Below are 72,089 nucleotides of genomic sequence, written 5' to 3' on the forward strand. Positions count from 1 at the left end.
ACTGTCAATGGCTACTTTCGGTCATCTCTCGGGAAAATGATCCAATGCCCTGTCACGGCACGGCTAATCGTCTGGAGGCATCACCCTTGTCAATGGCTTCATCTTATCCTCTCAGTGAATAATATGCTCACGCACCCTGTCACGGCACGGCTATTCATCTGTCGGTTCTCGATCATGCTGGAATAGGATTTACTATCCTTTTGCGTCTGTCACTAACGCCCTGCAATCGCGAGTTAGGAGCTCGTCACAGTCATTCAATCATTGAATCCTACTCGGAATACCACAGACAAGGTTTAGACTTTCCGGATTCTCTTGAATGCCGCCATCATTCTAGCTTACGCCATGAAGATTCTGGTTAGGAGATCTAAGAGATATTCATTCTAGCTTATTTCATGTAGAACAGAAGTGTTTGTCAGGCACGCGTTCATAAGGGAGAAGGATGATGAGCGTCACACATAATCATCACCTTCATCACGTTCTTGGGTGCGAATGGATATCTTAGAAGCGAAATAAGATGAATTGAATAGAAAACAGAAGTACTTTGCATTAATCTTTGAGGAACAGCAGAGCTCCACACCTTAATCTATGGAGTGTAGAAACTCTACCGTTGAAAATACATAAGTGAAAGGTCCAGGTATGGCTGTGTGGCCAGCCCCCATGGTCTAAGAACAATGCGTTCAAAGATGCCTAATACAATAGTAAGAGGTCCTATTTATAATAAACTAGCTACTAGGGTTTACATGAGTAAGTATTTGATGTATAAATCCACTTCCGGGGCCCACTTGGTGTGTGTTTGGGCTGAGCTTAAGTGTTGCACGTGCAGAGGCCATTTGTGGAGTTGAACGCCAGTTTTTGTGCCAGTTTGGGCGTTCAACTCTGGTTTTGGATCCTTTTCTGGCGCTGGACGCCAGATTTGGGTAGAAAGCTGGTATTGAACGCCAGTTTACGTCATCTATTCTTGGCCAAAGTATGGACTATTATATATTGCTGGAAAGCCCTGGATGTCTACTTTCCAACGCAATTGGAAGCGCGCCATTTCGAGTTCTGTAGCTCCAGAAAATCCACTTTGAGTGTAGGGAGGTCAGAATCCAACAGCATCAGCAGTCCTTTTTCAACCTCTGAATCTGATTTCTGCTCAAGTCCCTCAATTTCAGCCAGAAAATACCTGAAATCACAGAAAAACACACAAACTCATAGTAAAGTCCAGAAATGTGAATTTAACACAAAATCTATTAAAAACATCCCTAAAAGTAACTAGATCCTACTAAAAACATACTAAAAACAATGTCAAAAAGCGTATAAATTATCCGCTCATCACCTTCCCCATGTGTTGGCAAAAGAATGTTGTGGTGTCTCGATACACGTGGGAGATGCTTGACGAGGTTGAGCAGGCTTTTGTGAACGTTTTGGAAGATATCTGGGGGGAACCTCCCCATCTCGATACCAAGAGATTTCTGGGGGACCCCTCCCTTGTCCGAACCGCGTTGGGTATTTGATTGACTTATGTTTGCTCTGTTTTACTTTGCTTCCTTTCTTCCCAGTTTGTGACTTGCTTTTTTGGTTGATTTTCTTTTTTCAGAGATGGCTAAGAATAATGACTCTATGAAAGCCTTTAAAAATGTGAGGAAGGCTACAGCGGCCCAAAACATCTCGGCCAAGGTGGCTGGGGAAGGGTTTTCTCGTGTTCCTCTTAAACAACCCGTGCCGAGCTCTCCTGGACCGAGGATGATGATTCCTACCCCTCGAGTTCATGTGATCAACCCTCTCCAGGCTTCTGCTGCTACCTCTTCTCCTTCTGCCGTTCCTCCTTCGAAAAGACCTCAGACTGCTGAGCCCTTCAATCTAGATGCTCCTGATTTTGATGCCGTTGGGTTTGTTGACCAGCAGATTGCTCCTTATGGTCTTATTCCTACTGACGATGTCTCTCTTCTTCGACATTTGGATTTTATTACTCGGAGCAGCATCAAGATGGCACATATAGGGGCAGCTCTATATCGAACCGCCCAAGATCTTCCTATCCATGCAACAAAGGCTTTTATGGAGGAGGCCAAGTCAGAGTTTGACCAGATTAAGGGTTTGAAGGAGGAGCTCGAGGTAAAAGCGCCCGGATTGGAGAACGAGTTGGAGGGTGAGAAGACTTGGGCTATTGCCTTGGCGGCTTCTGCAAAGTTGTCCGAGGACATAGCGTTGAAGCATAAGGAGAGCTATGTTACAACTTACAAGGAGATGATGGGTCTCAGGGAGAATTTGGAGTCTGTCTGAGCTGACTATGCTGAGCTTCAAGGTCATCTTGTGGGTCGTGTAAATGCTGCTTATGAGAATTTAAAGGAACAAGTTCGAGTTCTTGCGGCCGATCTTGATCTTACTCTTTTCAGCTTGGACAACATTGTAAAAGATGGTAAGATTGTCCCAGATGACCCTGATGATGATGACGACGTCGAGCCTCCTCCTGTGCCTGCTGCCAAAGTCTCTGTTGCTCGGCCTTCCTCAACTCTGGCAGCTGAAGTCTGTTGACCTGAGTCTGATCCTGACGTCCAGATTCTGAATCGGGATGATGGGACGGTGGATGTGTTACCCCTCCAGACTCGTCCTCCTTCACCTCAGGATGCTGCTACTGGGGAGTCCTTGGGTCCTCTATAATTATTTCGGATGTTTTGTATATAGCCCGGCCTGTAGGCTTTGAACTCTTTTTATTTTGTAATTTGTGGTTTCTGACTGCTGGATACTTTTAGTTGCTTTTTTGTTAGCAAGTTTATTTTTGGAAAAACAAGGTAGTTTCTTTGGCTTTTGGGGTCGACTTCAGGTGGCCTCCTGAGTCTTGTTATTATTATAACCTTGTTTCTTTTGTGATATGCTTGTCTGCACCTATCTGACACTTTCTAGGTTCTTGGGAGTGTTGGAGCCTTGTTGTCCGGCCTCTTTTGATTGCCTTCGTACTTTCATACTTGTAGCTTGATTCTTTTGAGGTCGTGGATTTCTGGGTCCAAATTGTATGCCTTTTGTCGGCCGACTTCTTCATTTCGGCCTGAAGTTATTTCTAGTAATCCATTTTGTTTGGACCTTTGTTAGGTCTCTTCTATGGATTTATCTTTTTTATAACTTTTGGTATCTTGGTCGGGCCGAGTTCGTCGTGCTAGTCTCTTCTGAGTTATTTCTAGTAATCCATTTTTCTTGGACCTTGGTCAGGTCTCTTTTATGGATTACTTTTCATAACTTTTTGTTTTTGGGCCGACTTCATCACGTCGGTCCCTTCTAAGTTATTTCTAGTAATCTATTTTTCTTGGACCTTGGTCAGGTCTCTTTTATGGATTACTTTTTATAACTTTTTGTTTTTGGGCCGACTTCATCACGTCGGTCCCTTCTAAGTTATTTCTAGTAATCCTCTTTTTTAGGGCTGGCCAGGCCTCTTTCCAGGGATTTACTTTTTATAACTTTGGTTATTGTGGTCAACTGGTCCGACTTCTTTACGTCGGCCGGTCTTTAAGTTATTTTTAGCAACCCATTTTTATTAAGACCTCGTCAGGTCCTTTCTATGGATCACTTTCGATAACTTCTTGCATTATTCTGTTTTTGTCGCCTGTTCATCCTTGCCGATTTCGTAGAAATTGGGTTTGATCCCCGTTTGGTCGACCTTTTGATGAATTTGATTTTCATCTTTGTTGGTCTTTATCGTGATCGACAGTGAATTTGATTTTCACTTTCTGCCGACTGTAGCTTTATAATCAGGCGATAAATTTTTTGCCTTTCAAATTAATGCATCTTGATAAGAGGATTTGTAGAAAATCTAAAAACTTTATTCAAAATAAGAAAAATGCAAATATATACATGTGGACATTTTACCCCTCTAAGTCAGGTAGTTAATGGATCTTGGCTTGGTGCCTCGTTAAAAAACTTTTTTTTAGGAAAAAGAGTGCACCTCATCCTAAGATCTTTTGTTACCTCCTAACTGTAATACCTTCTTAAGTTGCAGGCGTGCCATGACCTTGGAAGCTCTCGCCCTTCGAGTTTGGTCAGCTTGTAGTATCCCTTTCCGAGCACTTCTATGACTGGTAAGGTCCTTTCCAGTTTGCTGCCAGCTTTCCTTCTCCAGGTCGACTTGTTCTGATATCATTTCGGATTAAGACGAGATCGTTTTTGGCAAAGCCTCGCTGTACTACTTTTCAGTTATATCTTGAGGCCATCCGACGTTTTAATGTCTCTTCCTTAATCCGAGCTCTTTCTCGAATTTCTAGAAGTAGGTCGAGTTCCTCCTTTTGAAGTAGGGAATTGGCCTCTTCATTGTAGTGGATTATTCTGGGTGATCCTTCTTTGACCTCCACTGGGATCATTGCCTCCATTCCGTAAGCTAATCGGAAAGGTGATTCCTTTGTGGTGGAGTGTGGAGTTGTCCAATATGCCCATAGGACTTGTGGGAGCTCTTCAGCCCAGGCTCCCTTTGCATCCTGTAATCTCTATTTTAGTCCGGCTAATATAACTTTATTGGCAGCTTCTGCCTGTCCATTAGCCTGGGGATGTTCTACGGATGTAAATTGGTGCTTTATTTTCAAGTCGGCCACTAATTTTCTAAAGCCTGCATCTGTGAATTGAGTGCCATTATCTGTGGTGATGGAGTATGGGACCCCAAACCTTATGACAATGTTTCTATATAGGAATTTTCGACTTCTTTGAGCAGTGGCGTTGGCTAGGGGCTCTGCCTCAATCCATTTTGTAAAATAATCTACCCCAACGATGAGGAACTTGACCTGTCCTGATCCCTGAGGGAACGGCCCAAGGAGGTCGAGGCTCCATTTTGCAAATGGCCAGGGTGAGGTTACACTGATGAGCTCCTCTGGTGGGGCGATATAAAAATTAGCATGCTTCTGACATGATGAACATGTCTTTACAAATTCCATTGCTTCTTTTTGCAAAGTTGGCCAATAGAATCCGGCCCGGAGTACTTTTTTGGTGAGGGCTTGTGCTCCTAGATGGTTGCCACAGATTCCACTGTGTACTTCTTCTAAAACTTCTTTTGTGTTGGAAGTCAGCACACATTTTAATAGTGTGTTGAAACCCCTCTCCTGTATAGAGTATTATTTATGATGGTGTAGTAATTTGCTTTCCGTTTTAATCTCTTTGCCTCCTTCTTATTTGTAGGGAGTGTTTCTGTTTTGAGGTAATTAATTATGGGAGTCATCCATCCTTGATCCAGACCTGTTATGGCTAGGACCTTTTCTTCTTCCAAGATTGATAGGTTTTGCAGCATCTCTTGGATGAGGCTTCTATTGTTGCCCCCTGGTTTGGTACTGACTAGTTTTGAGAGTGCATAAGCTCGAACATTCTGTTCCCGGGGTATGTGGCGGACTTCATATTTCCCTAGTTGTCCGAGCTGTTCCTTGGTTTGTCTAAGTACTTTTTCATGGTGGGGTCCTTGGCTTGGTAACTCCTTGCTATTTGTGAGGTGACTACTTGTGAGTCACTAAAGATGATAAGTTTTTAAGCTCCAACCTCCTTAGCCAGCTTCAAACCAACTAGTAGTGCCTCATATTCGGCCTGGTTATTTGAAGTAGGGTACCCGAATTTGAGGGAAAGTTCGATTTGTGTTCCCTGATCGCTTTCTATTATCACGCCTGTGCCACTTCCGGTTGTGTTTGAGGAACCATCTATGTAGAGATTCCATTCTGTAGGGATTACCGGGGTGTCCGTAAACTCTGCAATGAAGTTGACCAGATACTGTGATTTGATGGTTGTTCGAGCTTCATATTAAAGGTCGAAGTCGGACAACTCGACTGCCCATTGTAAGATTCTTCCTGCTAAGTCTATTTTCTGCAGAATGCTTTTTATGGGCTGGTTGGTCCGAACTCTAATAATGTGGGCTTGGAAATATGGGCGAAGTCGTCAAGATGTTAGTATGAGAGCATAGGCGAATTTTTCTATCTTTTGATAGTACAATTTGGACCCTTGTAATGCTTTGCTGATGAAGTATATAGGTTGTTGTCCACTGTCATCTTCTCGGACCAGTGCTGAGGCTATTGCCCGATTTCCTACTGCGAGGTATAATACAAGTGGTTCTCCTTCCCGTGGTCGAGTTAGAATAGGTGGTTGTCCCAGGAACCTTTTGAAATCCTGGAAGGCCTGCTCGCACTCTGTTGTCCATTCAAACCTCTTTCCCTTCCTTAGAGTGGCATAGAAGGGGAGAGATCTTATTGCCGATCCAGCTAGAAATCTGGACAAGGCTGCCAATCTTCCATTGATTTGTTGTACTTCTTTGACACAGCTCGAACTCTTCATGTCGAGTATAGCCCGGCATTTATCCGGATTTGCCTCGATTCCTCTTTGTGTGAGCATAAAACCCAAGAATTTTCCAGCTTCTACTGCGAAGGTGCATTTTGCAGGGTTAAGTCGCATGCCATGCCTTCTTATAGTGTCGAACACTTGGGTGAGGTCGGACAGTAACGACTCTTCACTTTGTGTCTTTATTAACATGTCGTCTATGTAGACTTCCATGACTTTCCCGATGTAGTCTGTGAAGACCTTATTCATTAATCTTTGATAAGTGGTTCCTGCATTTTTGAGTCCGAATGGCATGACGATGTAGCAGTAGTTTGCTTTCTGGGTTAAAAATGAGGTTTTTTTCTTGGCTAGGTGGGTACATCGGGAGGAGACATCCACCAGAGTGTCGATACTTGGGAATGGATAAGGATCTTTTGGGCAGGCTTTGTTGAGATCGGTGTAGTCGGTGCACATCCGCCACTTCCCATTTGATTTTTTCACCAAGACGACGTTAGCTAGCCATAGTGGGTACTTAACTTCTCTTATAAATCCTGCCTCCAGTAGAGCTTGTACTTGCTCTTCCACAGCTTGGGATCGTTCTGGTCTGAGCTTTCTACGTCTCTGCTGTACTGGCCGAGATCCTGGGTAAACTGCCAACTTGTGGCACATTAACTTAGGGTCTATACCTGGCATGTCTGCGGCCTTCCATGCAAAGAGGTCGGCATTGTCTCTTAAGAATTGTATGAGTGACTCCTTTACGTTTCCTTTTAGGATTGTGCCAATATTGGTTGTTTTGTTTGGGACATCTCCGATCTGGATTTTTTCTATTTCGCCTTCGGGTTGTGGACGAAGTTCTTCCCGCCCCCGAACTCCTCCGAGTTCGATGGTGTGGATTTCTTCTCCTCTGCCTGTAAGGTTTAGACTTTCGTTGTAACAGTGGCGCGCCATCTTCTGATCTGCTTTTATCATAGCTATTCCTTCTGTGGTTGGGAACTTCGTGTGGGGTCGAGACTACTGCGTCGAGCTGATTTAACGTTGTCCGACCTATTAGGGCATTGTAGGCTGAACTCACGTCGACCATGATGTAGTCTATGTTGAGTGTCCTTGACCAGTTTCCTTTTCCAAAGGTTGTGTGTAGTGAGATATATCCAAGAGGTTGGATTGGAGTGTCTCCCATCCCGAATAGGTTGTTTGGATATGCTCTGAGTTCTTTTTCTTCCAGGCCAAGTTTGTCGAAGGCGGTTTTGAACAAGATGTCAGCCGAGCTTCCCTGGTCTACCAGTGTGTGATGGAGATTAGCATTGGCCAATATGATAGTGATGACCATGGGATCGTCACGTCCCGAAATGATGCCAGCTGCGTCCTCTTTAGTGAAAGTGAAAGTGATAGTGGGGATGTCGGGTGCTTTTTCTCCTCCCTCAACATGATAAAATTCTTTAAGGTGTCTTTTGCGAGATGATTTAGAGATTCCTCCTCCCACAAATCCTCCGTGTATCATGTGGACATGTCTCTCTGGAGTACGAGGTGGTCGTTCAGTTCATCCGACATCTTCGTCCCTTCTTCTTTTTCTTGGTTCGTCTGCTCGGCTGGCTAAGTACCGATCTAGTTTTCCCTCTCTTACCAGTTTTTCTATGACATTCTTCAAGTCGAAACATTCGTTGGTGGAATGTCCATAGATTCAGTGGTATTCACAATATTCAGTCCGATTTCCTCCTCCCTTTTTGCTTTTGAGCGGGCGAGCTGGGGGTATCTTTTTAGTATAGCATACTTCTCGATAGACATCTACAAGAGACACCCGAAGAGGGGTGTAATTGTGGTATTTGTTGATCTTTTCTCCATGCTGATATTCTTTTTTCTTGGACTCTTTGTCCTTATCTTGGGAGGAATAGGAGAATCCTGATTTTGAGGTCTTTCCTAGTCGAGGGTTTTCCTCCATGTTGATGTATTTCTCTGCTCGTTCTTGCACTTCATTCAGGGATGTGGGATGTTTTTCGATATTGAGTGACTAAAAGGTCCCTCTCGTAAACCATTAATGAGACCCATAATGGCGACTTCAGTTGGCAGACTTTGTATGTCCAGACATGCTTTGTTGAATCTTTCCATGTAACTGTGGAGACTTTCCCGATCACCTTGCTTGATTCCTAATAGACTTGGGGCATGCTTAGTTTTGTCTTTCTGGATGGAGAATCTGGCTAGAAACTTTTTGGCTAAATCGTCGAAGCTTGAGATGGACTTAGGGGGCAGGTTGTCGAACCATCTAATTGCTGTTTTTGTTAAAGTAGTCGGGAAGGCTTTGCAGCGGACTGCATCTGAAGCATCAGTGAGGTACATTCGACTTCTGAAATTGCTAAGATGATGGTTGGGATCTGCTGTGCCATCGTATAGAGTCATGTCGAGAAGTTTGAAGTCCTTTGGAATTTTGGTCTTCATGATCTCTTTGGTGAATGGGTCTTGGTCCTTACGGGAGCTATCTTCGTGGCTAGATCGAGTAGTTTTGGCCTTGAGATCAGCTTCGAGTTTTAGGAGCTTGTTCTCTAACTCGCGACGTCGCCTAGCTTCTCTTCGTAAGTCTCTTTCGGCTTCCCGTTGATACTCAACCTCTTTTTCGAGTTGTTTCAGGCGATCCTGAAGTGCCTCCATGGCTCCCGTGCTTAGGGAGTTCTTGTCTTTGTTAGGTTGAGAAGTATCATCCGGTGTAACCTCTGCATTCTTATGTGGCATTCGGTTTTCCAAATCAGAGTTGTGGTCGATCTCGGACGAGATCTTCTGTGCCGGTCGGTGCTGATATATCCGACGTGTGGGTGGTGGCCAGAGCCGCTGTGTCTGACTTGTTGGACTTGTCGGTGATGCTGATCCTTCGTCACCAGAGGGTGAGGGTATCTGCAAGGGACTCCGATGCTTAAGTTAGCAAGGGTATTAAGCAGGTTTTTTAGTAGAATCAGAGTATGAGTTATACCTGGGTGCTCTAGTGTATTTATAATGGCGTGGAGTGACCTTTCTGGAGATAAGATAGTTATCTTATCTTATCTTTGAGTGAAGTCATCTTATCTTCAAGGGAACCACCCTTATCTCTCTAGGCTTTGAGCTGCCTTTGGATTTGGGTCGTGTTCCTCTGTTTGGGCCCTTATTTGGGCTTTTCCTGGTGACTTGGCCGAACTCTTTAAGAAGAGGTCGGATAGTCCTAACTTGAAGAGGTCGGTCGACTTGTCGCCAAACAACCCGGATCGGAGAGCTCGACCCAGGGTATAAACAATATTAAAAAAAGTGAGGAAAAAAATAGACAACTAAAATTTAAAATTAAAGGTAGTACTTATACAGCTGGTGCGCATTTAGCATTTGGTGACACCCTAAGTCAATGACACGTAACAATCTTGACACAATCGGATGTTGAATCTTTTGTTCAACATCACATGGTAGGGTAAGGCTGCTAATTAACTAAGGTCGCAAAATTGCTTTAAGATAACTAAGAAAAGAAGCCTGTTAGTATTTCGGTTTAGGTTGCGATTATCCTTTGTATTTATTCTCATCTTTAAATGGAACATAAAAAATGATAAGGGTTAGTACAAAAGCATTGAACAGAGGTTGAAAATAGATTTGGAGTGTTAAAAATGATGGAATCTGGTGCCTCTGAATTGCGTTCAGATGTAAAATAACGGCACAAAAAGAAAAAGGGACGAAAACAGGCCACGCACGATAGTGACAGCGGTAGTGACAATGAGAGAGGAGTGTTCGTAGAGGCATGGATGATGGAGTCACCTTCGACCTCGCTTTAGGTGGCAGTTGGAAGGAAAGATGAGAGGTAGTGATGAGGGCGATAGTGTAGGAGGTAGTGGCGGCAAGGTCACAATAATAACGGGTGAGAGGAAAGTGATGAGAATGGATTTATTACGATGGAAATTAGGTGGTGTTTTATTATTGATGGGGTTATTATCGTGAGAATGGTATTAGATACTTTAGGCCTTTAAGTTAGATTTTTTATAAGAGTAAATGTAACGCCCTAACTTTTAATACCTCATGATCGTACTAAAAGTTCAGGCGTTACTTATCTCTAAACCTTTTTATTTTATAATATCTTTATTTAATATTGAGCTTTCGCGAATATGAAATGGAATGCCAAGAAAACGAAGAGTTTGTACTTTAGACCATTTAATCACACACGAGGAAACGAAGAGTTTGTACTTTAGACCATTTAATCACACACACACACATACACACACACATATTCACATAGCATTATATACATATACTTATTTCAAGATCTTCAAATACAAGTCCTACCCCTCTAAAAACAAAATAATAAACGACGAGAGAAAAATAAAGTCTAACAACTCAACTTGTAAACATACTCTTCTATGCTCCTGTAGCTCTGCACTAAACCTTCGCACTTGTAGCTAAAAGGGGTGAAAATAAGGGATAAGAACTGGAGAGTTCTTAGTAGGGTCGGGGTTAGAAGTTTAGTTCGTTTCATTATGTTCACAGTCAATAACAACAGTCAAAAAATATAATCCAACTCAGCAATTACAAAACATAGAATCCATTCCCAAGCACACAAAATCATAGAAACACAATTACAAACAAATATGCGCAAAAAAGTATGATGCATGTCTAGTCCTATACAGGCCATGAGCTCATGTGTCGGTTTGTTGCCTGATTCCCGACACTGGTCTTGAGATAAGCGTTTTGTACCGCCGTCCTTATCTCAGCCAACGTCCCCTCCATGAGCGTTACGCATCTCCGTCCTCATGGGAGAACCTTCCTTTCGGTCTCCAGTGAGCGTTACGCATTGCCGTCCTCACTGAGCCGTCCCTATAGTATCAAGTGAGCGTTACGTATCGCCGTCCCCACTAGACACTTAGCACTAAGGCCCAAACAGCACTCAATTTCTTTTCAATCTTTGCTCTCTACTCTACTGCGGTAGAGACCCCTTTAATTAATACCTTCTTTTCTATCTACTCTACTGTGGCAGACGTTTATTAAAATCTTTTGTCACTGCTCTCTGCTCTTCTGTGGGAAAGAGTATTTTACTTAATACATCATTCTCTTTTTGTTCTTTTTCTTTTCTTTTCTTTCTCATCTTTCTCTTTTATTTTCTTCTTTTCTTTCCCTCTTCGTTTCTTCATTCTTTTAATTATTTATCATAATTCAACTTCACAATCTTCCCTCGCTTTTCTTTAATATCTTATGAAAAAGAATCATAAAGTTCTTAAATCAACTGCATCCTCTAAAGCTTTTAAGAGTTGTTCTGTTTGCTCTTCTCTGACTTAAATATTCTTAATAAAATGATAACAATAATATAAATAAGATAATTTAAATGGTAAATAAATAATATTTATAGCTTTTCTTTAAAAAACTTAGTTTCGTAAAGCTTTTATTCTTAAACTCATATTATCTACGTTTTAAACTTCAAACTTTTATATATTTCATTTTTAACCCAATATTTTTATAAAATTATATTTGAAACCTCACTTATCTCAATATTTATAAAAGTAACCCTAAACTTTTACAAAATACTCATTTTTATTCTTATATTTTATTTATTATCCAAAATACCCGAAAACTTATATAATTACAAATAGTACCTCGATTTTTTATATCCAAATACAATATTACCCTCCAAAAATAAAATTTAATTACTAATCTTTATTTTATATCAAAACCGAAACTCTTAACCTTTTTCTCTTAAAATATTATTTGTGCTATAATCCGTTCTCGAGTTTTTTTATTACTGATTCTTCGTAACTTTTAATCTTTTCTCTTAGCCATCAAACCTTACCAAATTTATCTCAAAATACCACACCACAATAGCCCCAAATTTACCAAAACACCCCAGGTGACTGTTCATACATAGCCGACCCAAATCTCAAGCGAACAACAATAATTCAACATAAACTTAATCAAACTCAAACAGTAATCAATCAAACCAACATTCACTCATCCAATTCACATTTAATTATTATAAAATTATCAAACCCTACCTTTGTACGAAATCAAAATAAAAAAAACTCTGGAGAAGCTTTCTGACCGAGTTGCTCAAGAAGAAAACGTCAGAAATCGCCTGTACCTCCTAGAACACCAATTCGCCGAACTCAAGGGGAAGGGGAGTTACGTCACCGTCGACTTCTACCAAATAAAAGTGATGCCAATGTGTAGAGGAGGAGGATACGAACACTTTTATCAGATTAGATTTTTTATTGGAGTTACAAATCGTAAGAAATCGAAGTCGGAAGCTCTCGGGTTCCATGGATTTTACGTTCCCTCTCTCTCTCTCTTTTTTTTTCTTTCTTCTTGTAACGTTAAAGGAAGAAATGAGATGCTGATGATGGTGATTAATAATGATGAGGATGATTTTTAATGGTTTGGTGACACGTAGGAGGTGGTTGGGTGTCACGAAACCAAATTGCTGAGTCAGCGATTCAAGTTATAAATATCTTAATGGATAATTATGAAAATCGGATATATTAAAACACAAGTAATAATATATATGAGTTACTAATATAAATGACATTAGCAACATAATGATAAAAGATATATGGTGAAGCATTAGCAAAGCTAAGTTCACCGAAGAGTACCGATATTTACTCATCGACGGATATCTAGCTCGATAATAAATTATTAACTAAACTTTATTTTTAAAATTACTCAAATTAATATATATATATATTAATTTTCATTATTTATAAAATACTAAAATTATGGTTTTAAGTATGTAAAATATTTTATCATAATAAAAATATATATAAGAATCTGAATTTAATTGAACTCAAATAGTTATAAAATTAATTTAATTATTTTTAATAAAATAATTTTTAAAAATAAAAAACTTCAATTAATAAAATAAATTATAACTTATTTATATTTAGATTTTAAAAAATGTGGGTCATTATACAGTAAGATTGTGAAATTATAATTTTTTGACTAGATGTTGACTGTCAAGATATTATCAATAGGGATAAAAGTAAAATTATGTCAAACATTAAAGACAAAATTGATTCAAATTAAACATTAGCAGTAATTTTAAAAAATTTTGAACACTTTAAGAATAAAAGGTATATTTTAATTTATTCTAAATTATAATATTTTTAAATATAAAATTTTATAGGAGAAATATTTTAGTTTAATAATTTAAACCAACCAAACTTTTTTTTTAATAAGAAAATTCACTCTTTTTTAATGTAAGAATAATTTTTTATCTAATATATTAGATCTATTTTAGATAAACAACTTAATTAATTTTTTTTTTAAATAAGAGCTTAAACAATAAATACTTATATTAAAAGTAGCTTATAAATAAGTTATTTTGTATTTGATTTTTTAGTACTAGAAATGCTTATTTTAAGAGAAGAGTGATGAAAACTTTTTTATTATAAGAAAAGTCATTTTTTTAACTTCTCCATAAGCACTTAAATAACTTTTTAGAAAATTATAATTTAATTTTAAAAATTGTACCAAACATTAATACTATACTTTTTCATAACTAAAAATTAAAAAAATTAATGATCTAATCTTGCTAGTATATATATCAATTATGTGTTGTTTTGCTTAAATCATGAATTGTTAATTGAAATCCTCAATTACTTCTTTTTCCTTGAATGATGGCCAATCTTTAAGAATGAAATTTTTTTCTTTAATGTCAAATTTTTCTTTTCTTTTTTCTAATTATATCATCAATTTTAATATTTTTATATGTGAATGTAAGATATATATAATTTTCTTATAAAAATGACCAATATCTGACTACAAGTGAAAATTTTATTTTAATATAAGTATAATATTTTTTAAGATTAAAAAATTATTGATTAATTCTATAATAAAAAATATCAAAATAAAATTATATCCAATACATTAGGAAACAAAATATCAGTATAACAATCTAAAATAAATTAATCACGAGATTTTTATGCATTAATAAAATTTAAAATATTATTCTATTCTCAAAATTTAATTTAAAAATTATGTATGTTTAATAAATTAATTCGCTTAATTAGAGTATATTCATTAGAATTATTTTTGGAACAACAACCAATGAAAATAAAATTTAATCAGGAGCAAGTCTAAAATAAAATACTAGCAATTAATGTGAATTTAATCAAGTACTAAAATAAAATTATGATAAACTATTGTTGAATTAATATAGTGACATCATGAATTTGATTTGTTTATAGATTTGTAACTGAGTTAAGACAGAGCATTAGTCAACTCAAACTTGGTTCGTTAACACTTTGATAAGTTAAAGCCATGATGATGGAGATGGATTTTGAACTATAATTTGAACTTATATATTAATGTGAAGTTAATATACTACTAAAAAGAAATTAAAATATTTTTTATGACGTAAAATAAAGTCCAAGTAAGAAAATGAGAAAACAAAAAAGTTCTAGCATATGTAGTCTCTGTCTTGCTAAGAGTAATTACATGAAGATTTTTTCAAAAAGATATACAATATGTATATTTAGCTACATTAATTTGTTTTCTCTCTTTGCAAGCAAATCAAATATATAATTTACCTTTTCTAACATAAGCGCTGATGAAGACAACGGCGGATATTATCCGATCCGCATTATCACCGGATCGGAGAAGATCCACACTCTAAAAGGATCGGTGTGATCGTAGGATGCGACTATTTTTTGTTGGTCTATGATAGATACCAATTTAGAAAGATCATTTTATCAATGCTCCAATGATATATTTGTCTCTTGAGTATGATAGAAAATTAGAGAAAAAATATGTTTAAAAGAAAGAAATAAATAAAAAATTAATCTAAAAATATATTTGTTTTTTTTTTACAAAAAGATTAATATATGTAAAAAATAAAAATAAAAACAAAAATAAAAATACAAGATTTTATTATATGATATTCTTTTAAAAAATAGTAATAGGTTTGCTTCTGGTTTCTAAAATTAAAGATTTTTAATTTATTAGCATCCTCTACATTATATTTTAATGACACCAATATATATTCAAAGTATAATTATTTAAGATTTTTATTTCTCTATGCATGACTGAAATTAGAGCTTCTGTCCATTTCTATCACTAAATTCAAATTTTTTGTAAGATTTAGTCTAAAAAAAATTACTCTAAAAGACTATTAGAGATATTTAATTATTAAAAAAACTTTTAATATAATAATTATTAAGTAAGATTAATTTTTATAATATTTATAAAAATTAATTTTTTGGAATTTGGAACATATGTAAAGTATAGCTCATTTTATATGAACATGAAATATATTATTATTATTTCTTCGTTATCATAATTATTTATAAATGTTTTTAAGTTAATTTTGTTATTTTTTAATAAGGATTTAAATTTGATATTGTTGTTAGATAGTGTAAATCTTTTCTTTGTTATTAACCTTGTAAAATTGAATTTGATTATAGAATTTTACGATGACAGATAGAATTAATACATTATAATTGAATTGAGCTTTTTTTCATAATTTCTAAAAACTAATAAATAAAAATATATATTTGAATGTAAATTTTGAATTAAAAAATACTTTATTTAAAATTATAAGTTTTAAATTTTATTATAAATATATATACCAAGTTATGAAGCTACCCACACTACCATCTTCATTCTACTATCATTATATTTTTCATTAGTATTTAACTCTAAATTATAATATGATTATCTTTATTTGATTTTAAAATAAATGTATAATTAAAAAATATATTAATCGCTATGTTCATTTATCAGAAACCCTAATACTAAACATTTCATTTCTACACTCCATGTTTCTCTTTTTTCCCTTTCCCTTAACATACTTTCTAGATCTCTCAATCCCCAATCTACTCATTTGTATGCTACTTTGAGGCGCATTGTGGTTTTATTAATTTCAGCAAAGATTCGGATGAGTTTGACAGAATTTGTGCAGAAGAAAAAGGAACAAAGTGAATGTTATTAACCCTGACCTCCTCTCATTCCAACGAGCATAACTTGAACTATAGAAGTCCAATTGACGCAATTCTAGTAGCATTAGAAAGCCAACTTTCAGATCTTTCTAACGATATATAATAGTCTATACTATTCCTTCGGCATCACGGCACTAAATGCCACGACTCAGCGTTTACCGCCAGGTGCCTCGTAACCAGCACCCAAGCCATTGCCTCATGGGGCGCTAAATGCCGAGCCTGGCATTTAGTTCTAGGAAGACAGAAACCTCACTGCCCCAGGGGTGCTAAACGCTGAACTGGCGTTTACCGACAGTAGTGCGGATTTGGATCATAAAGAAGGGCTTCATGGCTGAAGATTTAGTTAATGATTATTTTATTTTACTTTCTTATCATTACTATTATTTCAAAAACAATCTTTTAGGTTTAGAATTTATTATTCTATTTTATTTTCAAATAAAATTAGGTTAGATATAAAAGAAAAAAAGATTTAGCCCTTCGGGCTATCATCTCTTCTCTCGGATCTCATTCTACACTTTCACACTTCTGAACCCTAGTTTTCTCTCTAAGTCATGAGAAACTAAACTTCCTTGGTTAAGATTAGGAGCTCTGTTTATTTTCATGGATTGATACTATTACCACTCTGTTTTAATTAATGTACTGGTTTAATTTCAAGAATTACTTTCGTTCTTCATCTTATGAAATTGAGTGTATTAGAAAATAACTCTTATTCTACATGAATTCTTGTTGATTCTTGGAAAAATTATCTCACCTGACTACTAGCTTGAAAGTAAATTCCTTCTAAATTGCTAATTACTTGGACTTAACGGGATACATGACATATAATCCTCTTATATTTGGGTAATTAGGGTTTTTGTAACTAATAAACTAGAATTGAACCTAACCCTCTAATCTACATTAAGTGACCAAAGAATTGGCGTTTGATTAGGTTAGAAGAGACTAGATCACTAAGGGATTAAGGTTTAGTCAATTATAGTTTGACATGAAATGAATCTTGCATGATTAAAATAGTTGGTAAGAAAACTTAATCTGGAAGAATAAACAACTCCGAAATCTTAACTATCTTCTCACATACTTTTCACACCAATTTCTCTGAATTACTGTTTTAATGCTTTTGAACCCCAAAACACCACTTTTTGCTTGCCTAACTAAGTGATTCATTCGACTATTGTTGCTCAGTCCATCAATCCTCATGGGATCGACCCTTACTCACTTAAGGTATTACTTGGTACAACCCGGTACACTTGTTGGTTAGTTTGCGGACTTTGAATTCTGCACCAAATTTTTGGTGCCGTTACCGGGGATTGACTGTAATTGACAACTAATCGTTGTTTGATTGCTTACATCAGGTGTTTTTAGTTTTTAAATTTTACTCATTTTTTCCTTTAATTTTCGAAAAAAATATTTATTTTATTTGAAATTTTCTCTTAATTTTTGAAATTAAGTTTGGTGTCCCCTTAGTTGTTTTATTTTTTTTCTAGTTAATTTACTTATTGAATTTGAATTTTATAGCCTTTTATACTCATTAGTTTGAATTTTCTGTTAATCTATTCAGTTATTTTATTTTATTTATTTTACATAGGATACCTTAATGGGAATTCTCTACAATCTGACGTAGAGATTCCCACCTTTTATTCATTTTCTGTTGTTTATGAGCAGGAATAGGGATAAAGAACCTCTTCTAGACTTTGATCCTAAAATTGAGAGGACCTTGAGGCGGCATTTACAACAAGATAGAGCTTACAAAGCCCATGAGAGTCTCAGAGATAATTTTGAAAAGGAAGTTGAAGAGCTCACTATAGATCCCAACAACAACAACCTTGTTAATCCGAATGCTCCTCATAGTCAATTATCTTCTTTGGCGACGTTCGGCCGCGCTCTTCTCTTCTCAGGTCGGTGGTCGTACTGCTCTCTTCGTCGCTTGACGGTTGCATTCAGACCTTCAAGGTGGTTCTTCTCTCCCTCGCCTCTGTTCTTCGTGGATTTCATCGACATTGTTTTTAGTAATTTGATGCAAGAAGAAATTATTTGTGTTGTCCATAACACCACAATTTGACGAAACAAACAAATTTTTATTTAGTAATTTGCAGCATTGCTCAACATAGGAAAAGAGAATGCATTATACATGTAATAATGAAAACAGCAAAATAAGTATCTTAAGCAACTACCTCATGAAGGATGAAGAATATGAATAAATATTAAAGTTATAAACCCCTCAATTTCATCTCACCTTGGGTGAAGAGGTTAACATATTGAAGGCAATGAAAAGCTTATTTCTGGTGAAAATTCTTGGGCTACTAATTATATTGGTCAGTTGGATGCTCCTAAAGCTGATGGCACGCCAGGATACGACACGAATGGTGATGATTCAAGATGCGACACTAATGGTGATGATATTACTTTTCAACTCCAACCAAAAGCTTGTCAACATGATGAACAACATATTTCTCAGGCATAGGAACCCTCAGGTTTAAAAGAAGATGATCTTAAAATGCAAGCTGATTCATAAATGGCTGGATCTGCTATTGAGACACAGAAGGTTTCCAAAAGCTGTTTGGAGCCACTAAATTTATCTCAACAAGGTAGAAATGTCACTTTTCAAAATTTAGCAGAGAGATCTAATGTATGTTTTCCAGCTGATGATGGAATTAGACAAGAGAGCTTTATACAACATCAAAAAGACGAGTTATCTATTGGTTCTACTTCATCGAATGGCTATGGGTCACCAAATTCAGTATTGCAGCTTCCAGAGGCTGACAATAATGCTACAGATACTAGTGCTACATTTGAACCACTAGACTATAAAATAGAATAACGAGTAAGTCTTTTCCAACTACGTGGATCAAAAGATGTCATCCAAGGACTATCAGTCCATCATAAACTGGGCATAGAGTACAGAGAAATGACTAAATTTAAGTCTTCCGTAATAGTTTTGTTTATAGTTTTTGCAATTTGCCTCTAATATACTTAAATTGCATATGTTAAAAGAGATGCCATATAACTAGGATATATTTCCTTTTACTGGTTGATGCAGTTTGCATGCGTGATTTATGAAATGTAACACTCTTACTATCAGAATATCACGCTTCCGGCTGCGCTACTCTGATAGCAAGAATTATTATGATGACTTCATATATTTAATAATAAAATAAGAACCTATGACTCAAAACCGTATCATTGTTTTCTTTGAAAAACTGAAAGCTCGTTTCACTAATACAAACATGCATATACATATATACAAAACTTCTTACACAAGTAACTTATAAATATTATTTATATACATGTCATTATAGTCACGACTCCTATCCCTCTTACAAGAATATAATAATAAAGACGAGAGAAAATCTATAACATATGTATACAAATAGAAACCGCATATCTAAGAACTTAACAATAACTCCGCAAGCTTCCTCGTCTGTCCTGAAAAGAGAAGTCTGTACGGGGTGAGAACATCGTCCTCGCTGATTTTCAGTAGAGGGTTTTTTAAAAATTGTTATAAGAAGATATTTTAAATAAAACCATTTTCAATCGCATTGATCGTCAGTTCATTATCCAAATTTAAAACTCATATTTTTTTTAATAAAAATTTCACGCAAAAAAATATTTCATACATTTCACCGCTTACTAAGAAACCATTTTAATAAAAACTTACCACTAATCCAACCAATCACAGCCTCTGACCCAAATTAGATCAACTTAGCCTCCGGCCCAAATCAATCAACTCGGCCTCCAGCCCAAATCAAATCAAATCACTATCAAAACTCAAACCTAAAACAGAATCAATCACAGGCACAAATAATGCAAGATAGACACAATCAGAGATCAATTACAGCAAATAAAACAGATAACAATTAGACAGAAATTATCAGCACTTAAGCACACCCAGAGAAAGCAAACAAATATAGTATGATGAATGCCTGTCCTACTGGCCGTAAGCTCACATGTCGGTTAAATCACCAGAGCCCGACACATTCGGTAGCTAACCCGGATATTGTCTCTAGGTTGCGAATCCCCAAGAGGAACACAAATGAAGAAAAGTGTCTTTCCACCTTCTCCTGGAGGAATTACGAAGGAGAGTGCATTTTCACGTTGAAGGAGTGTGCCTTTTCACCTTACAACCAGAGCAAGATGTGGGGAAAAACAATACGAAGGAGAGTCCCTTTCTACCTTCCCCACATCCATACCATGACAAGAGAGAGAATCCCTCATCCTCAACTCGCCAAATCCGTGAGCAGGACAAAACCACCGTCCTCACAACATCAACCATACTCACATTTTAATCTCAAGTATGCAAGCGGGATAAGACCACCGTCCTTGCCAATCACATTTCAATAATATTCAAAATCATAATCAAACTCAATTCATAATCATCACTTTATCAAAATTTTCCAAAGACTTAAAACATAATTCTTTTCTTAAATAAATCAAATTCAAAACATAACACTTTTCTTAATAAATAAAGCTCCAAATCATACTTCATTTCTTTTCTTAATAATTTGAAATCAAGTAATATAATTCTTGAATCCAAACTTTTTTTTAAATAACATTTCAAATCAAATCTCTAATTTTTATAAAAATTTCGGCAGCATCTCCTCTAAAACTCGGATTCTGCCACCATTTTCAGGTCCCACCCAAACATTCTTCAAACCCTTCTCAACCTTTTCAAAATATCAAATTATTTTCATTAATCAAACCAAATTCCAGTTTTGAATCTTTTCTAAAATCAAATCATTTCCAAAATTAAACTAAATTCCAAGATTAAATCTCTTCCAGTAATTCAAGAAAAAATCAATTTAATAACATCAGCCAACTATTTCAGAACATTCAACTTTCTCATTCGATCAATCAATCAATCAAACAATTTTATTCATCCAAAACAACTCAATTCAATCCATAAGACTTACGAAATTACAAAATTATACTTTTCACATTAATATCGACTTGTAACAATTCTTGAAATTAAAATAAGTTTAAGTAAAGCGCCCTTAACTCAAATAGTCTAACCCATAAAATCAAACGCATCTAAAAATCTTATTTCTCTTATCTAGCAACAACAGTAGCTCGACGGCGACGCTCCTCACGGTTGTGGTTATGGAAGGTTCAGCGGCTCCCTCTGACAACTTTTCCTGAACAAAAATGACGTCAATGTGAAGAGGAGGAAGATACAAACATTTTAATCAAATTAAATTTTTTATTGGAGTTACAAAGCTCAAAAAATCGAACGTCGAAAGTTTACGGTGCCATGGCTTCTCGTTCTCACTCACGGCTCTTTGTTTTTTTTTTTTCTTTCCTTCCCTTGGTTTTATTGGTTTGTTGAATGAGAAGAAGGAATGAAGTGATGATGATGAGGTATCATCAGGGCCGCGTGTTATGTTATGAGAGTGCTGTCAGCACTTTAAAACATACATATTTTAAACGGATAACTATGAAAATTGGATATATTAAAACACAAGTAATAATATATATAAGTTATTAATGTAAATGACATTAGTAACATAATGATAAAAGATATACGATAAAATATTAACAAAGCTAAATTTATAGAAAAGTATCGATATTTACTTATACCGACAAATTTTGAATTTAATAATAATATTAACTAAACTTTATTTTAATCAAAGCAGGTGATAATAATAATAATAATAATATTATTATTATTATTATTATTATTATTATTATTATTATTATTATAATTTTATCCTTTCTCGAAATATCTCATTATAATAAAAAAATTATATATATATATATATAATTTAAACTTTAATAATTATAAAATTAATTTAATTATTCTTAGTAAATTAATTTCTAAAAATAAAGAACTCCAATTAATAAAATAAATTAAAATTTATTTATATTTATATTTTTTTCAAAAATGCGGTTTGTTATATTCTACCCACTTTAAAAAAATTTTTCTCCTCGAAAATTGATACATGATGGAAGAAATTTAAGCTAACTTTACCTTTGAACACATTTGTGACACCTTACCACACAGAGACTTACGCCTAGGTCGTAAATCAAAGGTGATGAGGCGCTACGATCCCTAAAAATAAAATATATACATATATAACAAGGATAATTTATCTAGGAGCCTTGAAAGAAAGAGCGTACGATCAAAACTAAACAGAATATGCACCGTTCACGAAGAAGAATAAGATAGAAAGCTTATACAGAAAAGTAAAGGACATAAATACATAGAGCTCCAACGGATAAGTATACTCAAGCTCTAGACTCGACCTGCGAAGGCAAGGCCGACTAGAAAGTAAATCCAGCACATTTAGCGAGGCGCGTCACGTCCTGCATCTGAAAAGCAACAACATGTATGGAATGAGAACCGAATGTTTTCATCATGGTAGAGGTGCCCACATAGATTATATAAGGTCTCGGAAAAGCTAGAGGTAATCCTAGAACTTCGACACTTGGATTCAAAACTTAGAATTATAATTTAAACCAGAAACAAGGTAAACTATCTAAGGTACTTAGTTTTTAATCAGTAATAACTCAACACCTCAGTTCTCATTCTCCTCCAACCCTCTAAAATCCAGTGGAACTATCCTCATCACTCCTTCGCTAGACGTGAGATCTCTCAGTTGCAAAGATATACAAGACAATCAAAGAAAACACATATAGAATGTAAGTACAAGAAGTAGAACAAATAGCAGATAAGCATGGAAGGTTCAGCGACTCCCTCCGACGACTTCTCCAGAATAAAAGTGACGTTAACGTAAATAAGAGGAAGATACGAATATTTTAATCAGATTAGATTTTTTTATTGAAGTTACGGAACTCAAGAAATCGAACGCCGAAAATTTACGGTGCCATGGCTTCTTGTTCTCTCTCACTCTCTCTCACTCACGGCTCTTTGTTTCTTTTCTTTCTTTCCTTGGTTTCCTTGGTTCATTGAATGAGAAGAAGGGAATGAAGTGATGATGATGAGGTGTCATAAGAGGCCACGTGTCATGTTATAAGAATGCTGACTTAGCGCTTTAAAACATAAATATTTTAAACGGATAACCCTAAAAATTGAATATATTAAAACACAAATATTAATATATATGAGTTATTAATATAAATGACATTAATAACGTAGTGATAAAAGATATACGATAAAACTTTAGCAAAACTAAGTTCATCAAAAAGTACCGATATTTGTTCATACTGACAAATTTTGAACTTAATAATAATATTAACTAAATTTTATTTTAATTAAAGTGGGTAATAATAATAATAATAATAATAATAATAATAATAATAATTTATCCTTTCTCAAAATCCCTCATTATAATAAAAAAATTATATATAAATCATAATTAATTTAAAATTTAATAATTATAAAATTAATTTAATTATTCTTAGTAAAATAGTTTCTAAAAATAAAGAGCTCTAATTAATAAAATAAATTATAATTTATTTATATTTATATTTTGTTTTTCAAAAGTGCACGTCGTTATATGAAATATCAACACATCAAAGCAATACTCCATCCAATGTTTTGAAAATCAGACCTGACCGATCGGTCGGACCGGTCCAAACCTAAAACGGCAGCTTTTAAAGTTCGGTTTTTAGGTAAAACCTCTAACTCAAAAATCGGCTACAAACTACTAAACTGGCCAAGAACCGGCTAGTCAGACCTAACCATAACCCAGCCGGTTCAAATGAAATGACGCCGTTTCGCTTAGAAAACATTCTGAAAGCATGTGCGTGCCCCCCCAAGCCCTAGAGCCCTTTCTCCCTTCTCCTTCCTTCTCCCGGTCCCCAAAGAAAAATGAAAGCCCTAGCCTCTACCACCGCCGCATCCGTTGTGCTCAACCCTAGCTTCCATCGTCGCTGCCATTCTTCTCATTGTCTTCGTCCCTGTGGTCCAGTCGTCTCTCCATGTCCAACCGGTCGCCTCCAACCCCTTTGTACACTCGCCTCACTTAACACCGCCCGTTGGGCTCAGGCACCACCGTCCGTCACGCTTAGGCACAACAGTCCAACAGTCCAACCCCTCTCCAACAGTCAGTCGCTAGTCTTCCTTTCGAATCCGAAACGACTCTCTTCGTCACCACCATGGTTCGCTTCACTCTTCTTCATCTGCTTCCAGTTTCTCTGCATCCCTTTGCTTCAAAGATTTTCTTTTTTTTTTTCTTTTAGTTTTTTATTTTTCTGATTTCGATTTGTTCTATCATGTTACGATTTGTGTGTGGTGGTGTTGTAGCAGCAAGGAGATCACATAAAATGTCACAGAAAGTAATTTCTGCTCCATGGAACTCTCGCTCCTTGCGATTTGCGATATGCTCGTCCTTGGTGTTCTTGCTCCTTCTCCCTCAATCGCTGCTCTGAAATCCTGAATCTTTATTTTTTAATTATTTTTTTTGTAAGTAATTTCTTGCGGATCTCTGTTTTGAATTTTCTTAGATTTTTTGAATCAATATAATTTAGTTTGTTCGTTCATTATCAATGATTTAATTGCAGAGTGAGTTCTATTACTGGTGATGAGTAATGAACATTATTGAACTGTTCTTGTTATGAGTAATGATTTTCTTAGGTTCTCTGTTATGAGTAATTTATATTATTTTTTTACAGTAATTATGGAACTATTCTTGCTATTCAGATGTTGTATTTTTTTATTTAATTATCTAGTATTGTGTTTATTGTTGTTGCTGATTATTGGTGTTTGTTCTTGATAGTTCTGATTGTTGATTTTTGTTCACTGCTGATTTTGTTCTTATTATTCTTGATTGGTAGTAGTGGTGGAGCAGATGGAGCTTGTAGGGGTAGGGAGCTAAAGTCGCCACATTTGGATTTTGGAAATGCTCCTTTGAGGATCTTGCAGTATATTTTGCTCATGACTGATGATATTTTCTGCCTTGCATTAATTTGAAAATTTGATGTTTATTTGTTGTGCTACTGTTTCTCATGCTGTTTTTGCATTCTCATGCTTTGTGCAGCATAATTTTTTGCCTTTTCTGTTTGTGCTTTGATTATTTAATTAAAGAATTGCTCCTAATAAAATTAAAAGAGATGTTTGAGAGAAATGAATGAATCACCATTGAGAGTGTGTGATCCAACAAAGTAGAAGTAGTTGAAGGTTTTTGAATATGGCTATTCTCTTTTGATTTTGATGATTAATAACAAATTTTAATGTCTTTGATATTTGGATATTTATTTAGTTTGTATTTAGATGAGATTATAACACTTTGGTGATATAATATTTTTAATTTGGGTAACATTTTAAGATTTATGTTAGAATATAATTATATTTTGGTATGTTTATTTATATTTTATTTATTATTTTATTATAAAATGGTTATTTCGGTTGGACCATAGTTGAACTGGTTGGACCAGTAAATCAGTAAACTAGTAGTTAAAGCGATTCAATGACCAATTCGAACCTTGCTCCTACCTGTAGCATCTGCATGTCAAGCACAGTTTTGACTAAGCAATAGCAATAGCAGTTCAAATAGGAAGTTTGTAAACTACAAATCCTTTAAATTTCAATACATTCAAAATCTTAACAGCAGCAATAGTTCAGTTTACAAATAAATTAACCTTACAATACCCTACAAGCAACATTGTGCATTTGTTCTTCAATGAATAAGCATATCATTAAAAATAAAAAAGGACCCTTGTGAATTCAAATTGACAATACTTAAATACCAACCGTTATTCAGCAAAAGGGCAAAACTAAGATATCAAAGGCTTTCCAACTACATAGGGTGTGTTTGGATTTGCGTTGGAGAAGAGAGAAGCTCGTTTGAGTTTCTTGAAAGCTTCATCTTTATGTTTGGCAATATTTTTATGCTGTAAATGCAGAAGTGATTTCTGCTTTCAACCCAGGTTTACCAAAAGCTAAAAATTCTAGCTTTTCCGTTTTTAGATTGAACTTTAGGTTCTATGTACCAATTATGTCCTTCATTATTCATATGTTTATTTTTTTTATAGTACTTTTTTCTAATACTCTCTTATATATATTATTATTTTTTATAAAATTTCTGTTTTTTTATATAAGTTCTTTTACTGTTATTGTTATTTCTTTTTTGTATGGAATATTTTTTTTATTCTGTATTATAATTCTATTAATTCTATTAGAGTACTAAAAAATATTGAGAGTACTACAAAAATATTAAAATTTATTTAAATATTTAAAATAAAATTATAAGATAACATAAAATAATTATTTAAATTCATGTCCTTTTTTGTAATTTTTTATCTAAAAGTGATTTTGAATAATGTAATCCAAACAATATTTAGTTTACTATAATCCATTTTGAATAAGAATTACCAAACATAAACCACGTTAATACTAACTCACTTTTGATCAAAATTAATTCTACAAAATCAATTTTATACAAACCTCAGTTTACAAACCGTAATCCAAACACACACATATATGGACACATCAGATATAAGGGAAAACTTACTTCGATGCCAACATCTATTACATGTTGAGATGCTATTGATATAATTACAAAATTACAAAAGGGAAGCAGGACAGAATGCCATGATACTGAGAGCTAGATATCTTCAGAAAGAATTTACGCATATTATACCCAAAATCAACAACAATATTCTAATTAGATGAATACAAAAGAGGCCTATTCTAACCAAACAAATAAGCAAGTTTATTATCCTAAATCATGCTTGTGCAGTAACAAATTCTAGAAGGTAGATTGTCATTTTAGAAAACTATAAGTTAATAACTAGGAATTGGATAAACAACACATTGAACGATAAAAGATATCTTGTCTGAGTGAAATAAATAGATTTAATTGATTCCTTGAAAATATTCTATCATCCTCAATTCACTACTAATTAAAATCCAAAATTTAAATAACAAATTCAAAGTACAATCACTAACAAATTTAACTCAATGATGATTTTCAGCAACAAAATGATTTAGTTAAGTAATTATTTGAGTTGAACAGCAACAAATTCAAAATTCAGCTAATGTTATCAATAACAAATTCATCTCAATGATTTTTCAGCAAAAAAAAAACTAACTCAGTGAATTTTCATCAACAAATTATTCAAGGTTCATAATCAGTAACAAATTCATGTCGATGATTATTTTCAACAACAAAGAAACTAATTCATTGATATTTGCAGCAACAAAATCAAAGACAGCAACAAAACAGAAAAGAAAAAAAAGGAAAATTTGTTGAAACTCACCTAATTGGGACCAACTTCTGGTTGTGCAAAGGAAGCTGACGGCGAGGAGGAAGCGCTGGGACCTGCTGCTTCTGTCGCCGGCGACAACGAGGGCAAGAAAGGCGCGCGAGACCGTGAGAGAGACCCGATCTGAGAGAACGACGACGAGCTTGATGGCAATACCAGAGACAGTGACAGAGACCGGAGCCGAAAGATGAAGGGAGTTTGGGTGCCACATCAGTGACCAGTGAGCTACAGTGACAGGGATGAGAGTGCTCCATCTTCAGTCTAGTGCGTTGAGAGACGAAGGTGAGAATTCAGTGTTGCCAAACCACATCGTTTCTGAAAATGAAAAAAACCCAAAAAATAAATGATCCAATCCGAACCATGTAAATTGGCCAAATTGGCCAGATCGAGGCTAGATAGACCGGATCTGATAACTATTAAATTTACTGTTGTTGTTATAAAAAACTAATTTTATTCTGATTTATTAAAAAAATTAAAGAATAACAATTCATTAATACATCTCATAATAATATTACATGTAAGTATCTTTAAAAAAAAAACATATTTTTGAGCCTTGTAAAAAAGTACAAATACAATATATCCAACTTGAATTCCGCGGGGAAGGAACTAACAGAAACTAAGTAGAGAAAGAAGCTAATTAATCCCCGAAGCTAATATACAAACTTAGAAAGATTGTTGGGTTGGAAACTACAAATTACAAGGCGGCAAATGGATCGTCGAGCCACTTTCTATGGTGGTCGGTGGAGAAAGGTGAGCTGAAAAAGGAGCCCACAGCGGCTCGGACCTTGTTGACCCTTCTCCGGTGACGAATTCGCCGCAGAACCACTTCTTTATCCATATTCCCAGGCTTCTGGTTCTCACTGGGTTTCAAGAACAATTTGCTTGTCACAGTGGGCACCGACTCTTCCTTCTCGAATTCTGCTTCATCTTCCTCTCTGCCCTTACTCACTTCAACTTTATTGTCGTTGGAAGACATTTCTTGTTTTCTCTCGTTGTTTCTCTAAGTAGCGTAGTAGTAGTAGTACGGAAACTGATTCAGATCGCGAGCTATAATATTTTGGGCTTTAGAAGTGTTTGGTTACTTATATAGATGGTAGGGGTGGGGGTGGCATGTGTGATGTGGCACCTTCTTTTGGGAATTACATGGTTGATTTTATCTTTTGAGAAAAAGGGAAATATAAAAATGAAATGCAGGGGGGACATGGGGCGGTGGGATGCCATTCGAGGTGCAATCAAGAATCAGAGTGCCACAGATACCCATAATTCTCCCTTGGTTTCTGCAAGTCTCTGGTTTCACATAATTTTTTTTTTTTTTGTGAGCGGGGGTTTCACATCATTTAAGCAGAATCGGATTCCATTAACAATAAACAATTGAGAGTGCGCCTTAAAATAATTTTTTCAAGGCCTCAGACTTCATGGTGGGCTCCATGACCCAAATTTTGGCTTCAGGTCGTCTGGCTTAGTTATAGCACGCCGAAAAAAATAAAGTTGAACCTTTAGCCCAAAAATAACTTGTGTCATGAGTACGACAAAAAGGTGAAACTTACAACTTAGAAGGGTGTGTCCTGACCAAAAAAAAAAAAAAAAAAAAACTTACTAGGGTGTGGCAATATTAGCCTGTTCCAAAAAAGAAGTAGATTAGTTACAGTTTATATAAAAAAAATTATTATTAATTACAAATTATGTGATAATTAATTTTTTTCTTTACTAATTCCTTTAAAATGATAAAATTTGGAAGAAGTAAGAAGATAGGTTAGCCATGGAGGGTGATATGAATCCAACAAATTAAAGGTTCTAGTGAGATTTAATCGGACAAATTAAAGAAAGAACGAATGCTATCACAGTCAAAGTCACAAAAGAACAAGTTAGAGTAAGGAGGCATGAGGCACCGTCGGTAGCAGTGAAGTTGGTTTTGATGACTCAGATTCGATGAAAACTTGCTTTATGTGGTTTTGTCTTTTGTTTTAAAGAGGTGGTTTTGTCATGTATTTTACAAGACGCACAAATTAAACTCTTTAGGTTGACATCAAATTAGAATATGTTCTAACAATGATAACAATAATAATAATATTAATAACAATAATATGCTGTGCGTTAAACTTTTAGGACTCTGTATTAGAGATGCCACAGGATTCAACATATTATTATTATTATTATTATTAATGGTGACTTTACACATGAAATAGTCTTCCTATAAAGATAATACATGAGAATTATATATTAGCTAGATAGTTTAATATATTTGATTAAATTATCAATTTTATACGATGATACTTTTATATGGGTAGTCACTGTTATTAATAATTTTATAACTGACAATATTTAACAGAAAACAGCAAATGAAGTAGTATTTTTCTCATAAATTGTGTTGTGCGTGCTTTCCTTCGATCTTAAACATAAGCTTGGGTAGAGAGACGTGGTGTAAGAATTACTTTGAGCGGATTGGCTTTGACATTGGTTATCCCAGCATGTTCAACCATATCAACTGGTTTTCCATCGGCTGTTGCAATATCAAACCCATGCAGCACATTAGCAAGTGTTAACTGCACCATTTGAAGACCAAATGACATTCCAGGACACATTCTTCTTCCTGCACCAAATGGAATCAATTCAAAGTGCTGACCCTTAAGTTCAATGTCTTTGTGAGTTGTCAGAAATCTCTCCGGTCGAAACTCTAATGGATCAGGATATAAAGCAGGATCTCGTTGCATTTTTGAAATATTAGTCCAAAGTTGTGTGCCAGCAGGGATATGGTATCCACCCACCACACAATCATCCATGGATTCGTGAGGCAAACTGAGCACCGCCGGCGGGTACAAGCGGAATGTTTCTTTGACAATGGCTTGAAGATACACAAGACTGTTTAGATCCGTTTCTATCACCATTCTATTAGTTCCTATATGTCTGTCTAATTCATGAACAGCTTTATTTAGAACTTGGCGATTATTCAAAAGTAAAGCAAGAGCCCAACCAAGTGTCCCTGTCGTGGTGTCTGTACCACCCAAAATTAATGTCTGCAAAGAAATTACAAAGAAGCATGTTATTATGTGCATGATCATCACTAAGATAGATAGATCGATGTATAAAGACATAGAAAACGCCTTTTTTTAAAGATATTTTTTTAATAATTAAAATTTAACATATATAATCATTTAAATTATATTATTTTTGTTAAAATTAGGTCAGACAAATTAATTTCACCGAAAAATAGTGAATCAAATTTTGAATCTGTCTAAATTAATATTATTTTTTCATAAAAAATTACTACAATACCCCTATTATATAAAATGACTAAAATACTCTTATTATATATATATTAATTTTGAGAATTATAAATTCTAGCCCTTTTCTTCTCTATGGTTATAGGGTTAGAATTTAAAGTTTTCAAATATATATATATATATATATATATATATATATATATATATATATATATAAAATACAATTTATACTAGTTTAAAATTTAATTTATTAATTTTTTTGCTAAACTGATTTATCTAGTCTAATTTTAATAAAAATAATACAATTTAATTGATTATATATGTTAAATTTTAATTTTTAAAAAATATCTTTATAAAAAGACATTTTTGACATCTTTATCTAAGTAGCTCCCAAAGGAAATAGGTAGGTACCAGGCATTAGGGGTGTTCATAAAATAATCAAATTGTGGTTTACCGATTAAAAAATTATAATTATATTTTGGTTAACCAATTTAATAAAATAATTTTAAAAATTATATCCATATTATTAAAAAGTAGTTAATTAAAATCAAATTTTAAAAATTAGTTTTTAACCGATTAACCAAAATCAAAAGTAAATTTTATACAATTCTTATTTTTAAATTGGTTAATCGAGTTTTTTATAAAAATCGATTTTTAACCGATTAAAATATGTTGAGTTTGGAAAACTTCAAATTATTATGATGATCAAATATTGTTAAAAATTATTATTAGGAATTGTTAATTTGATTTTAGCTTCAAAATTATTTCATTAATAATTTCTGTTTTGTATGTAGAATTTTGATCATTGGGCATAAGCAACAAAAAGCCCAAAATATTGAGAAAACATTTGGCCTTCGGTACAAAAATATTTTTTTTAACATTGTGGCTGAATTATTCTTATGTTGATTAGGCCAGGAAATTATGGAGCAGTCCAAAACCATTGTGTTGAAAAACCAGCATCATCATGGTCCGAATTTAAAAAGCAAAAGAAAGGAAAGAGAAGTGGTTTGGTTACCTACTCTCTCTTTTGGTGGAATTCAAATTCAATTAACTTGGTTTAATTGCATTAGTAACAGGAAAGAGAAAGTTTACATTGATTTGATAGCTTTCAATGCCTCACACGTTACTATGCATAAAGGATGGGAAGTGGGTTTTAATTGATTTTAATTAATTTTAATTTCATTCATTACTTCCAAAGTTTTCTTTTTCTTCTCTCTCTTGTTTTCGTGTGTCACTTCCATCAGGAAAAGAAGATGGAAGAAGCTATCAAAGGTAGAAGCAAAAAAGCTAGGAAGAAGCAAGCGGCCAAGGTAATGATGGCCTTTGCAAAAAGAAGATCTACAGTATGGCGTGGCATGGCTTTTTCCCACTAAAAGTAAGATGTGGTGAAGAAGCTTCAAGATCCCTATGCCTAAAGTAAAAATAATCCGATTCGGTCAAAGAAGAAGATCTCTGAGGTGAGACTCGTTTCCACTTTTGTTCATCCATCACAGAAGGTAGCTACAGAAGCTATGTGGAGGAAGAAGCAAAAATGGAACAGATGGAGCTGTTAAGGATCAAGAGTTCATCAAGGGTCAGAAATCCTTCTTGGAGACCAAGTCAAGATGGAAGGCTCAGATTGATGAAGCTTGATGAGAAGGGATGAGAGAGAGGTAATTGCATGTTGATTTTGCTTTCGGTTCCCTCTCTTTTCTCTCTGTCCGAACCGGTTTTGATGGTTGAAGAAGAAGAAGGTGGCTTGGTTCAACCAGTTTCAACCTTGGAAGCTTCCCCTTCTATAATAAGGGTGAACGGCCAAAGCTTGAAGCAAGGAGAGTAAGCACAGAGTTCTCATAGCTACCCAAGCTAACAGAAGTTCTTTTCCTTCAATGTGTTTCATTTTGTATTCTTTTCTTTAGTTTTGTCTGTCTGAGTCTCATGGTAAAAAAGGCAAACAATGTGAGGTTTGTAAGAAAAAGGCAGTGAGAGGTAAAAGGCAGAGGTACAAAATTAAAGAAAAAGCCATGAGTGAAATCCGAAAAGCAACTGGCTGATATTTTCACAAAACCTTTGTGTGAAGATAGGTTCTGTTCATTAAGGAACAATTTGGGAATGTTAGAGTTGAATTCTATTAAAAATTTGTGATTTTAATGATTTTGTTTGTTTTTGTCTCATAGGAAGTAAGGAGACAAATCTGGGTTTATGCTAAATAAGCCATGAAGCAGGGGGAGACTGATCCTGGGTGTCACTAAACTTGAGCCCAACCATACTCTTTTGGACCCGCTCCATGACTCTGGCCCATTTTTAGTTTTTTCATCATATTTTCATTAAAATAATTTTTGGGAGGCTATCACATCATATCTTTATAGAGGGAGTTCATGTCAAATCAAATCTTCTCCCTTATTCTCTCCCATGTTTCAAGGAAAAGATCTTTCAGTTACTTTTTAATTTTAAATTTTCCTTGATTGATAACCGCTTCATTAATGTCCATTATTTTAAATGATCCTCTCTCCACTCAGCATTTAATGTAGATATAACCCCTTCCCACCTTCCAATTTATTCGACCATCTCTTCATCTTCTCACTCTCTTCTTCATCCTTTTTCATCATGAAAAAGAAGTTGGCTCCTAGAAAAAGCAACCGAACCCCCTCTGCCAAAAAACCTTCATATGCTCCTCAAACTCACACCCATATTCATATACACTCATCTTCTTCTCCCTCTTCTCACTCAACCGGCTCCATGAGAAGGAAGGTAATTGCTCAAAGAACCTCTTCACGCAAGAAAGATGCAAAAGAAAAGGGGCCAATGCCTGAGGAAGAAGAAGAGTCTCTGTCCTCACCTCCACCTTCCCCTCCTTGGTGCTCAACTCCCCATCCTTCTGGCCGAACTGCTCCTTCTCAGCGTCCGAAGCGCTACATCCTCCACAACACTCAAGAGCCACCAAACTTGGACTCACTAGACTTTAAAAATAAGTTCAGTAAGAATCATTCTCACTTTGATCCTGCTCGGTTCACATCTTGTGTTGCATTTGAGTTTCATTCTCAAGTTTTAGTGAACCGCCATTTGTGTGCCTCATATGTTGTCAATCTGGAGAATCTGTCTGACAAGGGTATTGATTTTTCTACACTCTTTGATAACCTCAAATGGACTCCTCTGTTTAAGATTCGCAAGTCGGTCTACCCAAATCTGATTCGCGAGTTTTATGCAAACATGATGTACCATGATGGAGCTTTACATTCTTATGTCAAAAAGGTGCATCTGACTTTGAACAGAGAGGCTGTTAGTGCTGCCTTAGGGTATGAAGATGAAGGTGCAAGAGCATATATATCCGGCAAATGGGACTCCCAGGTTGGGATTTCTCTTCAGACTGCTTTGTCTCGGGTTTGTGAGAATTTTTCAGCTCTTGATGAAACTACTCTAACACACAAAGCTCTCGGCCCTGTGAGAGCGCTACTTCATGCATCATCAACCACATTTTGATGTCCCAGAGCGGTTCCTATCAAAGAGTAACAGTCTGTGATACTTTGGTTTTATTTGCCATTCTTAATTCTGCATCTATCTCTTTTGCATATATCATGGTGCGACACATGTGGGACTGTGTTCGCAGCGATAAGAAGGCTAAATTACCTTATAGAATTTTTCTGACATGCATCTTTGAATATTTTCATGTTGATCTAATCAATGAGCCTGTAGAAAATAGGGTTCTACCATAAAGGGTGGTGGAGTTCCTGAATCCATGAAAAATAAAAAGGGAAAAAGCTCAATGGAATTTGATAGCGAAATTGAATATCATCCCTCTAAATCTTTCAAAATATCCGAATCTGTCAAAGATGTGTTGAATGAGTTCTCTCATATGTCCAATCTGATGATCAAATATTTCAAAGAGGCCAGAAAACAAGCATATGAAAATGAAAAAGCCTGGACTAAGTGAAATGAGAGAATCAATTTGTTGCTCAAAAGCCTGGAAAAAGACATGGCTGATTCGGATGAAGAAGATGATTCCCTTGGCTCAGATATCAATCTCTCTGATGCTTGATGTGCTCTTTGCTACTCACACCTTTGAACTCTGTTCTTTTAATTGTTCTTTTATTTTAGTGTCTTGTGAACTGTTGGATAACTGTACTCGTCTACTTTGAACTCCTTTGTTTTGTTAATCAAATATTTTGTATATTCATCATGCTGGTTTTCTAACTATTTTGCAGGTTTCCCTCTTGATGATAAAAGGGGGAGGAAAGTAGAAAAGGGACTGATCTAATGATACTCTACTCTGATATCGGTTTTCTAATGATTATTGCCTGCCAATTTTTTTTTATTTTTTTTATGATGCTGGATATTTTTGCTTGAATGAAATGTTTGGCAGGAAATATTTTGAACATCTTGATACAAAATATGTTGAGTCTTAGTTATTTGTTGCAATGTACTCAGAAAGTACTCAGGCATACTTTATGTTTATCTTAGTGAGCAGAAAGCTATCTAAAAGATAACAAATCAAGTTTTGATTATCATTATACATCTGCTCAAAAATTAAGTTATTTAACATTTTATTAATGTTCCTTATGTTGAATACATTATACTTTATTTTGAAACTGTATTAAGCTTGTTTTAAGCATGTTACAGGTAATGCCTCCACTGGAAAATTGCATACATTAAGGAAGAGCTATGTGACAAATGAAAAGGGGGAGGATTCAAAATTCTCAAGGGAGTTCTCTTAATCCTTAACCTTTTTCAATTTATTTTTAATAATGTTTGTCATTAAGGGGGAGATTGTTGAGTTTGGAAACTTCAAATTATTATGATGATCAAACATTGTTAAAAATTATTATTAGGAATTGTTAATTTGATTTTAGCTTCAAAATTATTTCATTAATAATTTCTGTTTTGTATGTAGAATTTTGATCATTGGGCATAAGCAACAAAAAGCCCAAAATATTGACAAAATATTTAGCCTTTGGTACAAAGAAATTTTTTTTTTTAACATTGTGACTGAATTATTCTTATGTTGATTGGACCAAGAAATTATGGAGCAGCCCAAAACCATTGTATTGAAAAACCAACATCATCATGGTCCGAAATTTAAAAAGAAAAAGAAAGGAAAGAGAAGTGGTTCGACTACCTACTCTCTTTTTTGGTGGAATTCAAATTCAATTAACTTGGTTTAATTGCATTGGTAACAGGAAAGAGAAAGTTTATATTGATTTGATAGCTTTCAATGCTTCACACGTTACTATGCATAAAGGATGGGAAGTGGGTTTTAATTGATTTTAATTTATTTTAATTTCACTCATTACTTCCAAAGTTTTCTTTTTCTTTTCTCTCTTCTCTCTCTTGTTTTCGTGTGTCACTTCCATCAGGAAAAGAAGATGGAAGAAGCTATCAGAGGTAGAAGCAGAGAAGCTAGGAAGAAGCAAGCAGCTAAGGTGATGATGACCCTTGCAAAAAGAAGATCTACAGTATGACGTGGCTAGGATTTTTTTCCACTAAAGGCAAGATGTGGTAAAGAAGCTTCAAGATCTCCATGCCTAAAGTAAAAGCAATACGATTCAATCAGAGAAGAAGATTTCTAAGGTGAGGCGCGTTTCCACTTTTGTTCATCCATCACAGAAAGTAGCTACAGAGGCTATGTGGAGAAAGAAGCAAAAATGGAACAGATGGAGCTGTCAAGGATCAAGAGTTCATCAAGGGTCAGAAATCCTTCTTGGGGACCAAGTCAAGATGGAAGGCTCAGATTGATGAAGCTTGATGAGAAGGGATGAGAGAGAGGTAATTGCATGTTGATTTTGCTTTTGGTTCCCTCTCTCTTCTCTCTGTCCGAACCAGTTTTGATGGTTGAAGAAGAAGAAGGTGGCTTGGTTCAACCGGTTTCAACCTTGGAAGCTTCCCCTTCTATAATAAAGGTGAACGGCCAAGGCTTAAAGTAAGGAGAGTAAGCACAGAGTTCTCATAGCTACCCAAGCTAACAGAAGTTCTTCTCCTTCAATGTGTTTCATTCTGTATTCTTTTTTTTTTAGTTTTGTCTGTCTGAGTCTCATAGTGAAAAAGGCAAATAGTGTGAGGTTTGTAAGAAAAAACCAATGAGAGGTAAAAGGCAGAGGGTACAAAATTAAAGAAAAAGCCATGGGTGTCCTAGAGGTCCTTTGTATATCTATGTGTTGTGTATCATGATTCTGTGGAAATCCCCTTACAAGTTGGGTTAGCACTTAGCAGTTGAAAGCTTGGTAGGTGACCAAGTCAAGTTCAGTTTTGGGTATAGATTCTGGACTTGTCCCGATTAGGAAGGGTAGTTCCTAGGGAGAATTGGTGTGTGTAATCGGATGATTATAGTGCAATTCCGTCACTATTGTGATGGAGACTGGATGTAGGCTGCATTGTACTTAGCAGCTGAACCAGGATACTTCTTGGTGTGATTCTCTCTTTCTCTTCTACTCCATTTCAGTTTCTGTTGCATAGGAGACAAAATCGAAAAACATCTCCTGACTGGTTACGAGGCAAAATGAAAATGTCTCTTGACGGTTATGAGACAAAAAGCAGAAAAATCTCCTGAAGCTATTTTTTAAAGGCAAAAAGTAATACTCAGCAAAAAGGTACTAAGATTCAACCCCCATTTTCTTAGCCACTGATTATTATTAATAAAATCAATTTTTAATCAGTTAAACACAAATTTTTTATTTTTTTTAAATCTAATTTTTTTATGTAAAAAAAATCAATTTTTTTAAAAAATTGATTATTTTTTAAAATTGATTTTTATTTTTATAATTCACTAAAAACTAATTTTTAAATTTTTTAATCAATTAATAACTAATTTTATCACATAAAACCAATTTGATTAATTAATCAAATTATATTTTTGACTAATCTAAAAACAGGTTAATTTAACCAAACCATGATCAGCCTACCAGACATGCAGCTTTGATTAGAGTATCAACGTCGTGACCGCCGAAGCCTTGATCGAAACTGGAAATAAGCTTGTCCATGTAATCACGCTCTGCGCCATGATTTCTGCTAAGTCTGTGTTCTTCTAACCAGTTCTGAACAAATTCATCCAACTCTTTCGCCGTTTTCTTCATGGCCTTCTCTCCCCCATCCAAATCCAACCATCTCAACCACGGAATTGAATCAGCAACCACAAACGACGCACCGAGATCAAAGAAATCCCTCAGCGCTTTCCGGATTCGTTCGTTCTCTTCACTGTGACCGGTGAAACGCTTTCCCACCACCAACCTGAACATCACGTTTAGGCTAATCTCGCCAAACCATTTATCCATCTCCGTAACCGCCATACTCTTGTTGTTGCTATTATTGTAACTATCGTTCATTGCGGTTTTCACCTCCGATAACATCACGTGACTGTTCATATGTATCTTGTGGCCGGAGAGGACTTCCAAGATGGCCATCTTGCGGAGGTTACGCCAACTGGGGCCATAGGATTTGAACGAAAATATGGCATAGTCGTAACCTAGAATTTCATAGGCTATCATTTTAGGGCGGCCAGCGAAAGCTTTGTCGTTCACAGTGAAGCACTCTTTAGCTATCTCGCTGTTGCTCACGACTAATAAATTCTTGCGGCCTATGCGTATGGTGAAGATGGGTCCATATTTGTCGGCCATGTTGCCCAAGGTGACGTGCGGTGGCTGTTGGCCACCTAAGAGGTGGAGGTGTCCAATTAGCGGCCATGCTCCACCAGCTTCTGGTGGTGCTTTTCTTGCTCCGGCTTTGTGGATGTGCCTTTTTGATTGAAATGAAAGAGCAAAGAGAGAGAAGAATAGCAGAGCCATGGTGAATATGGCTGGTTGGGAGAGGAGGTTTTCGAAGTCCATGGTGTTGGTTCGAAATTGAAGATATTACTCTCCTTTATGATGATTACGCTCTATGTTAATTGGTGCATCATAATGTATGAGCTTCTTGATATACAATTATACATATAAACACTGTATTTTCCCAAATTGAAATGAAAAATGGTGAGATATTAAAATTTATTGTTTTTTTATCATTATTTATTTATTAATTTAATTTTTTTAGTTTAGTAATTTAATAATATAATTTATTTTAGGTAAATATTACAATAAAAATTTTATAATTATCTTCATGTAAAAATATTTTTTTTTATTTTTGAATAATAAATTGTAGGGTTACATTTTGATATTTATAAAAATATTGTCTTTATTTAAAATATATATGGTTAAATAAATAAGTCACACTTTTAAACAAAATATCTTTATAAAAAAATATTTTTATTATCTTCATTTGAGTAATTATCTTTATTTTATACTTTTAACATTGATAACTAACAATAATCAAATATAATAAATTCTAATAAGTAATAATACTCTAATATTTATCAACCGGAATATATTAAAGCAACTTGTTCTTTGTCAATAATGTTCGGTGTCAACCTACTCTTCTTAGTTTATTATTATTATATGACGTGCAAATACAATCTAACAATAAAACAATGAAGTGTGAGTGTCTGTCCTGGGTAGTTAATAATGTTTAGCATGTTTCAATTATATATATGATTGTGGATCTATCTATCTCATTTAAATTATAGGTCCTTTACTGTTACCGTTTGAAATTTCGAATCTTACAGGAATAGATGATTTAATTAGATCTCATGATTTAGCTATAGATGATGCCTGCGCGCGGAAGCCAGGCCATAGAGATGGGCTGAAAGCGTCGCGATAGGTTGAAGACAATGACTATGCTTTAAGAACGTGACAATAAATCTATATCAAAGGCCATGTTTTTTACAAAAAAAATGTGACCAAAAAATTAGCCAACTGATTCCAAAAAGTGTGGCCATAGAAAATTGATCATGACCAAACTGGTGATCTTTTGAAAAGCGTGGTAATTACTCAAAAAGCGTAGCCAGTTTATATGACCATGCCGTTTTCAATTTTCAGCACACTTTTAAAGCGTGACCAAAGACAAATTTTCTTGTAGTGATTAACCAATATGATTAATATACACTTTAGCAAAATCAGATAATGCTATGATAAGAAGCTGTTGCACCATGATATCAAGTAACAGAAGAAAGATTTTCTTTTTCAATACTAATGGTTACAGTCTTAAAGAGTGCAACAGCTAGTTTACGTAAAAAATAAAAGGATTCCTACATATATTGAAGAGGATATCAAACTCTGTATATGATAATTTGTTCAAGGAAAAAGCAACTAATTTGAGCTTAATTCAAATCATACACATACAGCTTTGCTGAGATTATTTCTTCCTTCATATCGAGTGTGTTCAATTTTTCTATTGTCGAGATTAGGTTTATTATTATTCAATTGAAATATAAAGTATTAATTAAATATAATAAATATACGTTAAAAGTGACATAATAATAATTATAAAAATTTTCAGTTACAAATATTGAAATTTTATAACTTATATATATTAAGACTCTTACTACTATATTATTTGGTAAGAGTGTTCATAGTTGAACTAACTGGATTTAATTAGACCCGGACCCCCGACTCTAAAAGAACATTGACCCGATTTGAAAGTGATCTGAAATAAACCGAATTAAATTAAATCAGATTGGTCTGATATAAAATTAGTATATATAAATTTGTAAATTTTATATACTAAAGTAATAAAACTTCACTTTTAAAATTAAATTTAACAAATATTATATCATATTTGTAGCAAAATAAATTATTTTAAAGCAAAAACGATACCGTATAATATAAAAAATATTAATTGAAGTATAGAAGTATAATATGATACTACTCATTTCACTCTAAAATATATATTTTTACTATAATAAAAACTAACTTCATGCCAGACCAGGTGACCCGAAGCATAACTCAAATCCGACCCGAAAATGGTATGGGGCAAAAATAAGAAATTCGAATCCGGCAAAATATGCTTTGGGTCTGGGACGGATTTTAGTCGAGCCGGATCTTAAACACTCCTACTATTTAGTCTACTTATATAAACTACATAAAATTCGTACTACTACATTTCATTTCTTAACCTCTCGGTGACAAAAATTTTTCATGTAAGTTCAAATTTAACATAATTTTTTATTAGATATATTCAAATATATCATGATTATAAAGTTAATTCATAATTTATATTATATTTTTTGTATTTTTTATTTTCAGTCATTTTTTCTAACACAAGTAAGTTTAAATTTGACATATCTTCTTACTAAGTATATTCAAAAATATCATGAGTATAAAGTTAATTCTTAATTTTATATTATATTTATGATATTTTTTATTCTCATTCATTTTTTTAACTTTTTTCTTTAATTACTTGCAAATCAATACTATATGAAAAGATAAAGTATAACAACGAAAGCAAATATAAAAATAAAAGTAATAAATGAAAATATAATTTTATAAAATTCTAATATAAAAAATTTATGTCTTTTATAAAAATAAATAAATTTAAATTTTTAAAATAATAAACTATATTTCATTTTGTATTACATTTTAGTAAAATATATAATTATATGAAATTATATATAAATTATTAAGTAAATATTTTGTAAAATATTTTTAATATAAAAACTTTAAATTTAATATTAATTTATATATTATTTAATCAATCTCTAAATAATAATCTATCTAACCTTCTAACACACCAAACTTAGTAACCAACTAACTAACTTAACCACTCCTTCTAAGACTCTAACTAGTTAGCTATCTATCAGATAGAACATTGCCATCCAATAAATATTTATGTCTACCAAAAATAAATCACGTCGTTTTTAATTTCCTTGAAATGGCTGGGTTAAATATACGTCGAAGATTATTCTTTTCATGATCTTAAAAAAAAAAATTAAGTTCTAGACTTTGTATGTAGACTCCTAATGTTGGGTTTTAGATTTGAATTTAAGCATTAGCTTCTGGATGATTTATGTTTTTTAGAAAAATATTTAGTTTTGGTATTGGTTTTTTATCATATATTTTTAGGTTGGATAATCATTTATATTAAAGACTAATAAAAAAAAAAAGATTGGATTGACGCTTACATATTATTATTTCATAACTTAACTATTTTTAATAACAAACACTCAAGAATTAACAAAATTTATTATATTTTATTAGTATTTTATTTAATTTAATAATTTAATATTATATTTTTAATTTATATTTTTAAATATTAATAATTAATTATTGATAAAAATAATAAATTTTATTAATTTTTTAATATTCTTTATTCGTAATTAGTTCAACTTTTTCTCAAAGTGGATTCCGTAATTATTCAAAAAGATAAGTGCATACTATTGTGTATATGCATTTGGAAAATAATTATTAGATGCGCGTGCGTCATGTGTTGCAGCTAATCTATACTATATTTTTTTTTGGGTGTTTGCTTCGTCGGGTACGATGATTAATTAATATGTATTGATACGATATAAATTTAAACGAATAAAAAAAATCACATAAATTATATTATCTTGATTAATATTTAATTTTTATTTTTAAAAAAATATTATATCACCATATTTATTAAAATATTCTTATAAATAATTATAAAAAGATAAATAACAACGGTCAACATAAGTTATATATAGAAATGTCAATTAGAAGGTTTGGTTATTTATGTATATAATAATTTGTCATATATATTTTTGGTAGGAATAAATTAGGATAATAAATTAAGCGGTTATATTAGGAAAATATTTGTTGTGATTTGTTGATTAGAATATATATATATATATATATATATATATATATATATATATATATATATATATATGTGAAAGTTTGTATCAAAGAGAAAAGAAGCCGATTACCATTATTTATTATGGCATCAGAGCCTAACTTGAGAAACACATAAAATAGAGGACGACCTGAGAAACTATGGCGGCAGAGTTAGAGAAGACCATCGTCGGAGACAAACCACACTCCTCAGGAGGAGACGAGAAGAAGACTCACTCACCGTACGACCTCAACGCGAGTGATAACCCAGAAAACATAATCACGCAGGTGCAATTGCGTGGGGAAAATTATGACGAATGGGCGAGGGCTGTGAAGATTTCTCTTCGAGTTCGGAGAAAGTGGGAATTCATTGACGGGACTCACACAGAACCAGGAAAGGATGCACCTGAACTTGAAGATTGGTGGACGGTCCAATCCATGATTGTTTTGTGGATTTTGAATACGATCGAGCCAAGCTTGCAGACTACCGTGGCTTATGCAGAGAATGCGAAGACGCTGTGGGAGGACATCAAAGAACGCTTCTCTGTTGTGAATGGACCTCGAATACAGCAGTTGAAAGCAGATTTGACAAGGTGTAAGCAAGAAGGTGCGTTCATGGCTGCGTACTATGGAAAGTTGAAAATACTTTGGGATGAACTTACAAATTGTGACCAGATTCCCAAATGCACCTATGGTGCGTGCAAGTGTTCAATTGGCTCTTAACTTGAGAAGCGGAGGGAAGAAGAAAAGGTTCACCAACTCCTCATGGGCCTTGATGATGTCAGCTATGCTACTGTGAGGTCGAGTATCCTTGCAACCGATCCCTTACATTCGCTTAATCGTGTGTACGCGATGTTAATTCAAGAGGAAAGGGTAAAGACAATCACCAAGTCGGCAGATGAAAGGGGACTGGTTGTGGGACTTGCGGCGCATGTCGGCAACAATGCTAGAAGGGAAGGTGAACATGGAGAAAAGGTCGTGACGTGTTTCAAGTGCGGCAAAAATGGGCATGATGTGAAAGAGTGTTTTCAAATAGTGGGTTACCTAGAATGGTGGGGTGACCGGCCAAGGCACGAAGGAAGAGGCACTGGCAGAGAATCAGGAAGACAAGGAATGCGCAACCGAGGGGCTCAAACGCGTGCTAATGTGGCGTGCACTGGAGGAAGTGGAAGTCGTGTGAATAACCTAGAAGAAAAGAATCTTGACATGACATGTTTAACTAGTGAGCAATGGAAGGTATTGGTTGATATGATCAGCAAACAAAAATCAGCTGAATCTGAGAAAATGACTGGTAAGAGAATTTGGGATTTGTGGATCATCGATAGTGGTGCTTCTAACCACATGACAGGTACCTTAAAAAATTTGTGTGAAAAAAGGACCATTCCAAGATGTCCAGTGGGGTTGCTTGATGGTGAGCAAGTGCTTGCTTGCAAACAAGGAACTGTGGTTCTTGACGAAGGACTTCAGTTGAAAAATATCCTTTATGTACTAAAATTAAAATGCAACTTGCTTTCTGTTTCACAATTGACTGATGAAGAAAACTGTGTTGTACAATTCACTGACAAACTGTGTATTATGCAGGACCGCACTTCGAGGAAGATGATTAAAGCGGGTGAACGGAAGGATGGGCTCTATTGGTATTGTGGTGTGCACAAGGCTCAAGCAAGTCATGTCAAAGCTGAAAATAAATTGACTCTGTGGCATAAGAGATTGGGACATCCATCATTTAAAATTGTGCAAATGATCCCCAATGTGAGTGACAAATGTACTAGCGAAGAGGTGAATAAAATTTGTGAAATTTGTGAAAAATCCAAACAAACAAGAAATAAGTTTTCATTAAGTGATAGTCATGCTTCGAGTATTTTTTATTTGATTCATTGTGACTTGTGGGGGCCTTATAAAACTCCGTCGTCATGTGGAGCCTCATATTTCTTAACCATTGTGGATGATTGCTCACGAGCCGTTTGAATATATTTGTTAAAAGAAAAGACGGAAGTGTCTGTTACATTGAAAAATTTCTTTGTTTTGGTTGAAAAACAATACAATAAATGCGTCAAAATGGTGCGATCCGATAATGGAACAGAGTTCATGTGTTTAAAGTAGTACTTTATGCAACAAGGAGTGATTCATCAAACTTCGTGTGTCGGAACTCCACGAGAAAATGGAAGAGTAGAGCGTAAGCACGGGAATATTCTAAATGTTGCCGGTGATAAACCCTCTTTGTAGGGTTTATCTTGTGCTTGATTTTAGGGGGTTTTATGACCTTTTACCCACATTTATTCAATAAAATAGCATGGTTTCATGATTGTCTCTCAATTTGTGCTTAAGTGTGAAAACATGCTTTCTAGGTCTTTAATTAGCTAAATTTAATTCACCTTTGATTCCACTAGATGCCTTGATTTGTTTGTTAAGTGATTTCAGGTTGAAAAGGCTAGGAATGAATCAAAGGAGTGAAAAGGAAAGCATGCAAAGTGGAGAACACATGAAAAAGCCAAAGATTTGGATATCTTCATCCACGCGCACGCGCACAGTACGCGCATGCGTGGATCGCGAAAACCTCAAGGGACGCACACGCGCACTGTACGCGTACGCGCCGGTGGGCGCACGTGGTTTTTTAATAGAAAACGTGCCCAGCAATTTCTGAGAGCTGTGGGGCCCAATTTGCAACCAACTTTGGCGCCAAGATGCATTTAAAGGACCAAGGATTGAAGGGAATAAACACTTAACATCTTTTACAGTCATGATGATTAGTTGAGAGTAGTTTCTAGAGAGAGAGAAGCTCTCTCTTCTCTCTAGAATTAGGATTAGGTTTAGGTTTAGTTCTTAGATCTAGATTTCAATTAATGCTTTCTTCTACTTTTGCTTCTCAATTCTTTGTTGTTGCAATCATTACTCTTTTATTCTTTTGTTGTAATTCTCTTTGTGTTGTTCCTATACTTTGTTGTAGATCTACATTTATTCTTCAATGCAATTGGTAAGTTCTTTGTTATTTTATAATTGTTTTCCTTTTTCTATTGTTGATCTCTTGTTATTCTAGTTAGATCTCTCTCTAATTCTTGCACTTCATGTTGTTTACTTTTATTGCCTTTTATATGTTTGATGAAATGCTTCTTCTAGTTATTAGTTAGATTTGGTTCCTCTTGGCTTTGGTAGAGTAATTAGTAACGCTTGAGTTATCTAATTCCTTTGTTGATTGATAATTAGAAGTTGCTAATTGATTTGTATACCACTAAAGCTAGTCTTTCCCTTGGGAGTTGGCTAGGACTTGTGGAATCAAGTTGATTCATCCACTTAACTTTCCTCCATGGTTAGAGGTTAACCAAGTGGTAGCAATGGACAATTTGTGGTCACAATTGAGGAGGATAACTAGGATGGGACTTATAGTTCTCATATCTTGCCAAGAGCTTTATTAGTTGTAGTGTACTTTCTTGCCATTTATCTTTCTCGTTTCTTATAAAAAAAAACCCCAAACATAACTCATAACCAATAATAAGAACACTTTGTTGCAATTTCTAGGGAGACGACCTGAGGTTCTAATACTTCAGTTTATAAATTTAGGGGTTTGTTTTAGTGACAAACAATCTTTTGTATGAAAGGATTGATGTTGGTTTAGAAACTATACTTGCAACGAAGATTCATTTGTGAATTCTAAATCGTTAAAAATCCAATCATCAAAATGGCACCGTTGCCGGGGAGTTGCAATGGTGTTATGTTATTGGTTATTGTATATATGTGAATATTGTGAATATCTTGATTTTTGGATTGCTTGTTAGTTTTTGCTAATTTTAGGACTTTGTTTCATTATTTCTTGATAGCTTTTGTTTCTTATTTTCACTTTTCACTATGAATTCTCACTTTGGCTATGAGTTTGGTTCTCACTATGTTGTAGGTAATTGGAGCTACAATGAGAATGTGTATCAAGGATGGGATAATCAAAGGTGAGAGGAGCCATATGCATCTGATTAATCTTCATGGCAACAACCTCCACCAATGCACTATGAACAAGAGTCATTCTATGATGCATATCAATCCAATGGCTATGGTGAATCCCCTTGTGACTTTCAAGAACCACCACCATATGCCTATGAGCCACATCCTCAACATAACTCTCAACCATACTCACAAGCCCCTTCTTACCAACCACCTTCATATGACCCTAATCCATACCCACCATCCCAACAACCATATGAGCCAAATATTGAACCACCCTTCCAACATCAACACTTTCAAGAACCACTCCTTCCATATTATTACCAAGATGAACCACCTCCAATGTGTGAAAAATTTCAACCACAAGATGAATACTACTTTCCACAACAACCTCTGACATTGGGATTTTTGTCAGTAAAGAATGTCATAAAAACAGTCGCGTTGTAGATATAGTCTCTAAACCGACAAAAATCCCTTCGCACAAACGTTTTTGGTTGTTACAAGTAACAAACCCCTTTGAAATTGATAACTGAGTATTCGAACCTCGCGTCATCTTCTCAAGGAATTGCAGGGAAGTATGTTCTTATTATTGGTTATGAAGATTGTAAATTGGGGGTTTTGGAAGTAAGGAAGCAGTATGCTGAATGATAATAAAAACAAAATAAATAACTATAAAATAAACTCTTGGCAAGGTATGGAGAACTGGAGGTCCTATCCTAGTTATCCTTATCAATTGTGATGAGAATTGGATTCTTCCCCCACCTTATTAACCTCTAACTATAAAGGTAAGTTAAGTGGACAAATTAATTCCAATTTTCAATCAACAATGAGTTTGATAACTCAAGAGTTACCAATGTCTCAACTAAAGCCAAAAGAGAAAAATCCAAATTATTTATATAATAAAAAGGAGCAATCATAAGTCTGAAATACCTCAAGAAATATATTAAATAGAAAATCAATCTAAACATAGAGAGTCATAAACAAAATTGAGAAAAGCAATAAAAGAACATTGAACCTGGGATTGAGAGTCACTCCTAAAACTAAGAGAAATCCTAAATCCTAATCCTAAGAGAGAGGAGAGAACCTCTCTCTCTAAAAACTACATCTACTCCTAAAATTGTGAATTATTTGAGCCTCTAATCTGTATTTTCTGGGCCGCAAACTGGGTCAGAAATAGCCCAGAATTCGCTGGTTGCAAATTTTGCCACGCTGGATTTCCATCACTGCGACGCGGCCGCATGGATCACGCGGTCGCGTCGCCTAGCGTCAGGGGAACTATAGCATATTATATATCAAATCGAAGCCCCAGACGTTAGCTTTTCAACGCAACTAGAACCGCGTCGTTTGGATCTCTGTAGCTAAAGTTATAGCCGTTTGATTGCAGAGAGGTCAGGCTGGACAGCTTAGCAATTTCTCCAACTTCTTGCATTCCTTCCACTTTTGCATGCTTTCTTCCCATCCTCCAAGCCATTCCTGCCTTATAATATCTGAAAACACTTAACACACATATCAAGGCATCTAATGGTAATAAGAGAGGATTAATAATAAGCAAATATAAGATCAAAAAAGCATGTTTTCAATCAAAGCACATAATTAGGAAGGAAACATAAAACCATGCAAATAGTATGAATAAGTGGGTAAAGAGTTAATAAAAAACCACTCAATTGAGTACAAGATAAACCATAAAATAGTGGTTTATCAACCTCCCATGAAGAATACTCATGTCCATCGATCCAAGAGCCGTATGATCCCAATCATATTATCCAAGAGGAACAAGAGTCAAGGGATTGTCTCAAGGAAACATTGGATCAACTTCAAGCAACCATGGAGCGCGTTGTGCAACAAGTGGAAAAAGTGAAAAAATATTGAACCACCATAACTTTACCAAGAAGAACCACCTTCCTACTATGAATCCTTCCCCCAAATTGATGAACCCTTCCATCCACCCTAACCTCCAATGGATGACATCCTTGATGTTCTTGTTCAAGGACAAGAGGAGATGAAAAGGGATGTGCAACAATTCACGGCCGCCTTGGACGAGGTGGTAAGCCGGTTAGCATCCCAATGCTTAAATACTCAAGAAACTCCCATGGCCACATATGGAGAATCAAATGAAGAGCATAACATAAAGGAGAGATTGGTGGAGAATGAGAGAAGTTACTTTATATTGGAACAATTGGAGGAAGCTACAATTGTTGAAGAAGAGGAAGAGATGGTTGAAGACTTAGGAGATGCGGAACCTCCTTGGGAACATAAAGTTGAAGGAAATCCCTCCAAGAAGATTGAATTCGACGCTAAGGAAGAATGTGCACAACTTCCAAGGCATATTCCATATGAAGACTTGGATGGGATAGAGCAAGAATTGAGTCCCCTTGGTGATGAAGACCAAACATCAAAGCTTAGTGGTGAAGAATCCTTTGAGCATGAAGAACCTTCTCCCGTTGGATTTGAAAGCGTTATGGAAGTAAAATTTTCTCACCCTCCCATTTATGATTTGAGTAAGGGAAAGGGCTTAGATAGAATTGTTGAACAAAGGATTACATTTGAAGAATCTTGTGAATAGGTGGAAGTCCTTAGAAAAAGGAGGATGGAAATTGAATACGCTTTGTCAAGATCTTTGGAATCGCCTTTGCCTAGGTTGCCATCTACTCCTTCATTTGAGTGGGTGAAATTCATTTCTATTAGCTTTATTATCCCACTTGAATATGGTTTGCTTGAAACGGATGGCTGATACATGAATTTATACCGGTTCGGAATTCCACAAAATAATTCCGTTGTTAGTATAGTCCAAACTAATACTCAATTCTCAAATCAAATTAAATTTGGTTGTCACAAATAACAAACCCCAAATAAGAATTAACCGAAGTATTTAAACTCCGGGTCGTCTCACAAAGAATTGCAATGAAATGCTTTATTATTGGCTATGAAGGAATGTTTTGGGATTTTTGTAATAAGGAACAAGAAATGTAAAATAACAAGAGTTAATAAAAGAAATGAAAAGAACTCTTGGCTAGACATAGGTAATTGAGATCACCATCCTTGTCTACAAACCATATATTGATAATTATGAGGAACCAAGTTCATTAAGTTTACTTCTATACTTGAAGTATATCAAATGGCTTGATCAACATCAACCCATAAGTCCCAACCTATCTACTAATTAGAGTAGTAGTGGGTTAGTGTCAATGGATATCAAATTGACCACCAAGGGTTCTCAAATCACCAATTCAATGAGACCCAATGACTCAAGGTCACTCAATTTCCTTAGCCTAGGCCAAGAGTCAAGAAAACTACTAAAAAACTAGTGGAAGCATTTTAACAAATACCTAGAGTGCAAGAAAAGTAAACATCACCAAATGTAAAAATTAACAAGATCCATAACTATCATCAACAAGAAATCAACAATAACAATGGAGATAACATAAAAGAGACTTAGAAACATAAGATTGCATTCAAAGAAATCAAAATTCAACAATAGTTCATACACATAAAAGAGAGCAAAATGAGAAATTAACAAGTAAAACTAGGAGAACAAAGATGTAATAACAAGAAATTAGAAGGAAAAACTAAATCAAAACAAGAATTGAAAGAGAAAATTGAGAGAGATTAACCTAAACTACCCTAAATTCTAGAGAGAAGGGAGATATTCTCTCTCTAGAATTATACCCTAAAACATGATGAAAAATAAACTATGACTACTTGTTTCATTCTCCCTTCAATCCTTGGGTTCAATAGCATCAGAAATGAGTTGGATTGGACCCAAAATGAGCTAGAAATCGCCCCCAACGAGTTGCCCAAAGTGTACCCACGCTGCTCCATCGGTGCGCACGCATACAGTGTGCATGCGCATCCCTAGACATCAGGAAACTATGGCAAATTTTATATCATTTTGAAGCCCCGAATGTTAGCTTTCCAACTCAACTAGAACCGCCTCATTTGAACCTCTGTAGCTCAAGTTATGGTCGATTGAGTGCGAAGAGGTCAGGCTTGATAGCTTTACGGTTCCTTCATTTCTTCATGAGTTCTCCCACTTTGCATGCTTTTCTCCTCACTTCTTCCATTCAATACTTGCCTTATGAACCTAAAATCACTCAACAAACATGTCAAGGCATCGAATGGAATTAAAGTGAGTTAAATTTAGCTATTTTAAGGCCTAAAAAGCATGTTTTCATACTTAAGCACAAATCTAGGGAGAATTACAAAACCATGCTATTCCATTGAATACATGTGGGAAAAGGTGATAAAATCTCCCAAATTAAGTACAAGATAAACCACAAATTGGGGTTTATCAATGGCCAACTTAGGAAACTTTGTGGGATGAAGCGTAAGCGAAAAAGGTTTTGTGGTTGGCGTTGAAAATCAAGGCTCATTATGGTTGATGCATCAAACATGAGATATAAAGGTTGGAGTAGTGCTCAACTAGATGGGTCTAGGAGGATTGTTGGTCACTTTATTGAGAATTCACCCTACTTGCCACCCGGATGGATTAATGATGATCAATTCAAGGATGGGTGTGAAAACAAGATATGGGATCCGGGAATACATGAGGATCACCTTTGGGAGCTCATAGCTTGTGAGAAACTCCATCAAGACTTGAAGTTATTGACTTTGAAGAATGGAGCTTATTGGAGACTCAAGCATTGGTGGATGTTCAAGGATAGCTTTAAGCACAAGCCACCTTGATGAGGAGATCCCCATAAGTCCAACTTAAGGACAATAAACAAAAGTGCTAGGTGGGAGACACCCCACCATGGTAAATTCTTTTTATTTTTTTCTCTTTTGTACATACTAATAGAATTGGCTTAATTTCATGTTTTGTTGAGTTTGTTGAGTCTAATTGGTAGTTTAGTATGTTAAATAAGGTTTTATGGTGTTTTGGTAGCTGTTTGGAGGTTTGGAATACTTGGATTGGTGCAAAAACATAGAAAAATTTTGAAGAAATAGAGCACCATCCGCGCGTATGCACACTGCGCGCGTACGCATGCATCAAGCATTTTCGCCTACCCGCGCGCACTCGCCATGTACGCGTACGGGTGGATTGAGAAATTCCACCTCGAGCCAAAAACCTGAGAGTTGTACGAACGTTGCACTAGCATTGTGCCTTTCGCACAAACCTACTTGCGCGTATGATGAGCGGATAATTTATACCCTTTTTGGCATTGTTTTTACATAGTTTTTAGTATGTTTTAGTTAATTTTTATTATATTTTTATTAGTTTTTATGAAAAAATCACATTTATGGACTTTACTATGATTTTGTGTATTTTTCTGTGATTTCAGGTATTTTCTGGCTGAAATTGAGGGACCTGAGCAAAAATCTGATTCAGAGGCTGAAAAAGGACTGCAGATGCTGTTGGATTCTGACCTCCCTGCACTCGAAGTAAATTTTCTGGAGCTAAAAAAGCCCAATTGGCATGCTCTCAATTGCGTTGGAAAGTAGACATCCTGGGCTTTCCAGCAATATATAATAGTTTATACTTTGTCTGAGATTTGATGGCTCAAACTGGCATTCAATGTCAGCCTAAAAATTCTGGCGTAAAACACCCAAACTGGCACCAAAGCTGGTGTTTAACTCCAGGAACAGTCTAAGCATGAAAAAGCTTCAATGCTCAGCCCAAGCACACACCAAGTGGGCCCCAGAAGTGGATTTCTGCACTATCTGCACTTAGTTACTTATTTTCTGTAAACCCTAGTAGCTAGTCTAGTATAAAAACTACTTTTAGAAATTTATTTTACGTCTTCGACCATATTATTCTATCATAGACCATTGTACACATTTGGAGGCTAGCCTCACGGCCATGCCTAGACCTTTCACTTATGTATTTTCTATGGTGGAGTTTCTACACCCCATAGATTAAGGTGTGGAGCTCTGCTGTTCTTCATGAATTAATGCAATTACTATTATTTTTCCTTCAATTCACGCCTACTTCTTCTCCAAGATATACTCTTGTTCTTAATTCAGTTAAGTCAGAATGAAGGGGTGACCCGTGACAATCACCCAATCTTCATTACTCGCTTAGCCAGGATCCGCGTGCCTGACAACCATAAAGCGGTCTACATGATGTTCAACGTAGTCATTAGACTACAGCCAGAGTATATTCTCTTGGGTCCCTGATCAATGATTCACATCGTCTCTCCTGACAACAGAGCATCTGAATCTGAGATTAAAACCTTCGTGGTATAAGCTAGAACCATTAGCAGCATTCCTGAGATCCGAAAAGTCTAAACCTTGTCTGTGGTATTCCGAGTAGGATCTGGGAAGGGATGACTGTGACGAGCTTCAAACCTGCGAATGTGGGGCGTAAGTGACAGTGCGCAAAAGGACAATGGTCCTATTCCGACGCTTGCGGGAACCGACAGATGATTAGCCGTGCGGTGACAGTGCATATGGATTTGTTTTCATCCGAGAGGATCATACAGCTTGCCATGGAAGGAGGTAACGCATGATTGGAAGAAGGCAATAGGAAAGCAGAGGTTCAGAAGCAACAAAGCATCTCTATACGCTTATCTGAAATTCCCACCAATGAATTACATAAGTATTTCTATCTTATTTTATATTTTATTTATATTTTAATTATCAAAACCTCATAACCATTTGAATCCGCCTGACTGAGATTTACAAGATGACCATAGCTTGCTTCAGACCGACAATCTCCGTGGGATCGACCCTTACTCACATAAGGTTTATTACTTTGACGACCTAGTGCATTTGCTAGTTAGTTACACGGAGTTGTGAAGAAGTGTTGAGATCACATTCGCGCGCACCAAGTTTTTAGCGCCGTTGCAAGGGATCACAATTTCGCGTACCAAGTTTTTGGTGCCGTTGCCGGGGATTGTTCGAGTTTGGACAACTGACAGTTCATCTTGTTGCTCAGCTTAGGTACTTTTATTTTATGTTTAAGCTTTTTAATTTTATTTTCGAAAAATTCAAAAAAAAATTATTCTATGTTCTTCATAATTTTTAAGAATGAATCCGAGAGTTTCATCATGATCTGTTGAAGCCTGGCTCGCTGTTAAGTCATGTCTAATTTTTTTGGACCGAGGCTTCCACTTATCATTACAGGAGCCTTTTGATTCCCATCAAATTGGCTGTTGTATGTCTGATTTGTATGCTGAAGCTTGGCTGGCCATTGGCCATGTCTAATCTTTTGGACCGAAGCTTTCATATAAAGCTTGGCTGGCTATTTAGCCATATCTAAAATTTTGGATCGAAGCTTTAGACTAACATTGCATGATTCCTGGAATTCTTATTAAAAATTTTGAATTTCTTTATCTTCTTTTTCCAATTTATTTTCGAAAAATCCAAAAAGAAAATAATAAAATCATAAAAACAAAAAATTTTATGTTTTTTGTTTGAGTCTAGTGTCAAATTTTAAGTTTGGTGTCAATTGCATCTTTTTAATCTCTCTTTAAATTTTCGAAAAATTCATGCATGTGTTCTTCATGATCTTCAAGTTGTTCTTGATGATTGTCTTTGTTTGATCTTGTGTTCTTCTTGTTTTGTGTCTTTTCTTGTTTTTCATATGCATCTTTGAATTCTTATTGTCTAAAGTTTTAAAAATTTTTAAGTTTGGTGTCTTGCATGTTTTTTTTTCTTAAAAAATTTTCAAAAATGTGTTCTTGGTGTTCATCTTGACATTCAAAGTGTTCATGCATGCATTTTTGTTTTGATCTTAAATTTTCATGTTTTGTGTCATTTTTATATTTTTCTCTTTCCTCATTAAAATTCAAAAAATCAAAAATAATATCTTTCCCTTATTCTTCTCATAAATTTCGAAAATTTTTAATTGATTTAGTCAAAAAGTTTTAAAATTTAGTTGTTTCTTATGAGTCAAGTCAAAATTTTCAATTTAAAAATCCTATCTTTTTCAAAAATTAAATCTTTTTCATTTTTCTGCTTAATATTTTTGAAAATTTTAAAATTGATTTTCAAAATTTTTTTCTTATTTTACTTCATATTTTCGAATTTATTACTAACATTTAATGTTTTGATTCAAAAATTTCAAGTTGTTACTTGCCTATTAAGAAAGGTTCAATTTTTAAATTCTAGAATCATATCTTTTAGTTTCTTGTTAGACAAGTAATCAACTTTAATTTCAAAAATAAAATCTTTTTAATTTCCAATTCAAATCTTTTTCAAAATATCTTTCAATCATATCTTTTTTTCAAACTTAATTTTAAAATCTTTTTCTAATTTCCTATCTTTTCAAAATTGATTTTCAAATCGTTTTCAATTAACTACTTGACTTTTTGTTTGAATTTAAAAAGTTTACTATTTCTTATCTCTTTCAAAACTACCTAACTACTTTTCTCTCTCTAATTTTCGAAACTCCTCACCACTTTTTCGAAATTCCTTTTTAATTAACTAATTATTTTAAATTTTAATTTATTTTTATTTCTTCTCTTAATTTTCGAATACTAACTAATATTTAAAATAAAAATAAAAATATTTTTATTTTATTTTAATTAATTTTCGAAAACTCTCTCTCTCTCTCTCTCTCATCTCTTTCTATTTATTTATTTAATCACTAACACTTTTCTTCTTAAAATTCGAACCTTCTCTCCCTCTCTGTGTTCGAATTTTTCTCTTCTCACTCTTCTACTCTTCTCTTCTTCTACTCACATAAAGGAATCTCTATACTGTGACATAGAGGATTCCTATTCTTTTCTATTCTCTTTTTTTTTTTATATGAGCAGGAGCAAGGATAAGAACATTCTTGTTGAAGCTGATCCGGAACCTGAAAGGACTCTAAAGAGGAAGCTAAGAGAAGCTAAAGCACAACACTCTGGAGAGGACCTAACATAAATTTTCGAAAAAGAAGAAGAGATGGCCGAACCCAATAACAATGGTGGAGATGTGAGGAAGATGCTTGGTGACTTTATTGCACCCTCTTCTGACTTCTGTGGAAGGAGCATCTCAATTCCTGTAATTGGAGCAAACAACTTTGAGCTTAAGCCTCAATTAGTTTCTCTAATACAGCAGAATTGCAAGTTTCATGGACTTCCATTGGAAGATCCTCATCAGTTCTTGGCTGAATTCTTGTAAATCTGTGACACTGTTAAGACCAATGGGGTTAATCCTGAGGTCTACAGACTTATGTTTTTCCCCTTTGCTGTAAGAGACAAAGCTAGGACATGGTTGGACTCACAACCTAAAGAAAGCCTGAACTCTTGGGAAAAGTTGGTCAATGCTTTCTTGGCCAAATTCTTTCCACCTCAAAAGTTGAGTAAGCTTAGAGTGGAAGTCCAAACCTTCAGACAGAAGGAAGGTGAATCCCTCTATGAAGCTTGGGAAAGATACAAGCAATTGATCAGAAGGTGTCCTTCTGACATGTTTTCAGAATGGAGCATCATATGTATATTCTATGATGGTCTGTCTGAATTGTCCAAGATGTCATTGGATCACTCTGCTGGAGGATCTCTTCATCTGAAGAAGACGCCTGTAGAAGCCTAGGAACTCATTGAAATGGTTGCAAATAACCAGTTCATATACACTTCTGAAAGGAATCCTGTGAATAATGGGACAACTCAGAAGAAAGGAATTCTTGAGATTGATACTCTGAATGCCATATTGGCTCAGAACAAAATATTGACTCAGCAAGTCAATATGATTTCTCAGAGTCTGTCTGGAATGCAAGCTGCATCAGGTAGTACTAAGGAAGCTTCCTCTGAAGAAGAAGCTTATGACCCTGAGAATCCTGGAATGGAAGAAGTAAATTACATGGGAGAATTCTATGGAAACACTTACAATCCTTCATGGAGGAATCATCTTAATCTCTCATGGAAGGATCAACAGAAGCCTAATAAAGGCTTCAATAATAATAATGGTGGGAGAAATAGGTTTGGCAATAGCAAACCTTTTCCATCATCTTCTCAGCAACAGACAGAGAATTCTAAGCAGAGCCTCTCTGACTTGGCAACCATAATCTCTAATCTATCTAAGACCACTCAAAGCTTCATGACTGAAGCAAGGTCCTCCATTAGAAATTTGGAGGCACAAGTGGGTCAGCTGAGTAAAAGAGTTACTGAACTCCCTCCTAGTACTCTCCCAAGCAATACAGAAGAGAATCCAAAGAGAGAGTGCAAGGCCATCAATATACCCCACACGGCCGAACCTATAAAGGAGGAAAAGGCAGTGAATTCCAGTGAGGAAGACCTCAATGGACGTCCACTAGCCTCCAAGGAGTTCCCTAATGAGGAACCAAAGGAATCTGAGGCTCATACAGAGACCTTAGAGATTCTACTGAACTTACTATTGCCATTCATGAACTCTGATGAATATTCTTCCTCAGAAGAGGATGAAGATATTATTGAGGAGCAAGTTGCTCAATATCTAGGAGCAATCATGAAGCTGAATTCCAAGTTATTTGGTAATAAGTCTTGGGAGGATGAACCTCCATTGCTCATCAATGAACTGAATGATCTGGTTCAAATGAATTTACCTCAGAAGAAACAGGATCCTGGAAAGTTCTTAATACCTTATACCATAGGCACCATGACCTTTGAGAAGGCTCTGTGTGACCTGGGGTCAGGGATAAACCTCATGCCCCTCTCTGTAATGGAGAAACTAGGGATCTTTGAGGTACAAGCTGCTAAAATCTCACTAGAGATGGCAGACAATTTAAGGAAACAGGCTTATGGACTTGTAGAGGATGTCTTAGTGAAGGTTGAAGGCTATTACATCCCTGCCGACTTCATAATCCTAGACACTGGGAAGGATGAAGATGATTCCATCATCCTTGGAAAACCCTTCCTAGCCACAGCAAGAGCTGTGATTAATGTGGACAGAGGAGAGTTAGTCCTGCAATTGAATGAGGACTACCTTGTGTTTAAGGCTTAAGGATCTTCTTCTGTAACCATAGAGAGGAAGCATGAAAATCTTCTCTCAATACAAAGTCAAACAGAGTCCCCACACTCAACTTCTAAGTTTGGTGTTGGGAGGCCATCATCAAGCTCTGAGTCTCTGTGAAGCTCTCTAAGAGCTCACTGTCAAGCTATTGACATTAAAGAAGCACTTATTGGGAGGAAACCCAATGCTATTTAATTATATTTATTTATTTTTCATTGCTATTTTATGTTTTCTTTAGGTTGATGATCATGTGAAGTCACAAAAATAACTGAAAAATAAAAAACAAAATGAAAAATAGCATAAAAAATAGCACACACTGGAGGACAAGCTTACTGGAGTTTAAACGCCAGTAAGGATAGCAGAATGGGCGTTTAACGCCCAGCCTGGCAGCATTCTGGGCGTTAAACGCCAGAATGGGCAGCACTCTGGGCGTTTAATGCCAGAAAAGGCTGTTTGGCATCTGGCTGGCGTTAAACGCCAGAAATGGGCATCTGGCTGGCATTTAATGCCAGAAACGGGCAGCAGAGTGGTGTTTAACGCCAGAAATGGGCAGCAGACTGGCGTTTAACGCCAGGAAAGGTAGCAGAGCTAGCGTTAAACGCCAGATTTGGTGCAGAATGGACGTTTGAATGCCAGAATGGTGCAGGGACTTAAATTCCTTGACACCTCAGGATCTGTGGATCCCACAGGATCCCCACCTACCCCACTTCTTCTCTCTCCTTCACACATTTCCATAACACTCTTCCCCATACACCCTTGACTAATCACCTCAACACCTCTTCCCCAAACACCATTCACCTATCAAATCTTACCCTCTTCTCCATACTCTCTTCACCACTCACATCCATCCATCATAAAACCCCACCTACCTCACCATTCAAATTCAAACCATTTCCCTCCTAAACCCCCCCTTCTTGACCGAACCCCCCTCTCTCCTATCCTATAAATACCCCTCCTCACTACCTCCAAATTTACACAACATACACACTACTACCCCCTTGGCCGAAACCTTCACTACCCTCCATCTCCTCCATTTCTTCTTCTTCTACTCCTTTCTGTTCTTCTTTTGCTCGAGGACGAGCAACAATTATAAGATTGGTGTGGGAAAAGCTAAAGCTTTTTATTTTACATAACCACTAATGGCACCTAAGGCCGGAGAAACCTCTAGAAAGAGGAAAGGGAAGGCAATTGCTTCCACCTCCGAGTCATGGGAGATGGAGAGATTCATCTCAAAGGTCCATCAAGACCACTTCTATGAAGTTGTGGCCAAGAAAAAGGTGATCCCCGAGATCCCCTTCAAGCTCAAAAAGAGTGAATATCCGAAGATCCGACATGAGATTCGAAGAAGAGGTTGGAAAATTCTCACCAACCCCATTCAACAAGTCGGGATCTTAATGGTTCAAGATTTCTATGCTAATGCATGGATCACTAAGAACCATGACCAAAGTGTGAACCTGAACCCAAAGAATTGGCTCATAATGGTTCGGGGAAATTACTTGGATTTCAGTCCGAAAAATGTGAGGTTGGCATTCAACTTGCCTATGATGCAAGGAGATCCTCACCTTTTCACTAGAAGGGTCAACTTTGATCAAAGGTTGGATCAAGTCCTTAGGGAATTTGTGTGGAAGGCGCTCAATGAAAGAGAGACTCAAGAGGCAAGCCGGTTCAACTAAGAAGGCTTGACCTCAAACCCGTGGCTAGAGGATGGTTGGAGTTCATCCAATGCTCTATCATTCCTACTAGCAACCGGTCTGAAGTTACAATAGACCGGGCCATCATGATCCATAGTATCATGATTAGAGAGGAAGTAGAAGTTCATGAGATCATATCCCTAGAACTCTACAAGGTGGCGGACAAGCCCTCCACTTTGGCAAGGTTAGCCTTCTCTCATCTCATTTGTCACCTATGCAATTCAGCTGGAATTGTCATAGAGGAAGACATCCTCATTGATGAGGACAATCCCATCACTAAGAAGAGGATGGAGCAAACAAGAGAGCCCACTCATGGACCTCAACAAGAGCATGAGGAAATTCCTCATCATGAAATCTCTGAGATGCCTCAAGGGATGCACTTTCTTCCACAAAACTATTGGGAGAAAATTAACACCTCCTTAGGAGAACTGAGTTCCAACATGGGACAACTAAGGATGGAGCACCAAGAGCATTCCATCCTCCTCCATGAAATTAGAGAAGACCAAAGAGCCATGAGGGAGGAGCAACAAAGACAAGGAAGAGACATAGAGGAGCTCAAGCACTCCATAAGATCTTCAAGAGGAAGAACTAGCCGCCATCACTAAGGTGGACCCGTTCTTTAATTTCCTTGTTTTTTATTTTTTCTATTTTTCAAAAATTATGCTTTATGTTTTGTCTATGTTTGTGTCTTTATTACATGATCATTAGTGTCTAGTGTCTATGTCTTAAAGCTATGAATGTCCTATGAATCCTTCACCCTTTTTAAATGAAAAATATTTTTAATTGCAAAAGAACTAGAAATGCATGATTTTGAATTCTATCTTGAAATTAGTTAAATTATTTTGATGTGGTGGCAATACCTTTTGTTTTCTGAATGAATGCTTGAACAATGCATATTTTTGAATTTGTTGTTTATGAATGTTAAAATTGTTGGCTCTTGAAAGAATAATGAAAATGGAGAAATGTTATTGATAATCTAAAAAATCATAAAATTGATTCTTGAAGTAAGAAAAAGCAGTGAATACAAAGCTTGCGAAAAAAATATATAATAATAAACGAAAAAAAATAAGAAAGAAAAAGAAAAAGCAAGAAGAAAAAGCCAGTAACCCTTTAAACTAAAAGGTAAGGGTAGAAAAAGGATCCAAGACTTTGAGCATCAGAGGATAGGAGGGCCCACAGGAATAAAATCCTGGCCTAAGCGGTTAAACCAAGCTGTCCCTAACCATGTGCTTGTGGCATGAAGGTGTCAAGTGAAAAGCTTGAGACTGAGCGGTTAAAGTCGTGGTCCAAAGCAAAAAAAGAGTGTGCTTAAGAGCTCTGGACACCTCTAACTGGGGACTCTAACAAAGCTGAGTCACAATCTGAAAAGGTTCACCCAGTTATGTGTCTGTGACATTTATGTATCAGGTGGTAATACTGGAAAACAAAATGCTTAGGGTCACGGCCAAGACTCATAAAGTAGCTGTGTTCAAGGATCAACATACTGAACTAGGAGAATCAATAACACTATCTGAATTCTGAGTTCCTATAGATGCCAATCATTCTTGAACTTCAAAGGATAAAGTGAGATGCCAAAACTGTTCAGAAGCAAAAAGGCTACAAGTCCCGCTCATCTAATTGAAACTAATTTTCATTGATAAATTTAGAATTTATTGTATATTCTCTTATTTTTATCCTATTTTATTTTCAGTTGCTTGGGAACAAGCAACAATTTAAGTTTGGTGTTGTGATGAGTGGATAATTTATACCCTTTTTGGCATTGTTTTTACATAGTTTTTTGTATGTTTTAGTTAATTTTTATTATATTTTTATTAGTTTTTATGCAAAAATTACATTTCTAGACTTTACTATGATTTTGTGTGTTTTTCTGTGATTTAAGGTATTTTTTGGCTGAAATTGAGGGACCTGAGCAAAAATTTGATTCAGAGGTTGAAAAAGGACTACAGATGTTGTTGGATTCTGACCTCCCTGCACTCGAAGTGGATTTTGTGGAGCTACAAAAGCCCAATTGGTGCACTCTAAATTTCGTTGGAAAGTAGACATTCTGGCTTTCCAAAAACATATAATAGTCCATACTTTGCTCGAGATTTGATGGCCCAAACTGGCGTTCAAAGTCAGCCTAAAAATTATGGTGTAAAACGCCCAAATTGGCACCAGAATTGGAGTTAAACGCCCAAAATGGCACCAAAGCTGGCGTTTAACTCCAGGAACAGCCTAAACACGAAAAAGCTTCAATGCTCAGCCCAAGCACACACCAAGTGGGCCCCGAAAGTGGATTTCTGCACTATCTGCACTTAGTTACTTATTTTCTGTAAATCCTAGTAACTAGTCTAGTATAAAAACTACTTTTAGAAATTTATTTTACGTCTTCGACCATATTATTCTATCATAGACTATTGTACACATTTGGAGGCTGGCCTCACGGCCACGCCTAGACCTTTCACTTATGTATTTTCTACGGTGGAGTTTCTACACCCCATAGATTAAGGTGTGGAGCTCTGCTGTTCTTCATGAATTAATGCAATTACTATTATTTTTCCTTCAATTCACACCTACTTCTTCTCCAAGATATACTCTTATTCTTAATTTAGTTAAGTCAGAATGAAGGGGTGACCCGTGACAATCACCCAATCTTTATTACTCGCTTAGCCAAGATCCGCGTGCCTGACAACCACAAAGCGGTCTACATGATGTTCAACGTAGTCATTGAACGACAGCCAGAGTATATTCTTTGGGTCCCTGATCAATGATTCACATCATCTCTCCTGACAACAGAGTATCTGAATATGAGATTAAAACCTTCGTGGTATAGGCTAGAACCATTGGAAGCATTCCTGAGATCTGAAAAGTCTAAACCTTGTCTGTGGTATTCCGAGTAGGATCTGGGAAGGGATGACTGTGACGAGCTTCAAACCTACAAATGTGGGGCGCAAGTGACAGTGCGCAAAAGGACAATGGTCCTATTCCGACGCTTGCGGGAACCGACAGATGATTAGCCGTGCGGTGACAGTGCATATGGATTTGTTTTCATCCGAGAGGATCATACAGCTTGCCATGGAAGGAGGTAACGCATGATTGGAAGAAGGCAATAGGAAAGCAGAGGTTCAGAAGCAACAAAGCATCTTTATACGCTTATCTGAAATTCCCACAAATGAATTACATAAGTATTTCTATCTTATTTTATATTTTATTTATATTTTAATTATCAAAACCTCATAACCATTTGAATCCGCCTGACTGAGATTTACAAGATGACCATAGCTTGCTTCAGACCGACAATCTCCGTGGGATCGACCCTTACTCACGTAAGGTTTATTACTTGGACGACCCAGTGCACCTGCTGGTTAGTTACACGGAGTTGTGAAGAAGTGTTGAGATCACATTCGCGCGCACCAAGTTTTTATCACCGTTGCAAGGTATCACAATTTGGCGTACCAGCATACGCGCACATGACGCGTACGCACCACTCTCGAAATAAGCCATGCGCGCGCGCGCCATGCGCGCGTATGCGCGGATGTCCTTCCTTCAACAGATCTCTTTTCTTCTCCTCTTTCCATTTCTTTCCTTCTCCTTTCTTCTTCCCTTCTTCTACCCCTCATCCAACACTCCCAAACACCATTGATAACCATTTATTTTAGTTAACTAATTAGTTAGTTAGTTGATTAGTTAATTTTAGTTAGTTTTCGTTTCATTTTCTCTTTTTCATTGTAAGTGTTGGATTGTTATTCTTGTTTACCATTAATTGCTGTTGAGTATTAAAAGGGATGTTATCTTAACGTCATTATGTTTATAATCTTTGTTGGATTTTATTGTTGAGGTTATATTTTGCTACTTGGTTTTGAGTTTTTCATGCTTACCTTTTAAGAATACCAAGTGATGAGAATTGCCTTCGAGCTTGTAACTCTTCTTGAATTGCATAATTTGGCCAACATGTAATTTTAATCCTTTTCCTCGATTAGGCAATCTCTTGATGGATGTTGTGCATTTACTTCAATGCATTGTATTCCATGATCATATGCATCCATACGCTTTTAGCTTGAGTGCTCTCATGCTTCCTTAATGCTTGTTTTACCTTACAAGCTTACTTAAAGCATCGCAAGCATGCTAGATTGAGTAAAGTGCATGCTTCTTTAGTGACATAGCTTTTATGCTAATGTGTGTTCTAAACTGCGTGCAATTTAGAATTCACACACTTATTTGTCATTAATGTCACACTAATTCACTCACTCAATCCTAGTTATTAGTACCTCATTCCAACAATGTATGCTTTCTTGCTTTTGTTTTCTCATCTTATGGTGTTATATTTTTGTTTTTCATGATTGATGCACCACAAGCAAAAACGGAAGCAAGACAAAGAACACGCAGCAACCGGTTTGACCTACTAGCTGAAGGTACAACTCGGAAAGTCGCCATACCCCCTTGCTCATCTTTGAGTGCACCGAGGATGGTGCAAACTTTTAAGTGTGGGAAGGTCGTCCGACCGGTCGGCGATTTTGGGTGACAAGTTTCTAATCTCAACACTTTTGCATTCCATTCTAGGTTTTTAGGATTTTTATTTGCATTTTCTTATTTTTGCATATATATACATAATAAGCTTAGTCAAAATAGTAAAATTTTTTAAGATTCCTATCTATAGGGCACACCAATTGATTTGAGTGAAAACTTTTCATAGAACTTGCTTGAATTATATATCTTGTGGATCATGTTTTTGAGCTAAGAACACAAGCAAGTGAGATTTGAGCCTAATTGTGTGGTTTCATCTTATAACTACTTATCTTCCTTCTTGTGTGCATTATTCTCTTTCTATGATTGTAATCTTTGATTTGTTTGATTCTTTATGTCCATTATTACTTGTATTCATGCATTTATATGATTGAGGCCATCATTTTATTTAGCTCACTCGCCCAAATAGCCTTACCTTTTATCTTCCATTGTTAGCCAATTTGAGCCTACAATTAACCCACTTGTTCTTAATTTAGCACATTACAAGCCTCAAAGTGGAAAACAATAAAAGTCCTTATTTGGATCTTTGATTAGCTTAGGCTAGTGTGTGGTGTAACATTCAAGTGTGGAAAATCTTGGGACATTGGTTGAGAAAAGGGTAGTTTTGTATTTTTGTTGCAAATATTGGGAATTGGGTACATACTTATGTATTGATTAAATGTATAGACCTTATGCATTGATGTTCTTGTATATAGTTTGAAAGAAAGAAAATGAGAGGAAAAAAACAAAAGAAAAAGAAAAAAGAAAAAAAAAGAAGAGTATGGAAAAACATATGAAAAGAAAAAAAATTAGAAAGAAAAGAAAAAGAAAAAGAAAGAAATAAAAAGGGGACAAAATGCCCCAAAGTGAAGCTCAATAAGAATCAATGCATATGAGTTGAAATGAAAAAAAGAAATGCATGAGTATATGAAAAAGTGAAGAATGGGTAGTTAGGTTTGTTTAGAATTGTATAGGTTGCTATATAGGTTAGGTGGGAAGTCTAAGCTCCTCAAAGATTCGAATTTCAAGCTCACTTAACCAAATATGCATCCTACCTTGACCCTAGCCCCATTACAACCTAAAGAAAAGACCTCATGATAATTGTATGCATGCATGAAATAAATGTTGATTGTTAGATGAAAAACAAATCTTGGAAAACATGATTAGGAGAGAATCGAGTGAATCAACCCTAAACACTTGAGCGAATAGAGTGCAAACACATCCGGTGAGGGTTCGATTGCTCAATTACATGCTTTCACCTATGATCGTCTCTTTTCATGCAAGTTTGTAAAAATATTTAATAGCTCAATTCAATTGTGGTTTGGCATGGTTGTTAATACCCTTAGCCCTTGTGCATATATGTATTCTTGGGAATTGATTTATTTTGACCAAGCAATTGCATTCATGTAGATAGTTGCATATAGGTAGATTGCATTTAGATTAGTTTGCATTGAATAAATGTTGATACCCTTTACTTCCTTCTTGGTTTAAGCATGAGGACATGCTTGGTTTAAGTGTGGGGAGGTTGATAAACCCCCTTTGTAGGGTTTATCTTGTGCATGATTTTAGGGGGTTTTATGACCTTTTATCCACATTTATTCAATGAAATAGCATAGTTTTATGATTGTCTCCCAGTTTGTGCTTAAGTGTGAAAACATGCTTTCTAGGTCTTTAATTAGCTAAATTTAATTAACCTTTGATTCCACTAGATGCCTTGATTTGTTTGTTAAGTGATTTTAGGTTGAAAAGGCTAGGAATGAATCAAAGGAGTAAAGAAGAAAGCATGCAAAGTGGAGAACACATGAAAAGCCAAAGATTTGGATATCTTCATCCACGTGCACGCGCACGGTACGCGCACACGTGGATCGCGAAAACCTCAAGGGACGCGCACGTGCACTGTACGCGTACGCGCTGGTGGATGCACGTGGTTTTTTTAATAGAAAACGTGCCCAGCGATTTCTGAGAGCTGTGGGGCCCAATTTACAACCAACTTTGGCGCCAAGATGAATTTAAAGGACCAAGGATTGAAGAGAATAGGCACTTAGCATCTTTTACACTCATGAGGATTAGTTGAGAGTAGTTTCTAGAGAGAGAAGCTCTCTCTTCTCTCTAGAATTAGGATTAGGTTTAGGTTTAGTTCTTAGATCTAGATTTCAATTCATGCTTTCTTCTACTTTCGCTTCTCAATTTTTTGTTTTTGTAATCATTACTCCTTTATTCTTTTGTTGTAATTCCCTTTGTGTTGTTCCTATACTTTGTTGTAGATCTACATTTATTCTTCAATGCAATTGGTAAGTTCTTTGTTGTTTCATAATTATTTTTCTTTTTCTATTGTTGATCTCTGGTTATTCTAGTTAGATCTCTCTCTAATTCTTGTACTTCATGTTGTTTACTTTTATTGCCTTTTATATGTTTGATGAAATGCTTCTTCTAGTTATTGGTTAGATTTGGTTCCTCTTGGCTTTGGTAGAGTAATTAGTGACGCTTGAGTTATCTAATTCCTTTGTTGATTGATAATTAGAAGTTGCTAATTGATTTGGATACTACTAAAGCTAGTCTTTCCCTTGGGAGTTGGCTAGGACTTGTGGAATCAAGTTGATTCATCCACTTGACTTTGCTCCATGGTTAGAGGTTAACTAAGTGGTAGCAATGGACAATTTGTGGTCACAATTGAGGAGGATAACTAGGATGGGACTTCTAGTTCTCATATATTGCCAAGAGCTTTATTAGTTGTAGTTTACTTTCTTACCATTTATCTTTCTCATTTATTATATAAAAAAAACCCCAAACATAACTCATAACCAATAATAAGAATACTTTGTTGCAATTCCTAGGGAGACGACCCGAGGTTCTAATACTTCGGTTTATAAATTTAGGGGTTTGTTTTAGTGACAAATAATTTTTTGTATGAAAGGATTGATGTTGGTTTAGAAACTATACTTGCAACAAGGATTCATTTGTGAATTCTAAACCGTCAAAAATCCAATCATCATCCGGTCCTTGCGATTCCAAGGTAATCTCCTTATTGAGTTTTGGGGAGAATGTGTTTTAACTGTCGGGCACCTAATCAATCTCACACCGTCCTTAGTGTTGAAAGGAAAATCTCCATATGAAATTATTCATGGAAGAGCTCCCAGTTATGAACACCTGCAAGTTTTTAGTTCTTTGTGTTATGCTCATAACCAAAGTAGGAAAAATGACAAATTTGACAGTCGAAGTAGGAAATGTGTGTTTGTCAGGTATCCATTTGGGCAAAAAGGATGGAAGCTGTTTGATTTGGAAAAGAAAGTTTTTCTTGTCTCTCGTGATGTCCATTTCATTGAAGGTGTGTTTCCCTTTCATGAAGCCCAAAGAGCAAACTCAAGAGTTGACCAAATTGATCCCCCAATGCTGGAGCATGTTTTTGAAGAGGACACTCCAATTAGGTCAATTTTCACTTCCCCCATAGCTGAGCCCATTCCTCCAAATCAAAATGAGACTCTAGAACATTCACCCACTGCTCCTGACATCCAAGACAGGGGGGACATGAGCTCCGAGACGACCCAGACGAGGACGTCGTCATCCCCTCCAAAATCAGCGCCGAGGAAACGGTGCCGATCTCTGATTTGCCACCAGCCGCAACCGAAGCCCCCCTTGGCCGTGGACACCGTGTGAAAATGCCCTCCATCAAGCTGCGCAACTTTGTCACCACTGCCACTGTCCAAAAGAGCCCCTCCATCCAGAATCCGACTTCATCAACTTCCTCAGGTGTGTCCTATCCTATACAAAACTTTGTGAATTGTAACAATTTCTCTGATCAACACCGCATTTTTCTTGCTTCATTACAAGCCGAGCAAGAACCTCGATCCTTCTCCCAAGCTGTCATAGATTTGCGATGGTGAGATGCCATGTCCAAAGAAATTCAAGCACTGGAAGTTAACAACACGTGGAAGCTCATACCTCTTCCTCCAGGAAAGAAAGCTTATGGTTGTAAGTGGGTTTATCGAATTAAATACAATTCTAATGGGTCAATCGAGCGATTCAAAGCACGGTTGGTCATCTTAGGAAATCAACAAGTGGAAGGACTAGATTACAATGAAACGTTCTCTCCGGTGGCAAAGATGGTGACCATTCGAACAACTCTTGCCGTTGCAGTAGCCCGGGATTGGGAACTTCACCAAATGGATGTCCATAATGCCTTTCTGCATGGCGACCTTGATGAAGATGTGTACAAGAAGCTCCCACCCGGGTTCCAAGTGTCTCAGCCAAGCTTAGTGTGTAAACTTCAAAAATCCATCTATGGCTTGCGACAAGCTCCGCGTTGTTGGTTTGCAAAATTATCCTCTGCCCTTACTCGATTTGGTTTTCAGCAGTCACAAAAAGACCATTCCTTGTTTAGTCTCTGTAAAAATGATGTCCACCTGGTTGTTTTGGTGTATGTTGATGACCTTGTGATTGCAGGAAATAATGGTGATGCAATTAACAAATTCAAACAGTACTTGCACAAGTGCTTTCACATGAAAGACTTAGGGCGCCTGAAATATTTTTTGGGGGTTGAAGTTGCCCGATCTTCCAAGGAAATTTTTCTGTGCCAGCGAAAATACGCCTTGGACATCATTACTGAAGCAGGTTTGCTGGCTGCTAAGCCCGCAGCTACTCCGTGTGAGGAAAATCACCGGTTGGCATCTGCTGCTGGCCCTGTTATCTCTGATCCTAGCATGTATCGCCGCCTCATTGGAATACTCATATATTTGTGCTTCACCAGACCTGACCTCACCTATAGTGTTCATGTTTTGTCCCAGTTTATGCAGAACCCACGTACTGAACATTGGCAGGCCGCTTTACGGGTTGTTCGGTATCTGAAGGGACATCCGGGGTAGGGCATACTTCTACCTAAAGAAAATGATTTGCAACTCTATGGCTGGTGTGATTCTGATTGGGCTGGCTGTCCACTAATGCGCCGATCTCTTACAGGGTGGTTCATTCAATTCGGTACCGCCCCTATCTCGTGGAAAACACAGAAACAACAAACGGTCTCCGCCTCTTCTGCTGAAGTTGAGTACCGCTCAATGGCCAAGACAACCAGAGAATTAATATGGATAAAGGATATACTGTCCTCGCTGCACGTGTCGCATTCTGCTCCCATTTGCTTGCACTGCGACCATCAAGTGGCGCTTCACATTGCTAAAAATCCAGTCTTCCACGAACGTACCAAGCACATCGAAGTCGATTGTCATTTTGTCCGGGATGAAATTATACACAATCGACTATTACCTTCTTACGTTTCTACTCATCTCCAACTAGCTGATATTTTCGCCAAGGCTCTCAGGACGAAACAGTTTGGAAAACTCTTAGTCAAGTTGGGCATTCAAAATTTACACGCGCCAACTTGGGGGGGGGGGAGGGTAACAACGGTCAACATAAGTTATATATAGAAATGTCAATTAGAAGGTTTAGTTACTTATGTATATAACAATCTATCATATATATTTTTGGTAGGAATAAATTAGGATAACAAATCAAGCGGTTATATTAGGAAAAGATTTGCTGTGATTTGTTGATTAGAATGTGTATATATATATATGAAAGTTTGTATCAAAGAGAAAAGAGGCCGATTACCATTATTTATTAATAAACACACATCCCTTTAAATATTTTTGTTAAGAAACTAAATAATAAGTAACAAAAATATCATTTTGTAATAAAAAAAATTAAAATCAAATATCACTAACATAAAAATATTGGAGTTCATTGTTCATCTTCACCTTCTTCTCCTTATTAGGATCACCTCTCCTCGTCGTGTACCATTGCGTGGTCGTACTTTTCCGTCAAGTCATGGTACAAAACGCCAATAGCAAAAATTCTAGAAAACGCAAGAAGCTAGCAGTACGTGCTCTGCGTTTGTGTAGATCCCCTCATCTCCACCTTCATGTTGGACGTTCTTGCTTATCGGAGGAGATTGGCAGAGCTACTACGCCTCGTGCCGCTCGCGGGGAAGGTGGATCCCCCAATCTTGGTTCTCTTAACGTGATTGAGAGTGAAGCCATTGTATGGTGAGACCCCTGCCTCCAACAAATCGTCGTGAACGGCAATTTGCCAGGTGAAGAGGTGTGGGCGGAAAACGACTTAGCGCTCAACCCATTTGTAGGACTTGTTGACGAGCTTTAGGTCCCATGAGAGGTCGGAGCGGGTGAAGAAGTCCAAGTCAACGCTACTGTAGAAGCCGTCATTGATGGCATTGCTGTTGCCGAGGACGTGGTCGCGGGCATCAGATGGAAGAAGAAGAGGTGGTGGTGTGCGGTGGCGGCAGATAAAGATGGAAGAAGAGGATTAATCTGATTATTTGATTTTAATTTTTTTTAATTTTATAAGAATACATTTGTCCCAATAATTAAAAAAAAAAGATTAATCAGTCTTTAAAAAAGAGAAAATTTCACTTCTCTCTCTTGAGAGATGCTAAAATGATACTCTTCTCTCGTCTCTTTGTAAAATGTATATTCTCCTTCCTTATAACTTTTTAAAAAAATCTCATCTTTAATCCATTTTAAATTTTTTATGGTAACTAATGTTAAATTTATCTATTTTTCAAGAAAAATAAATTATTTTTTACAAAAATACCCTTTAGTAAAAATTTTATTTTTTGTCATTAAATTTTGCTTACCAAAATACTCTTTAATAAATTATTTTTTATTGATTAAATTGTATTTTCTCAAAATATTTTTTAAAAAAATTTAATAATTAAATTATTTTTTCTAAGATACCCTTCAATAATTTTTTAATTATTAAATTATGATTTTACCAAAATTTTTGTTAACAATTATTTTTATATTTTACTATTAATTTTCTGATATCAATATATATTATTTTAACATTAAATAAAAAAATCTTGGTAAGATTATTTTCCGATATCAATATATATTAATTGTTGGATTCGGCTCCTCTAAAGTTATAGTGTTGCTTTAGAGAAAAAAGTACACCATTAATCACTATTAAATTAAGATAGTGAGGCTCACAAATAATAAATATTGCAAATATGTCACTTAGACTTATAATAATAAAATTGTTGTTTTATTTCAATAATAAATATTTAATTTCAATACTTTTTAGTTCAATCTAGTTAAATATTAGAAGCAAACCTCTTTTTTAATTTAGTTTTAGAATTGTATTATTTGAATTTACAAATGAAAATATGCCACTTAAAGACTTATTGTGTTGGTTAGACTTTGTTGGTTTTATAATTACGTAAAACTTACTAAATATATATTATATTTTGAAATGTAATATTGATATTATTTTTTGGATTTTTCTATTTTTGAGATGTAGATCTTTGATATTGTAGTAAGTATATATATATATATATATTAAGAGTAAAGTATTAGAAAATAATTTATATATAATAATTTATATATAGATATAAAAAAGAACGTAAAAAACAAAAAACAAAAATACCAAAAAAAAAATAGTGCTAGGAATATGCAGCGGTTACAAAATCGTCACAATAATTTTAAGTAGCTTCATAGACCCTTTGCGGTGATTAAGAACCGCAACAACATTTCTAAACTTTTTTTTTCTGGTGCGGTTACAAAACCGCGCAAGAACTCTGAGCTTCCACAAATGATGTGTAGTGGCGATTATTTTCTGGCATCTCTTGCGGCTGTTATTCCAGCGATTATTCAAAAGGGTTATGCCTAGATAATCAATAATTTTCTTGAATAATATGAACAACCACCAATCAAATTAAAATATAGTACACCTCCAAATTACCCACCTAAATCTTAATATTAGAATAACCATCCGCGCACCTAGTGAAATGAACATCCGATATATCCATTATTCACATTATTTAGTATTTTCATGAAATATGTCACTTAGACTTGTAATAATAAAATTGTTGTTTTACTCTTTTGTAATTTTATTTTCATAGAGCGAACTTTAACCTTGTCAAAGTTACGATTGCACGAAGAAGATGCCTCTCCAAAATTGTTAGAAGTAGATTGTATCCCTTGGGATAGACAAACACCAAATTTCATACTTTTAACACGACCCAAATGTTCTTTTTTAAATAACTTCACAAATGCGTCATCATTAAGAATACTTCCATCACTTTGAAGCAAAGCTAATTATTCCTATGTTAAAAAATTGAGAAAGGCATCATCATTAGGATATTTCATCATCATTAACAAACAAAACAGGATGCAACATGAATAAACTTCAAGAGTTTAAACCAGAGACTGCCAAAATCATATAGGAATTAAGTGAAAGAAATGAAGAAAAAGTTTGAACAAAACAATAAACAAAATGAACTATTATGCGGAAAGAAAATAAATCGATAAATCATAATTCACCTTCTGGGAAGGATTCCCAATAGACATTTTATGTAATTTAACATAACAAAATGAACTATCCTAACTATTAAGTTAGCTGCACTAGTGAGATTATGTTGATCCAAAACTATACACGAGAATTTAACAAACATAATTAATTACTCAAGCTTCATCAATACATTAATCCAAAACTATAGATAAGCTTTCAAAAGCTGATTTGCTGGGAAAATTGAGAAGGCTCTTTCTCTTTATCGTATAAAGAAAAAAACAGACAAGAACAAAATAGAAAATACTTTAAACTATAGATAGGCTTTGAAATCTACTTGGGATTTGGGAAAGACAACATTTTTCATGAACAATTAACTTAAATTACAAGCAAATCAACAAATACATTACCTATCTCCGTGCAAATTACAACTCGTTTCAACCTAACTAGCTACCATTGGGAGTATTGGAGAGTGGATCCTTTTTAGTGAAAAAAAAAATTAGATGGTGTCAAGTATTTAATCTCATTCTTTATTGTTCTCTCTCTCCTATTTATTTTTTGTCACACTTATAGAATTAAAGGTGAGAAATCACACTTTATTCTCTCAAGTGATAAGAAAAATGGAGAGAATCCATTTCCGAGAGTATCGTACAGAGGAAAAACAGAGATAAGATTTAAGTT

At 35.5% G+C, this 72,089-nt stretch overlaps 3 protein-coding genes, 1 long non-coding RNA gene and 1 other non-coding gene across 7 annotated transcripts; 2 read left to right on the forward strand and 3 right to left on the reverse strand.

Annotated features, from left to right (window-relative positions):
- Nucleotides 1–20,996: 20,996 nt before the first annotated feature.
- LOC112764817 (uncharacterized) lies at nucleotides 20,997–28,507 on the reverse strand. Of its 2 annotated transcripts, XM_072223359.1 has the most exons (4): nucleotides 28,009–28,209; nucleotides 27,312–27,632; nucleotides 25,535–25,554; nucleotides 20,997–21,286 (listed from the first exon to the last, which is right to left on the reverse strand). In XM_072223359.1, exons 2-4 carry the CDS (start codon nucleotides 27,526–27,528, stop codon nucleotides 21,173–21,175), a joined length of 351 nt encoding a protein of 116 aa, XP_072079460.1. In that variant the 5' UTR covers nucleotides 27,529–27,632; nucleotides 28,009–28,209; the 3' UTR covers nucleotides 20,997–21,172. The 2 variants fall into 2 exon arrangements, 1 of the variants encoding a protein (XP_072079460.1); XR_011875549.1 differs by lacking the exon at nucleotides 20,997–21,286 and having other exon boundaries at nucleotides 24,891–25,554; nucleotides 28,016–28,507.
- Nucleotides 23,682–25,369, forward strand: LOC112764818 (uncharacterized). Of its 2 annotated transcripts, none has more exons than XR_011875551.1 (3): nucleotides 23,682–24,212; nucleotides 24,361–24,516; nucleotides 24,891–25,369. It is a non-coding gene; the product is annotated as an uncharacterized lncRNA (long non-coding RNA). The 2 variants fall into 2 exon arrangements; XR_011875550.1 differs by having other exon boundaries at nucleotides 23,826–24,212; nucleotides 24,888–25,177.
- A 1,051-nt stretch (nucleotides 28,508–29,558) lies between the features above and the next one.
- Nucleotides 29,559–38,412, reverse strand: LOC112766514 (cytochrome P450 CYP82D47). The gene is made up of 2 exons (XM_025812404.3): nucleotides 37,411–38,412; nucleotides 29,559–30,331 (listed from the first exon to the last, which is right to left on the reverse strand). The coding sequence occupies exons 1-2, from the start codon at nucleotides 38,329–38,331 to the stop codon at nucleotides 29,708–29,710; spliced, it is 1,545 nt and encodes a 514-aa protein (XP_025668189.1). The 5' UTR covers nucleotides 38,332–38,412; the 3' UTR covers nucleotides 29,559–29,707.
- Nucleotides 38,413–42,330: 3,918 nt separating this feature from the next.
- Nucleotides 42,331–42,891, forward strand: LOC140180691 (uncharacterized). Its single transcript, XM_072221968.1, has one exon. The coding sequence runs from the start codon at nucleotides 42,331–42,333 to the stop codon at nucleotides 42,889–42,891; it is 561 nt and encodes a 186-aa protein (XP_072078069.1).
- A 12,435-nt stretch (nucleotides 42,892–55,326) lies between these two features.
- Nucleotides 55,327–55,430, reverse strand: LOC112768254 (small nucleolar RNA R71). The gene has a single exon (XR_003185690.1). It is a non-coding gene; the product is annotated as a small nucleolar RNA R71 (small nucleolar RNA).
- Between the last annotated feature and the right edge of the window lie 16,659 nt (nucleotides 55,431–72,089).

This window comes from Arachis hypogaea, chromosome 17 (genome assembly GCF_003086295.3).
Source record: "Arachis hypogaea cultivar Tifrunner chromosome 17, arahy.Tifrunner.gnm2.J5K5, whole genome shotgun sequence".
Taxonomy (NCBI): Eukaryota; Viridiplantae; Streptophyta; class Magnoliopsida; order Fabales; family Fabaceae; genus Arachis; species Arachis hypogaea.

Bases quoted from the DNA above. Each gene is read 5' to 3' on its own strand.
- LOC112764817 (XM_072223359.1), bottom strand. From the start codon at position 27,528: ATGTGGCACCCAAACTCCCTTCATCTTTCGGCTCCGGTCTCTGTCACT. The intron at 25,555-27,311 runs GTGAGTTTCAAC...CTTGACATGCAG, and splicing joins CAGAAGTTGGTCCCAATTAG to ATGCTACAGGTAGGAGCAAG. The intron at 21,287-25,534 runs GTTCGAATTGGT...ATTTTTGTTCAG, and splicing joins ATGCTACAGGTAGGAGCAAG to GAAAAGTTGTCAGAGGGAGC.
- LOC112766514 (XM_025812404.3), bottom strand. From the start codon at position 38,331: ATGGACTTCGAAAACCTCCTCTCCCAACCAGCCATATTCACCATGGCT. The intron at 30,332-37,410 runs GTAGGCTGATCA...ATTTCTTTGCAG, and splicing joins TAATCAAAGCTGCATGTCTG to ACATTAATTTTGGGTGGTAC.
- LOC140180691 (XM_072221968.1), top strand. From the start codon at position 42,331: ATGGCGGCAGAGTTAGAGAAGACCATCGTCGGAGACAAACCACACTCC.